Source organism: Neoarthrinium moseri (genome assembly GCF_022829205.1).
Source record: "Neoarthrinium moseri strain CBS 164.80 chromosome Unknown scaffold6_Wmoseri_CBS_16480, whole genome shotgun sequence".
In the NCBI taxonomy this organism is placed as follows: domain Eukaryota; kingdom Fungi; phylum Ascomycota; class Sordariomycetes; order Amphisphaeriales; family Apiosporaceae; genus Neoarthrinium; species Neoarthrinium moseri.
The window spans coordinates 1-66830 of NW_026055120.1; the positions used below are offsets into that span (position 1 = coordinate 1).

General features: G+C 53.0%; 21 protein-coding genes across 21 annotated transcripts in view; 12 read left to right on the forward strand and 9 right to left on the reverse strand.

Moving 5' to 3' along the window:
* Window positions 1–455: 455 nt before the first annotated feature.
* Window positions 456–4180, reverse strand: JN550_002567 (uncharacterized protein; the record flags this gene model as incomplete). Its single annotated transcript, XM_049313876.1, has 2 exons — window positions 456–3696; window positions 3762–4180. 2 exons carry the CDS (start codon window positions 4178–4180, stop codon window positions 456–458), a joined length of 3660 nt encoding a protein of 1219 aa, XP_049175092.1.
* Window positions 4181–5498: 1318 nt separating this feature from the next.
* Window positions 5499–6296, reverse strand: JN550_002568 (uncharacterized protein; the record flags this gene model as incomplete). The annotated part of the gene is made up of 1 exon (XM_049313877.1): window positions 5499–6296. The coding sequence occupies one exon, from the start codon at window positions 6294–6296 to the stop codon at window positions 5499–5501; it is 798 nt and encodes a 265-aa protein (XP_049175093.1).
* A 2006-nt stretch (window positions 6297–8302) lies between these two features.
* JN550_002569 (uncharacterized protein) lies at window positions 8303–12564 on the forward strand (the record flags this gene model as incomplete). The annotated part of the gene is made up of 5 exons (XM_049313879.1): window positions 8303–8391; window positions 8547–8982; window positions 9129–9293; window positions 9427–12390; window positions 12448–12564. The coding sequence occupies 5 exons, from the start codon at window positions 8303–8305 to the stop codon at window positions 12562–12564; spliced, it is 3771 nt and encodes a 1256-aa protein (XP_049175094.1).
* A 1577-nt stretch (window positions 12565–14141) lies between these two features.
* Window positions 14142–15713, reverse strand: JN550_002570 (uncharacterized protein; the record flags this gene model as incomplete). The annotated part of the gene is made up of 1 exon (XM_049313880.1): window positions 14142–15713. The coding sequence occupies one exon, from the start codon at window positions 15711–15713 to the stop codon at window positions 14142–14144; it is 1572 nt and encodes a 523-aa protein (XP_049175095.1).
* Window positions 15714–17384: 1671 nt separating this feature from the next.
* Window positions 17385–18614, reverse strand: JN550_002571 (uncharacterized protein; the record flags this gene model as incomplete). The annotated part of the gene is made up of 2 exons (XM_049313881.1): window positions 17385–18293; window positions 18372–18614. 2 exons carry the CDS (start codon window positions 18612–18614, stop codon window positions 17385–17387), a joined length of 1152 nt encoding a protein of 383 aa, XP_049175096.1.
* A 783-nt stretch (window positions 18615–19397) lies between these two features.
* JN550_002572 (uncharacterized protein) lies at window positions 19398–21181 on the reverse strand (the record flags this gene model as incomplete). The annotated part of the gene is made up of 3 exons (XM_049313882.1): window positions 19398–20698; window positions 20766–20900; window positions 20968–21181. The coding sequence occupies 3 exons, from the start codon at window positions 21179–21181 to the stop codon at window positions 19398–19400; spliced, it is 1650 nt and encodes a 549-aa protein (XP_049175097.1).
* Window positions 21182–21689: 508 nt separating this feature from the next.
* On the forward strand, window positions 21690–22695 carry JN550_002573 (uncharacterized protein; the record flags this gene model as incomplete). The annotated part of the gene is made up of 5 exons (XM_049313883.1): window positions 21690–21755; window positions 21821–22217; window positions 22275–22411; window positions 22474–22542; window positions 22603–22695. 5 exons carry the CDS (start codon window positions 21690–21692, stop codon window positions 22693–22695), a joined length of 762 nt encoding a protein of 253 aa, XP_049175098.1.
* A 1498-nt stretch (window positions 22696–24193) lies between these two features.
* JN550_002574 (uncharacterized protein) lies at window positions 24194–26773 on the forward strand (the record flags this gene model as incomplete). The annotated part of the gene is made up of 3 exons (XM_049313884.1): window positions 24194–24310; window positions 24366–24664; window positions 24871–26773. The coding sequence occupies 3 exons, from the start codon at window positions 24194–24196 to the stop codon at window positions 26771–26773; spliced, it is 2319 nt and encodes a 772-aa protein (XP_049175099.1).
* Window positions 26774–28193: 1420 nt separating this feature from the next.
* JN550_002575 (uncharacterized protein) lies at window positions 28194–29929 on the forward strand (the record flags this gene model as incomplete). Its single annotated transcript, XM_049313885.1, has 4 exons — window positions 28194–28347; window positions 28409–28475; window positions 28558–28900; window positions 28949–29929. The coding sequence occupies 4 exons, from the start codon at window positions 28194–28196 to the stop codon at window positions 29927–29929; spliced, it is 1545 nt and encodes a 514-aa protein (XP_049175100.1).
* Window positions 29930–31075: 1146 nt separating this feature from the next.
* JN550_002576 (uncharacterized protein) lies at window positions 31076–33478 on the forward strand (the record flags this gene model as incomplete). Its single annotated transcript, XM_049313886.1, has 1 exon — window positions 31076–33478. The coding sequence occupies one exon, from the start codon at window positions 31076–31078 to the stop codon at window positions 33476–33478; it is 2403 nt and encodes an 800-aa protein (XP_049175101.1).
* An 841-nt stretch (window positions 33479–34319) lies between these two features.
* On the forward strand, window positions 34320–34604 carry JN550_002577 (uncharacterized protein; the record flags this gene model as incomplete). The annotated part of the gene is made up of 1 exon (XM_049313887.1): window positions 34320–34604. One exon carries the CDS (start codon window positions 34320–34322, stop codon window positions 34602–34604), a length of 285 nt encoding a protein of 94 aa, XP_049175102.1.
* Window positions 34605–36831: 2227 nt separating this feature from the next.
* On the reverse strand, window positions 36832–37644 carry JN550_002578 (uncharacterized protein; the record flags this gene model as incomplete). The annotated part of the gene is made up of 1 exon (XM_049313888.1): window positions 36832–37644. One exon carries the CDS (start codon window positions 37642–37644, stop codon window positions 36832–36834), a length of 813 nt encoding a protein of 270 aa, XP_049175103.1.
* Window positions 37645–38764: 1120 nt separating this feature from the next.
* Window positions 38765–40545, reverse strand: JN550_002579 (uncharacterized protein; the record flags this gene model as incomplete). Its single annotated transcript, XM_049313890.1, has 2 exons — window positions 38765–39543; window positions 39594–40545. The coding sequence occupies 2 exons, from the start codon at window positions 40543–40545 to the stop codon at window positions 38765–38767; spliced, it is 1731 nt and encodes a 576-aa protein (XP_049175104.1).
* A 1085-nt stretch (window positions 40546–41630) lies between these two features.
* On the forward strand, window positions 41631–42539 carry JN550_002580 (uncharacterized protein; the record flags this gene model as incomplete). Its single annotated transcript, XM_049313891.1, has 2 exons — window positions 41631–42132; window positions 42208–42539. 2 exons carry the CDS (start codon window positions 41631–41633, stop codon window positions 42537–42539), a joined length of 834 nt encoding a protein of 277 aa, XP_049175105.1.
* A 1016-nt stretch (window positions 42540–43555) lies between these two features.
* JN550_002581 (uncharacterized protein) lies at window positions 43556–46090 on the forward strand (the record flags this gene model as incomplete). The annotated part of the gene is made up of 3 exons (XM_049313892.1): window positions 43556–43778; window positions 44089–44200; window positions 44455–46090. The coding sequence occupies 3 exons, from the start codon at window positions 43556–43558 to the stop codon at window positions 46088–46090; spliced, it is 1971 nt and encodes a 656-aa protein (XP_049175106.1).
* Window positions 46091–46150: 60 nt separating this feature from the next.
* Window positions 46151–47663, reverse strand: JN550_002582 (uncharacterized protein; the record flags this gene model as incomplete). The annotated part of the gene is made up of 9 exons (XM_049313893.1): window positions 46151–46344; window positions 46399–46489; window positions 46541–46851; window positions 46906–46977; window positions 47024–47098; window positions 47148–47155; window positions 47202–47273; window positions 47327–47500; window positions 47563–47663. 9 exons carry the CDS (start codon window positions 47661–47663, stop codon window positions 46151–46153), a joined length of 1098 nt encoding a protein of 365 aa, XP_049175107.1.
* Window positions 47664–51305: 3642 nt separating this feature from the next.
* Window positions 51306–52804, forward strand: JN550_002583 (uncharacterized protein; the record flags this gene model as incomplete). Its single annotated transcript, XM_049313894.1, has 6 exons — window positions 51306–51494; window positions 51546–51650; window positions 51706–51796; window positions 51851–51947; window positions 52014–52274; window positions 52345–52804. The coding sequence occupies 6 exons, from the start codon at window positions 51306–51308 to the stop codon at window positions 52802–52804; spliced, it is 1203 nt and encodes a 400-aa protein (XP_049175108.1).
* Window positions 52805–53506: 702 nt separating this feature from the next.
* Window positions 53507–54584, reverse strand: JN550_002584 (uncharacterized protein; the record flags this gene model as incomplete). The annotated part of the gene is made up of 2 exons (XM_049313895.1): window positions 53507–54517; window positions 54570–54584. The coding sequence occupies 2 exons, from the start codon at window positions 54582–54584 to the stop codon at window positions 53507–53509; spliced, it is 1026 nt and encodes a 341-aa protein (XP_049175109.1).
* A 1303-nt stretch (window positions 54585–55887) lies between these two features.
* JN550_002585 (uncharacterized protein) lies at window positions 55888–57692 on the forward strand (the record flags this gene model as incomplete). Its single annotated transcript, XM_049313896.1, has 3 exons — window positions 55888–56112; window positions 56348–57547; window positions 57597–57692. 3 exons carry the CDS (start codon window positions 55888–55890, stop codon window positions 57690–57692), a joined length of 1521 nt encoding a protein of 506 aa, XP_049175110.1.
* A 519-nt stretch (window positions 57693–58211) lies between these two features.
* JN550_002586 (uncharacterized protein) lies at window positions 58212–58631 on the forward strand (the record flags this gene model as incomplete). The annotated part of the gene is made up of 1 exon (XM_049313897.1): window positions 58212–58631. The coding sequence occupies one exon, from the start codon at window positions 58212–58214 to the stop codon at window positions 58629–58631; it is 420 nt and encodes a 139-aa protein (XP_049175111.1).
* A 5658-nt stretch (window positions 58632–64289) lies between these two features.
* The window catches only part of JN550_002587 (uncharacterized protein), a gene marked incomplete at both ends in the record, with an annotated part of 3694 nt that continues 1153 nt past the window's right edge, over window positions 64290–66830 (forward strand). The window contains one exon of the mRNA XM_049313898.1: window positions 64290–66830. This exon is cut by the window's right edge and continues 354 nt beyond it. Coding sequence (XP_049175112.1) covers window positions 64290–66830 — 2541 coding nt within the window.

The window sequence follows — 66830 nt, forward strand, 5'->3', positions numbered from 1 at the left end:
ACGATTACCTCCAACTCTGCGGTTAAATACGGCTGGATTGTAAATAGCTGGCGATTGGACTATGAGGACTCTTAGATGTATGTACAGTGCTATCTATATGTAAACCACATACTTGCCACGCATGGAGACATAAACATCGGGACCGCTCTTACCAGTTCATCATTTTGAGTTATAAATATTGAGCTAGTAAAACCTGAATTCATAGCTGTGTTCCGCAAGCCCGGACGTTCTAGTCCTATATCAACCAGTCGGTGAGTTGTGAGCGTCATAAGGTCCACGAACGTCGACTTCGCCGATGACGTCGGCTCGAGATTCTGGTCCTTGCACAGTTGGATCTGCTCGCAGTCGAAGAAAGATGTCTCAGGCTAGCACGCGAAGGAGTAAAACGTCAACTTCTCGTCATTCACGTGTAAAAGGCGATATGCCCCTTTGTATGCGCCTCGGTACGCTCCTTGTCACTCAGCCAAAGCAGCTAGTAACCTGCTCCTCGTACTGCCGCCCCAGGTCGGAAACAACTTCCTAGGATACAATTTCCTGACCAGATCTTCCGGCGAGACATGCCTTGGGCGCGCGTTGCGCTCCGACCGGATCCACATGCCCACCATGATCTTGGGGTCGGCGCCGCCGTTGACCAGGTCGCGTATGATCTTGCGCAGGCGGTCCTGCCTCGCGATGAACTCCAGCCTCGTCTCCAGCCGCGGGCCCCGCCGGTGGCTGCTGGTGAAGAGCACGACGGCCATGTGTAGCGGCGTCCAGTAGTGCGACTCGACGCGCACGTCGGCGAAAGAGACCACGGGCTGCCGGCAGTAGACGTCGTTGACCCGGACCTTGTCCACACTGATGAGGTCCTTGACCCAGTGCGTGTCGCACTGCATGATAGCGTGGTAAATCAGAGGGAACCCGCAGACGGGGTTGTCGGTGGGACAATGCCATGGGGCGAAGTCGCGGATGCCCCAGTTAGGATCGGCCCCGTCGTCCAGGAACTTCTCGATGCTGTCGCGCAGCTGGCGCTCGGCGGCGAAGACGAGGGCCCCGGCGCGGTTTGATGCGTGCTGTAACAGGTATTGCTGTGTGGCCTCGGAGACTCGTGGATCTGTGAAGGCGAGTTGGAGTGTGATAAACCCCCAGAGACCGCGTTTATGCCTTCGCTGAGCAGCGGTGAACATGGAGTCGATTATCTCTATGTTACCGGTGCGTACGGCCTTTCGTAGAAATGAGGGCGTCGATGGCTCCCGTGGGAATAGATATCGGGTGTCACCGTATAGGGAGGACGTTTCGGCAGCCTTCTTCCAGACGCAGATCATCATTTCGACATTCGACGTCTCTTCTAGTAGCTGGAGGTCGAAAGGAAACTTCCCTGTCAGAAGAAATGCGACCAACTCGGCGTTGGTTCCTCTCACAGCCTTTCTTAGTATTTGGAGAGGCAAAGGGAAGCGGTGTTCTGATAAGAAATTCCAGAGGACGTCAAGCATGTGATACGAGCAGTTCTCCGCAGCGATGTCTATGCACCGATGGATACACGTACGAAGAGCGTGCGGCCCGTCGTCGCGCCGGATATATACTCCATTGGACAAAAGCGACCGCACTGTGTTTGTCATGCCGTATCTGACGGCCATGGTCAGGGTGTTTGTACCGCATTGAATCGGCGACTGGAGGATAGCGGTCGCCACCTCTCCATTCCGGTGCATGATTGCCTTGTAGACCATGTTGTGGCCTTGGTCTAAGAATCGACGGTACTCCAAGCCATCCGAGGTGATGGACGCGAGTAGATTGGGGATAACGCTACCTAGATTGTTGTCGATAGCTAGCTTCATCACACCTGTCTGAGGTTTGAACCCGGCTTCCAGAAGCTGCGTCACGAGTGGCTCGTTTTTGGACTTGATCGTTGCCGTGAGGAAGGCCTGGCTGTTGTTATCCACGAACGCAAGAGGCAGGGAGGGGCTGCGTCTGAGAAGTGTCGAGGTTACTGAGGTCCAGTCACGATACACGGATTCCTCAAGGACCCGAAGGCTTTCATTATCGGCTAATGGATTGTATTCGGCTCCCGATGTCAGTAATAATGATGCCACCTGCTCGTGTCCCTTTCGTGCCGCGAGCAGCAGTGGACGTCCTTGAGGGCTTGGCTGGTTTACTGAGGCTCCATTATCAAGAAGCAGGTGGACTGTCTCAGTCACGCAGCTCGCATCAGGGAGTAAGGGGACTTGATGCCGGATGGCACAGGATACTGGAGTGTGTGCCACCTCTTCAACGTCGCATGAGCCACCTGCATTGGCCTCTATACCAGCGTGCAAGATGTTCCTGCACATGTCTTGATGGGCCTTATGTAGCGGATCCTGCATGGACGTTCCGGGTGTCTTAAAAGGCATGGATATCGCGTGGTTAAGGAGACTAAGCCGTGTGCCCAGTCGGCGTATCTCATCCCGGGAGCCATGTTTGAGAAGCATTTTGAACATCGACGAGGTGGAATCCACATCCTTGAGCGAGGCCGCTTTCGACAGTTGCTTAGAGACCTTACGCAAAAGCTCTGGTATATGTGTTGTGACCTTGAGAAAGATTCTGTTAGGTATGGAGCTGGCCTTTCGAGCGAAGGATGTGGCACTGTCGAGGAGGAGTCGCAGTATCTTCGGGACAGACAAACTGATCGCCTTCTTGAGACATAAAATGTCCGGGACAGCGCCCCTGTCAAGTAACATCCGTGTGAGCTCGACATGACTGCGCGAAACAGCAAGCTTCAGCGAAGACTGATCTGGAGTGACATTGTTCTCCAACAGAAGCTTGACCATCGTGGTGCTCTCCTTGGACACGGCATCATTCATGGCCTCTAAGAGCTTCTGACGAGTGCCTGCCCGGAATAGTAGTTTCGCCGCTTCGGTGTCGCCATTTCTGACGGCGAGTTGCATATAGCTTCTATCCCCAACGACCGCGTCTGGATCGGCGCCATATGCTAGCAGCACCTTCGCACATGGGTAATTGCGATGAAAGATGGCCCGGTAAAGTGGTGATGCTGGCGACCGGTCACTAGAAGGTGTAGTCGTGGCGTCAGCAGAGGCACCGCCCTTTAGTAATACCATCAGGTGCCCTGGCTTTGTCGTACCACTTATTTGACGTAGTTGTTCGTCTAATGCGGCTCGCTTCTTTAGCGATAGGTTTCTCCTCGCTCTTTCTGATTCCCTGATCAGCTCCCTGTCTGGTTTCATCCAAGACTGCGTGGTGGACCAGGTTGTGAAACCTTCCGAGAGCGGAATCCTCGCAGATTCCGACGAAGCAGCGCGACGTGCGGATTTCGTCCTGCTAGGGCTAGGGGTCGAAGATGTGGTTGCAGCCGGTACCTGGGGACTATGGAGTATCTCGTCAAGGGGGGTCCCGAAGGAACGGCTTCGTTGCAAGGGGCTCAGACTTCTGGAGGGACAAAGTCCAATTGTCGAGAAGTTCATGATGGAGGACTCGGGGCTCGTTAAATCGTACGAATCGACGAATGATGCGGCGAGGTCGGCTAGCGAGTCTATGCACTCTCTCCGCTGCTCATAGTCTCCCTGGAATGGCGAAGTTCGCAGCCTCTTGTGTTCTTTCAGCAGGTCCTCAAACTTCTGCTGCATATCTAAAACTGCACGGTGAGTTATATCCGTCTTGTCTAGTACCGCCGTCGTCTTGGACAATATTTCATCTCCGTTCGTAAGAGCGTCTCGCGAGAGTGCCCTAATCAGGTATTCAGCGGCATGAAGACAAGCGTATCGCAACTCAAGTTTAGCTGCGGCACTTACACGTCGAGGGCTTGGAGGGCAAACTGTAGCCCTGCCTTGTCATCGCTCAAAGTCTGCAGTAACTCTTTCGCTTGCGAGTGCCCTCGGGTAGCCCAAAGCGCTACCCCAGTCTTTTTCCCCAGTCTATCATACTCAGATACGAGATCCTGCACCTGCGTGATCGTCTCGTGGCATTTCTTGACCATAGGCGTGATGCGAGGGTCGAAGGGCTCGCGGACTGTGCCATTCTTATCTAGAGAAACTTTTCGCTGGATCAAGCCTAAAACGTTGCTCAAATTTCGCACCTCGTCGCGGACTGTGTTGATATGCTCAAGAGCGGTATCCGATCTTTTCCGAAATCTGTCGATAGTTGTGATTGTAAACTTGGCCGCCTCTACAAATGCCAGACACGCGGCTGCGATACCTATTGCCTCAGCCATTCTGGGGCCATCAACATGGTAGAGACGACGATTGTGATAGAAAACATTCGCGTTTGTTGCGCGTTTGGTGAAAGTGAAGTGCAGCTGAACATAAGGAAAAGACAAGCAATGAGGACGAGCCCCAAGTTGCGTGATGCGATAAGGCTCCCTCGAAGGCGTTTTGTTCGCTCTGCCTTGGCCAATGGTCTCTTTTGACGTGAAGCCAGCCAAGCGAACTGGGGCGTCGCAGCTGAGGTGACTACATGAGCCTCAGGTTCTCGTCCGCCAATTGGGTGTAGAAGAGGCACACCATTCAATGCTTAAGCGACCCCAAAGAGAATGGTCCTCTGCACGCCGCCTGCGTCCAGGTCAGATGGTGCTTCTACTGCGGGCGAGTTTGCGGAATGGCTACTTTCCGCACCCATGCTGTCCGTAGCCCGGGGGCTGCCCATCGAAAGCTGCGCACAATTTGTTAGCTAGCTGAAAGCGTATGAGGATTGATCTGTACCCAGCGCTGGGTTGCCTGCTCACCGAATACACCAACATCCAGCATCCTGGCCGCAGGGCTGTGGAGGACACTTAGCACAACTATCGCTCACTGGAAGAATTTGGCGATGAAGCTTCATTAAACGAACCACGAATATGTGACGCTATCTGAGAGAACAATGCAAAAAAGCGGTTTGATTTGATAATCTGATCTTTCGAGATTAGATGCAAGAAACTTTGTGTTCGTCTGGGACTGAGACTGTTCAAACTATCTCTAGAGACCTTGTAGCCTGATGATGAATGTAGCTCATGCGCTATGGTGAGTGTAGAAACTGGCTGATTGTGGCTGGGTACGCCTTTTCAGGGCGGAGTTTGGTGTCAGGCGGAAAAACCAGGGCTGTGGCTGTTTGGACTTTACTGTATTCGCTCTGGATGTCAAGCTAAAGGCTAGAAGACCCTATGTACAGATCGCAAAAAGGGGCTGCCCCCGTTGCGGACTCCGGGTGAGGGAGCCACATAGTGGTTGAAAGAAGAAGTAAGAATATGCTCTCAGCTATAAGCTGGCAGTCGTGACCTCGTGTTATAACATGGACCCGACACGGATGCGACCACCGCCATCGGTGCTTACCCGGGAAAGAAGAAGGGTAGCAAACAAGAACTCCACACTAATGCTGCTCTCCGTACCGTACCATACCATACCATGCCATGCCATGCAATGCCGTGAAATGCCACCCTGAATGCGAGAGAACCGAGTTGCGCCGTGTTCCTATCTAGTCGCTGGGTATCGAAAGTGGTCCGTGATTCCAAACTCATCTACCATGCCCTTGTGTGCAGGGGCTGAGGTGTCGTATGCTCATGTGTGCCGAGACCGTTTCCCTCCTCCGTTGCCACCTCCGAATATGTCCTTGCCTCCTATGCTTCCCAGGTCGAAGATCTCGGCAATATTTATCTTACGCTTCTGCCCAGCACCTCGACCAAGGTGGGAAGCTCGGGCCCGGGGTACGCTTTTTGTGCCCCGCGGGCGAAACGAGTGAGAAGTGTGGCGATGAGGTAGATTTTGGTTTGTGCGCGAATCCGAAAGGTCGAGGTTGGCCATACTAAGATCGGTATCTTGCGGATAAGCCATGGACGACTGGAATGTGAAGTTGTCCTGGGTCGGAACCACGATGGGCTGAGGCGGCGCCGTCGAGGCGGCCTCGGCTGCTGACTGGATGGGTGCGGGCTCAGGCACAGGCGCCGGCGGGGCCGAATCTGTCCTCATCTCGGGCTCGGGCTGGGTGACGGTCGAGAGTGGCGTGCCGTCGGATCGGTGGATCTCTGGCGACGAGACTGTCTCGTTCTTGTCGGCCTCGTCCTCGCTCTCGATGGACTGGGTCACGCCCTCGCGGTCGAACCGCTCGGTGGCCCAGCGGCGGATCCGCCAGCCCTCTCCATCGCTCAGGCCAATGTCGTGCTTATCGAGGAAGACCAGTAGGTCCTCCAGGCAGTCCTGGTAGCCGTCTGTGCGGGCCTTGTTCTGGGCGGCGGCCGATGTCTTGTAGAGCTTTGTGACCGAGAGGGCGGCGGCTCTGAAGACGTCCAACAGCTGCTCGGGTGACTCATTGCCGGGAGGCGAGGTCTTTGTCGGTGAGGAGCCTCGGAGGTGGTCCATGGTGGTGGAATGCTGTCGCTGTCGGGTGCGATCGAGGGGGGCGCAGCTGCAATGCGAGGAGGGATGCAGCCGTAGCCAAGTTGTGCGTCGTGGACAAAAGAAAACGGGCGTCGAATGCCTGGTGGTGGTGCGTGGTGCAAGATGCTGGGGAGCTGACGTCGGAAACGGCAGAGGGTTCGTTCCCGTTCTCTGTTGGTCGAGCGACTTTGCGCAGTGGTTTGGTGGGGGTTTTTTCGGTTCTTGGGTGCGAAGTGGGCCGGGGGGGCCTCTTCTGGACCAGTGGTGGATGATGGGTCCTGTCCTGGGTGCTGGGTCCCTTGGTGGTGGGCTCGGGTTCTGGAGGGTTCGGAGTGAGGTGCCCGGGTCGGCGGCGACGATGATCAGACACCCCAAGAGAGCAAAGGGGAGGCTCGACGAGCGGGCCAAGGGAGAGGGCGAAGAAATAGGAAGCGATGCCTCGAGGGTCGGTGGGGGATCAGTCAGTCAGATGGGTCGCTTCACGTCAGCTGATGGAGGAGATAACAAAGAGGAAGAAACGGGGAGCGGAAGCGATGGGCTGGGTGGGATAGGATGGGATGGGATGGGGTTAGCTGACGGCAGCTTGCGATGTGATTGCTGCTGTGTTGCGTTGCGCTGCGTCGGCCGTCGATGAGATCAGGCCCGGGGAAGCGCTTTGACCTTGTTGGCCATTATTGGCCGGCAGAAGAAGGGCCAGCGCAGAGACCATGGCATTCTATTCTATGTATTCTATGGGGACCAGAAGACCTTTGCCCTTGGTGGGCAGTGGACAGAATGGGCAATAGGCAATGGGCAATTGTCACTCCCGCCCATTGCCATGTGCTGCGCTGCCTCTGCCACAGCACAGTCCGTCCGTCCGTCTACGCAAAATCCTGCCCACTTGTCCGCCAGCTCACCAGCAACCTTAGCTAGGTAGGCCTGCTGGGCTTAGCCCATCGACCCGAAATCAGATGCCACACGATAGATCTGCCACTAAGCTCCCTTGGGCCATTAGTGCACACCCCCCCCGTCAACCGTGGCTCTCCCTTCGGTTTGCACGTCACCTCGTCTGCGCCCAAGGAGGGTCCCGAATTTGCGCATGGCTCGTGCTTCCGCCGACTCCCGTTCCGGGGTCTCACCCCGGGAGAACCATCCAACGCCAGCGGGAAGCGCAACGACCAGGTGCCGTTCACCAAATGGGCAACACCATTTCTCAATCCAGTTCAAACAAGACTGGCAGAATCCGTAAAAGCGATGGGGTCTTGAAGAAAGCCGTCTTCTGATTGGTGTATCCACTGGTGCATCCACATGGGCGAAGGAGGCATGGTTTCCGCCTGGAGGGGATCTCAAGGGATAGACAACCACGCCCACCACGATTGCAGGTTTTCGTGCCCGCCCTCTTTTCTCGCCCGCGACGTCCCGTACACGGCTCGGCAGCCTTTGCGCAACGGCACCCCAAGAACCCCAACATACTCACCATGCAAAGCAGCTGACCAAAGTCCTGCACGGTATCTCTCTATACAGTCTGGCTATAGTAGAATCGCGGGCTCTGATTGGCTGCGCGCCATGCAGGGGCACGCTCACGCAGCATGGCAATGCCCACTCCCCATCAGGGCCCGAGCCTCGGGAACTACGCAAGGTCGTTTCGATCTGGATTTCCCATAGTGTGAAGCATACATCGAGTCTCTGGACAAGCGCATGACAAGCCGTGTTGAGAGTCGAGGAAGGATTTCCTAATTGAGGTCTAACGTCATCTTTAGTGTGACGATACGGCAGCAACCAAGTCAAGCCAACAAGGGCGACTCCAAATGCTCCATACAGATCGCCAGATACTCTAAATGTCTTCCACGAGCTGCCATGGACAATCGCGAGCTGCATGTACTGCCCAGTGGCGCTTTCGACTTCTTGTCACTAGTTACCATCCAAGAGAGTTGTATAGTCCAATAGTATACTGATGCAAAGGCGGTATCAAGCAAAAGACTGAAACTCGTAGATTGCGAGCAGTTGAAATGCAGACTGGAATCGTAGATAATCCACTCTTTGGGCTGATGGAAACTTGCATTCTTCGAGGTGGCCAGGTGGTGCCGTTGGTCGTGGGGTAAGACTCGTTCGTGTCCGGCGGGTTGTCAAGAGTTTACTAAGTTAGTTGGGTCCCGTCTATGCCAATAGACGCATGGGGCAAGTAGACGAGAAGATGAGAGAGGCCAAAACTTGATCCGCGCCGAGCAGCCAATTAACGACCCGCGTCAGTAGAAACCGCGTCCCGGGACTGGCCTTGGGTCTCGCAGAGCAAACGCACGCAACTTTATCGTCTGCAGGTCCACCCACCCTGGGCCTTACTTTTCCTCCCCCCTTCATCACCACGCCCGCCGAGCTCCCTCCCAGCCTCGACGTCGCACTCTCGCCAGATCCTGCATCAGAACCACGCCGGGCATCAAGAACGCCGCTCAGCCGCGAGTCGACCGCTTTTTTCCCCGAGCGCGTTCGCCCACTTACACCAGTCGCGTCTCGAGTCGCGTTGAGTGCTCGCCCGCCGAACAGCCACATACTCGACCACCGCACCCACCCCACACAACAACGCAGAACGCGACGGCCTACGCACACGATGGCGCCTCGATCACGGCCCAGCGCCGTCGATACCGACGCGTCAATGTCCGACGCCCCCGACGTGTCGCAAGCAGACGAGATGGTACGTCCTGTCCCCAGCTTCTGGTTTTCCGCGAACGGCTGCCCTGGTCGGCCAGTAAATCCTACCCGAAACGTAGCACGGCATGCTACACGTAGCCTCTCTTCCCGGTCCTGGTCTCTCGACAGAGGTGCTAACTACCCCGCCAGCAGGTTGACGAGACCCCCGACTACAGCGACTCGGACACAAACCCGAATACCACAGCCAGCAGTGTCAACGGAGACCCCGTAGACGGCCGCAAGAAGAGATCAGAGGCCAACCTGCTACGACGAAGCATATTTGGCAAGAAGCACGATGCGCTTGGCGAGTCCAAGGTCGGTCAATCCCTAGCCCGCCCCCAATCTGCATATAGTCAAGGTGGCGTACTGTCGACGGGACATATATGAAATCCACGCGATATGCGCGCCTCCCACCCGGAGGCCATTTGCTAACCCTGGCGGATAACAGGAAGATGACAGCATCCGCAGATTCCGATATCTGCTGGGCCTCACAGATCTCTTCAGGCATTTCATCGAGACAAACCCCAACCCCAAGATCCGCGACATCATGGTCGAGATTGATCGTCAGAATGAGGAGGCCGAGAAGGCCAAGAGAAAGGGTTCCCGACAAGGTGGCGCGAACACCGGCCGAGTGCGCCGTACCGAGGCCGAAGAAGATGCAGAGCTCCTCAAGGACGAGAGGCAAGGAGGTTCAGCCGAGACCGTGTTCCGCGAGACCCCTCACTACATCCAGGGAGTCATGAGGGACTACCAGATTGCTGGTCTCAACTGGATGATTTCACTGCACGAAAACGGTATCTCCGGTATCCTGGCCGATGAGATGGGTCTGGGAAAGACGCTGCAAACCATTTCCTTCCTGGGCTATCTGCGCCACATCATGGACATCAAGGGCCCCCATCTTGTCGCAGTCCCAAAGTCTACCCTCGACAACTGGAAGCGCGAATTTGAGAGGTGGACGCCCGAGGTGAATGTTTTGGTGCTGCAGGGTGCCAAGGACGAGCGACACGCTCTCATCAACGAGCGCCTCGTCGATGAGAAGTTTGACGTCTGTATCACGAGTTACGAAATGATCCTCCGCGAGAAGTCGCATCTGAAGAAGTTCGCCTGGGAGTACATCATCATCGACGAGGCTCACCGCATCAAGAACGAGGAGTCTTCCCTGTCTCAGGTCATCCGAATGTTCAACTCTCGCAACCGGTTGCTCATCACCGGAACGCCCCTGCAGAACAATTTGCACGAGCTTTGGGCCTTACTTAACTTCTTGCTACCCGATGTCTTTGGTGACTCGGAGGCTTTTGACCAGTGGTTCTCTGGCCAGGGTCAAGATCAGGACACCGTCGTGCAGCAACTTCACCGCGTCCTGCGCCCCTTCTTGCTTCGCCGTGTCAAGGCCGACGTGGAGAAGAGCCTGCTTCCCAAGAAGGAGGTCAATCTGTACATTGGCATGTCTGAAATGCAGGTCAAATGGTACCAGAAGATTCTGGAGAAGGATATCGATGCGGTCAACGGTGCTGGTGGCAAGCGAGAGTCCAAGACGCGTCTGTTGAACATTGTTATGCAGCTCCGAAAGTGCTGTAACCACCCTTATTTGTTCGAAGGCGCCGAGCCTGGTCCACCCTATACGACTGACGAGCATCTGGTTTTCAACTCTGGCAAGATGGCGCTCATGGACAAGCTTCTGTCGAGAATGCAGAAACAGGGCAGTCGTGTCCTCATCTTCTCCCAGATGAGTCGTCTGCTGGATATTCTTGAGGACTACTGTGTTTTCCGAGAGTTCAAATACTGCCGCATCGATGGTGGAACCGCCCACGAAGACAGAATCGCTGCCATCGACGAGTACAACAAGCCTGGCTCCGAAAAGTTCATCTTTTTGCTCACGACCAGGGCTGGTGGCTTGGGTATCAACCTGACTTCTGCCGATATCGTTGTCTTGTACGACAGTGACTGGAATCCTCAGGCCGATCTCCAAGCCATGGACCGAGCTCACCGAATCGGCCAGACGAAGCAAGTCGTGGTATATCGGTTCGTTACCGAAAACGCCATCGAAGAGAAAGTTCTCGAGCGTGCAGCCCAGAAATTGCGACTCGATCAGCTTGTCATTCAGCAAGGCCGTGCCCACCCGGGAGCTAAGGGACCAGCCGGGAAGGACGAGCTGCTGAGTATGATCCAGCACGGCGCGCAGAACGTCTTTCAGACCAAGGGTGCGACCGGCTTGGCGGCCAAGGGGGCAGACCTCGACGATGAGGATATCGATGCTATCCTTGCCAAGGGAGAGAACCGCACCAAGGAAATCAACGCCAAATACGAGAAGCTCGGTCTCGACGACCTCCAGAAGTTCACCTCCGAGTCTGCTTACGAATGGAATGGCGAGAAGTTTGGAGGCAAGAAGAAGGACGCTGTCATGCCATGGATCAACCCGGCCAAGCGAGAGCGCAAGGAGCAGTCCTACTCCGTCGACAAGTTCTACAGACAGGCTATTTACGGCAACAGTGGCAAGGCCGAGTCGAAACCAAAAGCTCCGCGAGCACCTCGGCAGGTTCCCGTACACGATTACCAGTTCTACCCCTCCAGACTGCAGGAACTGCAGGATCGTGAGACAGCATATTACCGCAAGGAGATTGGCTACAAGGTCCCTGTCGCTGATGGCGACGATGAGGACTTGGCTGAGCGCGAGGCACAACGAGACGCCGAGCAGCAGGAGATCGACAATGCAACACCCTTGACCGAGGAAGAGCAGGAAGAGAAAGCCAAGCTGTCACTGCAAGGTTTCGGTGACTGGAACCGCCGTGATTATCAGCAGTTCATCAACGGCTCCGCCAAGTATGGCAGGACCAACTACGAGAAGATCGCCGACGAGATCGACAGCAAGAATCCGGCGGAGATCAAGGCCTATGCTAAGGTCTTCTGGCAGAGATACACCGAGATTGCAGAGCATGAAAAGTCACTGGCCGTTATCGAGGCTGGTGACGAGCGTCGAAGCAAGACGGAGCACCAACGTAAGATGCTCCGCAAGAAGATGCAGCAGTACCGTGTCCCGCTTCAGCAGATGAAGATAAACTACTCCGTGTCGACCACGAATAAGAAGGTCTACAACGAGGAGGAAGACCGCTTCCTCCTTGTGCTCCTGGACAAGTACGGCCTTGACTCCGAGAACCTGTACGAGCGTATGCGTGATGAGATCCATGACAGCCCGCTCTTCCGCTTCGACTGGTTTTTCCTCAGCCGTACCCCTGTCGAGCTCTCTCGACGCTGTACCACACTGCTCACCACCATCGTAAAGGAGTTCGAAGACATCCACCCGATGAAGAATGGCGTCAACGGCAAAGGCAAGCGTGAAGCGGACGATGATGAGGACGATGAGGATAGCCTCCTTGGCATGGCTCCATCCAAGAAAAAGTCCAAGGCTGCCAAGGTAAGTCACATCGATAACGCATTTTCAAAAAATATCAAGACACTAATTATTGTTTAGAACAAGGCCCTCGATAACGTCAAGGGCAGCAAAGCCAACTCGCCCTCGTCGCGCGCCTCCAGCGTAGCGTCGACGACCTCGGCCACAAAGGGCAAGGGTAAGGGTAAGAAGAAATAAGCAAAACTCTTCAAGCACCTGAAGGATTTTGCCCTCTCGCTACTGCAAGATCAGACGTGGAGACGAGGAGGGATCCATGTCAGTTTATTTCTTCGACGTGCAGCGCGAGCTGTCATTCACGGTGGCGGTTCATTTGCCATTTAGTGGGGTTTTCTCGGTTCATAGACATCGGTGGTGAAAGACAGAAAAACGGCGTCTGCGTTTAGGGGGTTTTGACTTTGCTCATGAAGAGCTGCTGCGGCGCCTTTCCATCAGAGCCCGGGCTCGGCGATCGTTGCGATCGAGGGGGGATGTGCTGGAGTACGCAACAACATGTGGCGAACGGCTTCACGATTGATAGACTTTCCATGACGAGGTGTCATGTCGGGAGGAAAGGTCAGATCAGGCTCAAGCGGTAGCCGTGCCAGTCAAGACCGTAGTCGTACAATGGTAGAACTAGCACAACGAATTGAGTTTGTGGAACGAACGAGACTCGACGCTTCTCCAGCTGTGAACAGTTTGTGGTGACTGTGCGTGCTCAAGATCGTGGAGGGGTTCGAAAGCATGGCAAGCCGGGTCTCAGTTGACGACCACCATAGACTTTGAGCCACGCGACGCACGGCACTCACAAGAACCAGCTATTGAACAATCCATCCCATCTTTTTTTCGTCACAAACTTGCCATTGCGGTCCGAGCCTTGGCCATTAATGGAAACACCCACCCTGCTTTCTCCCTACCTATGTACTCATGGGACATAGAGCCCCCGAACTGTATGCATAGTAACGAGGCGACCACGGCATACCATCACGGTGATTAATCCGCAACGACAGGCATACGCGTAACGCCACAGTCTTTCCGCTATGAATAGATAGACTACCTAGACCCCCTACAGAGAAAAGCCACAACCTTTAAACTCACTGCCCATGGCTACTGTATCTCACACGGGAGACTGTGCTGGTGTTAACCTTGGGAAAGTCCCGGCTTGCCCGGCTTGGTGGAGCGGCAAACGCTGCGACGGAATAGGTGAATAGAGTGGGCCGTGGAGCCCCCCGGGCTGGGGTTGTGAAACGTTCCGCTAGTGGGCCGTCCCCACATATCTCGGTCGTTGAGGACGCCTGAGTTGCGCCCCTATTTGGGCGAGTTGATACACCCGTACAGCACACAGCTAGCTGCGTTACACGGGCTGTCAAACCTGACTCGACAGGCTCAACAAGTGTAGGCAATCGTGAGAGAGAGGAGAAAGAGCATCAAGAGACTAGTTATTACTTCGTCGTGCTTTGAAAATCGTTCGTTTGATGCAGTTATCTTGATGCCCATTTCTAACCCATGGAACGCCGTGCGTGGAGTACCAATTGTGCCATGATAGAGAACCAAACAAACCAGACCAGACCAGACCAGACCAGACCGCGAACGCCGAACCTCTGAGACTATGCCATTGTGTGATAGACCAAATCCTCGGTATATCCAAGCTATATGCATGCCGAGCGACATCTTTCTCGCCAAGAGCATTTCTTTACATACGTTGTGCTACACCCGCTGGTGCCGTAGTATATATACAATCTGTCGCGGCTGGCTGCTACAACAGCCGGTCGACCCTATTACTCCTTGATCGAGCACTTGCCCTCCAGCCACTTGGCGAACTTGACCGTGGGCACGTCGAAGGCCCTGCAGAAGACGTCGGCGGCCCAGATGACGAGCGGGATGTTGAAGGCGCTGGCGAGCATGAAGCCCCGGGTGTAGGCGGCCCCGTCGGTGCCCGTGACGGACCAGGCCCAGCGCTCGACCATGTAGCCGGCCGTGTGGATGACGGGGCCGTGCATCAGGTAGAGCGCGTAGCTGATGCGGCCAAAGTACTGCACCACGGGCGTGGTGAAAACGCGCTGCAGCGGCGGCGACCGCGCCACGCAGAAGACGAACAGGATCCCGCCCCACATCTGCCAGTACCGGTACTTGTCCGAGAAGTACTCGGGGATCAGGGACCCCAGGAGCTGCCACCCGGGGACGCCTTCGGTGCCCGTGTCGGGCTGCGACATGAGGTACATGGCGGGGATGGAGAGGGCGATCCACAGGTGCCGCTTCGGGTCGCGCGGCTTGTGGCTCGGCTTCTCCGAGAGCGGCAGCACGGGGCTCGTCAAGGCCTGCGGCGGCGGCTGGTTGTGGACGCCGCGGATCAGATCCATCTCCGCAAGGGCCATGCCGGCCAGGAACAGGACCATCTCCCAGCGGTCGTTGCGCAGCGAGAACCACGTGATGACGGCCAGGCAGAAGAACCGGACGCCGGTCCGGAGTCGGGCGAGCCCGAATAGCACCAAGAACAGCATCATGGAGCACCGGTACTCGACGGGGATCGTCCACAGGTGCACGTCGTACATGGTGGAGCCTCCAAACTTCTCCCAGCCCCAGACATGAATAAAGTCAAACATCTCCGACGCCCAGTGGTGTAGCTGCCATTTGAGGCTCTCGGCCTGCAGCGGATGCGTTTCTACCACGTTGCGAATATAATGCTTGTCGTTTGCGAAGTCCCGGGTCCTCTCGTAGACTCCGAGCTGAAGGAGGACGACCACCATCAGGGTTGATATCGCGGTCGGGAGGAACAAGCGAAAGGCGCGTCGGAATACAAAGGAAGACATGGTGTTGGCGAAGCCATCGAAGGACCGACTGCGGATCTGCTTCAGAGGCTTCAAGGACAGGGCGTAGCCCGATATGACAAAGAAGAGACAGACCATCGAGGGTCCGCTGTATAGAAGGCGTACGAACGGGAGCTTCCAGAAGATGTAGTTGCCGCCGTTCGCTCCGTACCCGTCGGCTATACTGAACGCGGTGTAGAAGTAGTGGCAGAAGAAGACAAACAGAGCCGCCAGTCCTCGGAGACCGTCGAGATATGCTGTTGGCCCGACTCTGTCGCTCCTAGCTCTTTCATGTGAGAATCTGTGCTGGACGAAGCTCGGGAGGAGAAATATCGCGACCCGTAGTAATGTTGATGTCCATGATGAGAGCCGTGAGCTTCGACAGTACACTCCCACGTTGTTCATCCATTGCGGTTTCGAGTACCGCGAATCCAGATCCACCCGGCCGCTCTCGCTCTCTACATCGGATAGCGACCTCTCCTCGATCAGGATGAGCTTCTCCTCGTGAGAGAGGGAGAGCCTCGAGGGGGCAAATCCATTCATTGTCCGGCAATGGGGGTCAAAGGAGGGTTGTCTTTCGTTCCGCAGGAGGATATCATCGACTCAGCCCGCCGCCTCGAATACTATATTGCTTGCATGGAGAGAGGAACAGACAGACGGGAAGGAAACCAGAAGAGTAAAAAGGGCCACCGGGACACAGCACTCGGCAACTTTGCCGGTCACATAGACACCAAGACCAAGACTGGAACCGAGCTCAATGCTCAACCCGCGTGGGGCGGCCGTGGAGCAAGTTGGGTGATCTGATCTGTTGTTGGCCTGCAGTTGTTGTTGGTGGTGCCAGCCACAGCAGTATTGGTTTCAGATTGAACAAGCCAATTAAACCATGAGGAAGCGCCCTCTCATATTCCCACCGTCATGGCCACGAGTCCAACGTTTTCAACATATGAGCTCCCCTAGGACCTCGAAAACTATAAAGTATTAAGGCATAGTAGAGCGTCTGACTTACGACAACCCATTACGTGGGCGGCTCGCGCATACGGCAAGTCGATAACAAAATGCAGAACTTCCCCATGCGGCATGCCATCGTGGATTGTGGGGGAGCCGCACATGTCTCGGGCGATAAAGATGCTGCGCAAATACGATCGTCGTACGGCTGTCCAAACCGAGCAGCCCGCAAGGTAAGCATAATTATCTCCTGCAGCGCCCGAGCCCCAGGGACGGAGATCAGTCGTCGCGCATGGGAGCGTTGGATCTGCTGTTGTGACAGGGCCACAGGTGAGGCGAAAGCTGGCTGGCGAGCCGGCTGAGGAGCACGGCTGTTGGAGCCCCAAACTGGGCACGACTGGGTCACCCCATGCAAGCGAGGTTTCGAGTGGCCGGCCGATCAGATCTCCCTTTGGCATCAACAGAGCAGATCAGCAGGGGACCCCGAAAAGCTTGGTATCCGCGACCGCTGGCTGATACAGGCCGAGTCGTGGGCTCATTTTGCACGCTCCACGTCGAGGCATGGCCGACTTGGGACGTTCCAGAATGAGAGATGCTTGGAGAGGTTGAAACAATGCCCGTGTGGGTCTCCCGATTGGGTGCTCACCATGATGGATAACTCGCAGTAAGTTACCATGGTACATACAGTAGACCCATGCGACTATCGAGATGGCCTGGCTGGCAATGGCTGGCAATAGCTGGCTAGCTGCGGTGCACGGGTGGCGGCCAGTGCGCGGTGGCATCTCGACCACTCTCGCAGCTGGCCGTCGACCCGTCATCTCCTTTGGTGTTTGTCATTTTCCGGCCATTCGGCAACTATTTCCAGGTTTTGTTCTAGATTTGGATACAGGAAACACTTGGGCGTCTTGGTATGTAAGGGCAAGCCTGGGAAAGGACTTGGCGCAACAGCAAGCTTTATGCCAACGTTTTGATGCAAACGAGACAGCCTTCTTTGGCTGTTTGGCCCATCCCTCGAACCACAACGGATGCATTGATACGGCGGTAGGGAAGCGGATTCCTCGACGAAACGTTCGTGTCACAAGACGCACGACGGTGGTATTGATATAGTAGTCTATTATACATGCAATGCGGTTCATTCGTACGATATGAGCCAGTAAAATTTTCATCCATTTCGTCATTCGGCCATAAAAATAAATACATTTTAATCCGGGACGCCAAACTCCTCTGCGCTGATTTCAAAGCACATGCATAAGTAAACGAGACCTGGCTCTAGTTGTCCAGCCAGTCAAGAAACTCGGGAGTGAAGTAGCTGATGACAATTGTGGCACCGGCTCGCAGGATGCCCTCAGTCACCTCGAAAGCCATGGTCTTCAGGTCAAAAACACCAGCCTTGGCCGCCGCGTGAACCATAGCATACTCCCCACTGACGTGGTAGGCTGCAACGGGAAGATCCTTCCCGAGCTCCTTTGCGTCACTGATGATGTCTAGGTACTGACTGGCGGGCTTGACCATGATGATGTCGGCACCCTCGCCAATATCACGCACAATGGCGCGCCTGGCGAGGCCACGGCCACCGGGAGGCAATTGGTAGCACTTGCGGTCCCCGAACGAGGGCGCAGAGCCAGCCGCGTCACGGAATGGACCATAGAGACAGCCCGAGAACTTTGCAGCGTAGGACATGAGCAAAGTCTTGTGGGCAATTCCCTCCTCGATGAGCTTGAGCTTGATAGCGCGGATGCGGCCGTCGTTCATGTCGGAGGGCGCGACGCAGTGGGCGCCGGCCAGAGCGTAGGCGACAGAGACATCAGAGATGCGATCGACCGAAAGCTGGTTGTTAAGTGTGCCGTCGTCCCGTAGAATGCCGCAGTGGCCGTGAGAGGTGTACTCGCACAGACAGACATCGACCGTAATGAAGAGCTGGGGGAATCGCTGCTTCAACAGGCGGATGGCCTGAATGACAGGACCCTTGGGGTCGTCGGCCGACGTTCCAAGCGCATCCTTGGAGCCTGGTTTCAGAGGTACGCCGAACAGAATCACGGATCGCAATCCCTTGTGAACCAGGGGCTCGAGGAAGGGCACCAGCTTGTTGAGACCTCGGCGGTACTGGCCGGGCAGGGACGGGATAAGTGTCTCGTCGTTCTCGTCGTCCGATATAAACAGGGGGTAGATGAGCATTGACTGTAGCATCGTAGGTCAGTATATGACAAGTGTGCCACGCCGTACAGTCAAGTACGGATTTCTCCCGGTCGCACGCACCTTGGTTAGCTGTCGCTCGGCCTGCCAGGCGCGAGCCAGAGGGTGGTGATAGCCGCCATGGAGCTGGCTGGAGATGTCGCCGGCGATGCTCACGCTGGTGGCAGCAGTGCTGGCGTAGGTGTTTCTGGAAATGTGCGACGCTCGGTCGTCGATGGTCGAGACCGAGGGGACAGGCCGCGAGCGGCGCGGGGCGTTGCCACCCTCGCGGATGGAGAGGTCCTGTACCAAGCTGGAGAACGACATGCTGGAGACGTCGAGGACAGCGGTCGTGGGTCGATTGATCGATCAATGGAGTTTGGCGCGACGGACGAGGTGTAGCTGCGAAAGTCTACACACCGCTGGGCTGAAGATGAGGTGAGACCGAATTTTTGTTCGAGGATGCCGAAGGAACAGTTCACGGCAGCAGCGCACAGACGACGGCTAAAACACGCAACAGAAAACCATAAACTAGAACTGTATGGATATCTGGGGTTTTGCTGGTCACGGCAAGCAATGGATACGCAACGGGATTTTTTTTTAAAGAAGTCGTGGAGAGAGACAAAAAAAGAGCAACTCAAGTCAGTCGGTATGACCGGTGGTTTTGGTAGCCCAATTCGCCCCCTTGGAGACTCGGCTTCGGCTTGCCATCGCGCCTTTGGGCCCTTGCATAACAAGTGCGGCCAATCATGTGTCGCCTGTTAGAAACCCGCCCGCTAGCTAGAACTTTCTCCGCCAACTCCACGGCCGCCCGAGTTGCCGAGAACCTAGGGCCATCTGACCAGTCAACCTTCTCCTCATTGAGCGTATATGGATAGGTACATTGATCGCCCGTTGAATCTGATTGGAGACTCATTCCTACTGGGCACACATTCAAACCCACTATCTTTGCTGAAGTTAAGAAAGACTCGCACTAGCCCTACCAGTAAAATGAATACTATTTGGTGCTAAGGCGTTACGCTGCTTCCCCTTTTGGCCGTATCGATCTCTGGACTCTCCAAAAAGTGCCCATAGTATTAGCTATTAGCTATCAGCCCCAACAAACCGCATCTAATCACTTCCTTCGACTCCCCGTTTATGCTCCATTTGTGATATTTTCTCTCTCCACCTGGGGTTGAAGACGTATACCGGCAGCCCCAGAACGAAAATCGCACCAAAGATGCCAGCTAGCACATTGAACGCCCCGTTCATGCTACCCAGAGAAGCCATGAGAGGAGTAAACCCGAAAGTGGCTCCAAAAGAGACCACGTTCTTGGTGCCAACAACCACCACCAACGCGGGCCCCGGGTGCTTGGGGTATGCCTCGGCAGCAAAGGTAGTCGACACGATCAAGACACAGACAAAGGTGGTCTGGAAGAATGTCCAGCCTAGCACGGCGCCCCAGTAGCTCTTCGCACCCACAGCGGTGTAGCCATACATGACTAGCATGGCTATGCCCAGGATGCCAGGGATCACCAAGACCAACAGACGATGCTCTGGCTTATGAACGCCGCGGTTTCTCTTCGCCATTCGGATCACCAGCCACTCCCCAAATGTCGAGCAGTACGCAGTCCCAATGAGTGCCCCCACGACGGCACCTAGGTTGATGAGTCCAATATCCTTCGGTTGCCACCCGTAGCCCAGCAGCACCGTGTTGTAGGTCAAGGAAATGTCTATAGAGCAGGCAAGGGCTATGGAGCTAATCAGGACGGCATATAGAATGGCCGGTGAGGTGAGACTCGACGCCATTCTCACCCACGACATGACAACCATGCGGGCTGGCTGGGGATGTGGTTTCGACCATGGCTTCAGTTTCTGCCCGTATGCGGTCCTGACTCGTGGAGTCTCAGCGGCGTTGTCGTCTGGCAGTTGGATCCCCATGCGATCCAAGAACTCTTGAGCCTCGTTGTCGGGAATAACATGCGCGACACCGAACTCATCGGTGTAGCACACACATCCGTCGAGGCTGGTGGCTGGCCGACTGAACTTTGTCTCAAAGGCGCCGAAGACCGCGAAAACGAGCCCGGCTGCCACTGTTATCGCAAAGATCCAGTAATACCAGCGCCAGCCGAGCGCTGCGGCTTCATAACTACTGGCCAGGTTGAGCAGACTACTGAATATGCTCTGTGTCATCCAGTAGAGGCCAAACACCTGCCCGCGCTCGTGGAGGAAGGTGACCTCGGTCAGCATCAGGGGCAGAAGAGACTCGGAGGCTCCAGTCGCAAGGCCTTGAATCACTCTAGCTGTCAGATGTCCATTGTAGCTATCTTGTGCAGCCGCGCCAATCGTCGCTCCCAGCAGGATCACGGTCGAGACAAGAAAGATGGGCCGTCGTCCAAAGGCTAGGGATAAGGGCAGGATGATGTAGTTTCCTGTCATATCAAGGAGGTCAGTCTGGAAACTGTCTGGTTTTGGGTCGTAATGTATAGCTCCCCATACCTAGTCCGATGCAAAGCGATGGCAGTGTCAACAGTAGGGTAATGTCGCTGGCATCATAGCCCTGTGGCCCGTATAGGGCGAAGAATACGTCCAGAATTGCACCGAGTCCACCTGCGAGTGCGAGACTCATGACAGCTGCAATGAGATTGGTTCATCAGTACAAGGCTTCGAGACGTGAACTCCCCCCATGGGGTTTGCTTACAGAACCAGCAGCAGCAGAAGATGACCGCATACTTTTCCCACCGCTTCCAGTTCAAGGGGTCGTTCGGGTCGCTTGATGGCACCGGGAGTCGACGCACTTTTCCATGCTTGTCCACGAGCAGCGCATTCCCCTCGATGTGCTGATCCGTCTTACTCGTACTGGCCTCCGGCACATGCTCCGTCCAACTATCGACCGGAAGGTCGTCCTTCGCCATCGTCACAGAAATTCAAGTACAAACGCGACAATCTCTGACTGGCGGGCTGGCTGTGGTACCCCGAGGCACTGAATTTTCAAAATCAAACTCACGCACAATTGGCAACCAAAAGAGAAACAGCTTCCTGGGTCGTCCCTTGTTGACGATATGCCTAGGAACGGAACCCCACCGAAGGTCAGCTTCGCCATCAGCCATCGGGGCCCCACGTATGTGCTACCCCGTGGGGTACGGAGACGAGGGTTTGTTACTATTGGTCACCCCGCAGAGCACTATGCCGTATTCACAATGAGAATAACTATTCCGACGCGAGTATGCGGGGATCCTGAAGGGTGGTTCGGGAGGGAGCAGGCTCGGTCTGTTCGGTTCGGGAAGCGGTAGCATCTTGCCGATAGTAGTGTGGGGCACCTCCTACACTAACTGTATAACTCGAGATATACTGCTCGCGCCTGGACATTGCATATCACGTTCTCAGTTGAGTCTTGCTTCGAAAAAGTTATTCCGTACGAACATGTCTGCTGATACTATCGCAGCGCTGGAGGCGCGTGTTGTCGCTGCTGAGCGGCTTGCCCAGCGGGTGAGTTCCACATAATGCCTTTATAGAGAGTCGCTTAAGTCTTACATAGTGGTGGATCCAACTAGGCTTACGACCGCGGCGCTGTGGAGAATGTCTTTAGCAAGTACATGCACCTGCACAACGTCTTTGAAGACGAGCAGATCAAGCCGTTGTGGGTGAAGCGTGGGACGCCAGGCATTCACGCGCAGTATACCAATGTTGGTGTGTACACGGACTACGACAGCGTCATGGCATACCACTCGGGGCGGCCCTCACCCAAGGGGAAACTGATCTTACACGAGACGACAACCCCACTCATTGAGGTGGCTGAGGATGGCCAGACGGCCAAGGGCTTCTGGCTCATGGCGGGCCTGGAGTCTGGCCTGGCTGACCCGGCCAACGTCGGCGCAATGCCCGAGAATCTCTATGAACCTGTCGACAAGAATGTAGATGGTAAGCGTGTCTGGACGCATTGGGTATGGTGTAAGTTGATAACTGATTGTCCATGGTGGTACTTCGTACGTTAATTAGAGCAAACAGGCCAGTATGGGTTGGACTTCCTGAAACAGGACGGCGTGTGGAAGATCTGGCACTTCAGGTGTCTGGAGGTCTCGCGAGCTCCGTTCAGCGAGAACTGGATTACATTTGCAGCCAAGAACCAAGTCGCCTTTGAAAAAGTTAACTTGAGCCCTCACGTACCTGACTTGCAATGTAAAAGAAACTGACGAAAACCCTACAGGACTTGGCCTATTTCGGTGACGACGGGAAGGCAGTCTTTATGCCTACGCCAGATGAGCCGGCTACGAAGGTTAGTTGTTACGCACACTATTTGCCATCCGCAAGCCCACTAACATATGTTGCCATACAGAAAGCTGACATATATGGGCCCGATCGCGTCCGTAAATTGGACGTTGCTCTGCCTATTCCCTATAAAACCTTTAGTGATGTTGAAGAGTATTGATACTTCAAGCCACTAAAGGACGTATGAGAGTCGTCTGCGGCGTGTTTGGGGTTTTTTATGCTGCTATTTCATGAATAGTTATTGAAATCAACAAGCGAGATCTCTAACACGGATCGGATATGCGTGCAGACTCATTCATACCGCTCACAGTTTCTGCCATTCGTTATTGTCTTCATCTTCCGCTCGCACGGTACACCTTTTATAGGCCGGGTTTTCTGTCGCCAACAAGATCCTGTGTCTGCTACAATAATCCGTCTGCATGGCTCACTTGAAGCTTAGTGCTCCAAATTATCCAATCACTCAAGCTTACATGCCAGAACCGTGATCCCAATCAGAATACTCAATATGTGTTGCTGTTCATGGCAGCTGACTTGCCTGTCAGGCTGTCATATTCTTATGTGGCGAGTTAGGGGCGAAGTCATCAAGCGACTTGAGTGCCTGGAGGTTGCATTCGTCCACCCTGTGGTAAATCTGCCACTCCTCTTCTTCGACGGTGCCGCAATGGTCTTTGCAGTTGCTGTCTGGGCATTGGCTAAGCGTCTGAAACGCTGTTGGTGAATGAAGATTGTGAAAGTCTGTTCTCATATCGATAGCATGAGATGAATGGAATTTATATTGGTGAAAACATCTACAGTCTGTATCAATCTCGAACTTCACTAAAAGCTCGGGTGTCTACAGATGCGACATTCATCTCTACTCCCCTAACTTCAAACGTCTGGACTTCTCAGGCACCTACATCCTATCTCGAGGCTCCGTTGGGTGTGCCCCCAAAGTGCACAGTGCAAGGAGGTCCAACCAAGAACGCCTGCCCGATATGCCCCATGCGCACACATCACTCGCAGCACGAACTTCGTCGTCGTCTTCGGTCCCACTGTTCGAAATGTGCCGAGCAGTATGACATACTACTATTCTCAGCAGCATGCTCCAGACGCAGCACTAACTCAGAGGAATACTAGTCCCTTAGTGCTATACCGGAAACTCCGTGGCGAACCCTTCATGGGAGTTCCGTGCTGGCTAGACCAGACCGCGGAAGTACGTACCGGAAGTACGACTCGTTGTGCAAAGGGTAGTTCTCTTATGGGATGCACAACTGATAAGATCTTTTTGTGCACAGCTGCATAACTTGAATCCCAAGCCGTGAGCCGCACTTCACCATAAAATTACCTCCATTTACAGTTCACAGTAGCCCATATAAGCAAGAAGCGATTGTAGCCGCCGTAATCCGAATAAAACCACCAGGGGGAAAAAAGCCAAAGATTTATTTGCATCGGCTTGGGGGTCGTTCCCGAAGCTGAGGAGCACCCACTAGCGTTGAAGGGTTCCGGCCAATCCGAAGTGTCCGGAATTCCCGATAGCCCCTGACACCACGTGAAAATCCCTGAAACGAAGCTTAACCCGAAGAATGATTGGAGAATATCGGCTATATGGAGGAAGGTCCTACACCGATGATGAATGCTCTTTGTGATGATTGTTACTGCTAAAAACCGAGTAACGCACAATGGCGACTGAGGCGCTGCTCCCCCAGCTTACGCTGGAGGAGAAAGTTTCACTCCTATCTGGTATCGACTTCAGGACAACACCAGGCATCCCACGACTCGACATTGCCCAACTTGCTGTAAGACCATCACATCAAATAGAAACATGTGCAATCGTTGCTAAGATATGCATAGACCAGCGACGGAATCAACGGGGTTCGACCTGCGGCTCATGACAGCGACATGTCAACGGCATGCTTTCCAAATACAACCTGCCTGGCATCAACCTGGGACGCTGAGCTGCTTGCAAAGATGGGCGAACGACTTGTGCCTGAAGCTCACATGAAGAGCGCACAATTTATCCTTGGACCTACCATCAACATCCACCGCGATCCTCGAGGCGGCCGAAACTTCGAGTGCTTTAGCGAGGATCCTTTGCTCTCTGGTCAGCTTGCTGGTGCTATTGTCAACAGCATACAGAAAGCAGGAGTAGGGTCCGTTCCAAAGCACCTAGTTTGCAACGACTCAGAGTATTTGCGTCATTACTACAATGTGGACATGTCTGTGAATGCACGACCAATTCGAGAAATATATCTCGGTGCGTGGCAGCACCTATTACGGACTTGTGACCCCGTGGGGTTAATGATGGCGTCAGTTGGGAAAACTCCACATCCAAGAACAGTTTACTAAACAAACACAGCTATAACAAGGTAAACGGCGAGTTCTGCTCACAGAACAAGCCTTTGATGGATGTCTTACGGAATGACTGGGGATATAAAGGATTCTTCATGTCAGATTGGTTTGGAACCCATGCTACGGTCGAGCCCATCAAAGCCGGACTTGATCTTGAGATGCCATTCCCAATCTATCGGAGTGGCAGGCTCATTGAAGCAGTCAAATCTGGTCAGGTCACTATGGAAGAGATCGATGCACGTGTGACTAGAATGCTGGACGTCCGCGAAAGAACCAAACCCAGCCATCGCAACGAGCCTGAGGCTTCCGAGCCGAGCGAAGAAACAATCAAGGTCATTCGAGACCTCGCAGCTGGTGGTATAGTTCTTCTAAAGAATGATAAAGGCGTTCTTCCGATCAAACCCCCAAAGATTGCGCTCATTGGCGAGTTCGCTCAGCGACCTGTGGTTACGGGAGGCGGAAGTGCATCTTGCAATCCGCAATATTGGCTCTCTCCGTTGAATACCATACAGCGGGCATTTGGGGAATCTTTCACCATCGGCCATTCGCCCGGCGTACGTACGCGCCGTGTTATTCCCATCGCATCGAAAGAGCTTCTCCAGGCTGAGAATGGGCAGGCTGGCGTGCACGTCCGGTACTACAACGATGATAATCCAGAGCCCATCTTCAAAGAATACCTAGAAAAGGCCACTGTATGGATGCTAGGGGATTTGAAACCTGGTCTCAGGATCCCTGGCTCCTATCTAACAATGACTACGAAATTAACTTCACCTAGCACCGGAAAGCATACACTCGCGGTCCGTGCTACTGGAACATTTTCACTTCTTGTCAATGGCCAAGAAGTCCTCTCAGGGATGCAGCCTGATGTCACCACTGAACAAACTCTGTTTAACCACGCCCTCTTAGAGTTTCGTACTGAAGTGGCTTTGATTGGCGGTCAGTGTTATGACATTCTGCTGTCAATGAAATCCCGTGACAGGGTCACTATTGGCGAACCCACTCCCTATGCGGTCACCCTCTGTTTCGAAGAGACCTACTCAGAGGAAGCTGCCATTGCCGATGCGGCAAAGCTGGCTCAAGAGTCCGACACCACGATCATCTTTGCCGGGCGAGATGGCCAATATGAGTCCGAAGGATTCGATCTGGAGAGCATTAAAATGCCAGCTAACCAGACAGCTCTTATTAAAGCTGTGACGGCGGCATCGAAACGGACAGTTTTGGTTCTCCACTCTGGCAATCCGATTGATGTCAGTGAGTTCGTTGATGATGTGGATGCGGTATTGGCTGCACACTTCTACGGCCAGGAAGGGCCGAATGCATTGGCCGACATTCTGACTGGGCAAGTAAATCCGAGTGGACGGCTTGCCACCACATGGTACAAGACTCTGAAGGACTCGCCCAGTTTCAGACACTTCCCTGCCGTTAAGTCGGCCAATGGAAGTGTCACCATCAATTACCAAGAGGGTTTGAAGCTGGGTTATCGTCACCCTGATTTAACTGGCGTCAGATGGCCATTCGGCCACGGCTTGTCGTACACGAAATTTGAATATACGGATTTAGTGGCGACAGTGGTTGAGAGTGAGTCAGCGCCGTCAAAGCTGATGTGCAGAGTGAAAGTCAGCAATATTGGCAGTGAGGCCGGACGAGAGGTCGTTCAAGTCTACGTCACACCCGGGTCGACAGCGTCGGTTTGGCGACCTGAGCGAGAGCTCAAAGGCTTCAAGAAACTACTGCTTCAGCCAGGCGAATCCAGCATGGTCGCTGTAGAGGTTGACTTGAAGGTAGCGTGCAGTTATTGGGACGAAGAGAAGGAATCATGGTCGCTCAATGAAGGCACATATGGTGTCCTTGTAGGAAATTGTAGCGCGGAGTTTGCCGTTACCCAAGCATTGACTTGGAACCATTTATAAGCTGCAGAGAGGAAAAGATATCGATGTCTTGCTACAAGCACAGAAATCTTGCCACCATTCTTTGCACAACGTGATCTCTATACTAGAACACACTTAATAACGAAGGACTTTAAGACTGTGTCTGGGCAATTGTCCCAGTGAGGTGGTTCGTCACGGCGTAGGGATCAAAGTAAATCCAGAGAGGACCCGAATGATCTTCTGTATTCAGTCATTGTGGTCCCCCATCAGATTGAAGGGGACCAACATTCAGTCTCGCTAAATACCACCTCGTATGGTGTATCCCGAACCGTACCAGACCTCACCCAGACTGACATGCTTGGTAGACGATCTATTGCCTTTCAAATGAACGCTATGAATGCCCGTATCACTGAAGACAAGACCACTAACTCCCGAGATCCGAAACCTCATTATCGGCATAGTCATGTGGAAGCTTAACACAGTTGAAGTTAAAAATTGGCAACAGGAATGTTGTACGTCGGACAGGGTGAAGCACCATAGTTCTACTTTGGCTCCAGGATTGCACGTTATCAAATTTTGCTTCCTAATGCCCCATTTTGATGGAAGCCAAGATGTGCCTCAACATTTTCTTTCAGACCGTCACATAATCTCATTATTTGAGGTAGATATCACGCTATAGACCCAGCCGATCAGGTATACACGCCCGGGCTGATGGAAAGGGGCCATGACAAGATCATGCAACGCTACGGGTATTTTAATTCCAATGAGCTAGAAGCACTCACTATGTATGCGGTCTGGGGTTAATGCGAGATATCGTCGTATTTGTCAACAGGTCACACTCAAAGACAATGCCAAATAGAGCAACTTTGATTTTGTTAGATGATTGGCTTGTTACAAAACAGGAATACCACTTGCTTGGCCACATACGTAATACACTAAAATGCCTCGATAGTAAACACCGTCTTCTCGATTTTCTTAGGGTCCAACCAGATCAGCGGCTGCGTAATCAAAATAAAAGAGCTCCCCAATTTTGTTTCCAGCTGCGCGCTAGACCTGTGCTAAACAGCTCCATTGGATTGAAAGGGGGCTTCCAAGATCCGGCCTGGTCAACCTTTGCGGGGGAACTCCACTAATGGAGTCCAGAACCCCAGACACCTGACCGGAAAACCCGGGGGACCGCTAGTCTAAGCGCATTTCCCCACGTTCATCCATGCACAGAGGCTCCACATGTTGTATACTTGGTTCCGGCCGCCTAGGAGGTGTTTTTTCCCTCACCATATGTAGCTGGCATGCCACCCTTTTATTCTCTAATTCGAACTATATTTCTGGCATCTTTCGAAGGATATATATCTTTGCTGATAAACTCCAGGCCTCTATCGCACACTTAAATTTGTGCAATCATTTGTTTACCCCTTTTTGTCGTTTGAGGGTTCCTCCAATCCCCCAAGTCGCCCTTATAATAATGGCCCATCAAGACTTTCCCGTGACGGAAATAGCCGCAAAGGCCAATGCATTCCATAATGAGGAAGTCATTGAGGAGATCGATTATGAAATGTCACCATGGCAATGCTTGCGCCAAAATCCAAAGATCGTGCTGTGGTCGCTTTTTGTCAATGGTGAGTAATGAACCTTGCAACACCACCAGAGCAAACAAGGTCATTCTAACTATCACTGCAGTCGGACCATGCCTCGTCGGATATGAGAATCTTGTGCTGTCGGTGTGTTTGGCCTTGCCAGCTTTCCAGTAAGCCACACTACTCCACACCGTACTTTCCAACAGAAATGCTGTAGCCTCCCTTGATATGCTAACTTGTGTTACTTTGTAGGATGACCTTCGCCGAAGAAGTCAATGGAGCACTGACAATTCCTGCCTACTGGCAGTCTGCCTGGAATGCAACTTATAACGTCGGCATGCTGCTTGGATCGCTCGTAGCGGGATGGACACAAGATTTGGTCGGACGTCGAATGGTCTTGGCCTTCACTATTATACTTTCTGTCTCTGGAATTGCCGTCGCTTTCGTTGCTGCAACGTCTCCGCAATTCCTTGGAAGCAAGATTTTGTCAGGGTTTGCGGTTGGCATGATGCAGACGATCACGCAGACATATGTCTCCGAGATCGCCCCGCTGCCAATGCGCGGTATTGCTTTGTCGATAAACATCGTCATGATGGTATGTGTGACAACTATTGTTTTCGACTAGCGCTAACCCCAACCTCAGAATATTGGCATGTTGATTGCCATCTCCTCGACCTTCTCTCGTGTGGCCATCATCGATCCTATGGCCTACAAGGTCCTTTTCGCTGCTGGCTGGGCATTCCCGACGATCCTTGCTCTTGGCCTTCCCTTCCTACCCGAGTCGCCTTACTGGCTCGTTATGAAAAACAGAAAAGAAGATGCCATGAAAGCGCTACGCCGTCTTTCTGGTCCGCATGAGGATGTGGTCGCTCGAACGGCTCAGATCGAGGCGACCATCATCCACGAGCGCCAGCAAGCAGCGGTGAAGGCAAATTACATCGAGTGCTTCCGTGGATCCAATTTGCGCCGAACGTGCGTTGTCCTTATCTGCATGTACATGCCTCAGGTCGCTGGTGCTGTTCTAGCTTCCAACGCTTCTTATTTCCTCAACCAGACTGGCCTGGATAGCAAGACCGTCCTGATGCTCACACAAATCGGCGTCAGCATGGGTGTTGTTTCTGCCATCGTTAATATCTACTCGATGATGAAGTTTGGCCGTCGAATTCTTATGATCTTCGGCGTCATTCTATGTTGTCTTATGTACCTTGTTATGGGTATCGCAGCCGCTCTGCCACGCTCAAGTGGATCGCTCTTAGCTATTGGAATTGCTTTGCAATTCACCTCTATCACTTATGGGCCTGTTTGCGGATCATCATTGGCTGTAGCTGGTGAAGTTTCCGCAACCAGGCTTAGAGCCAAGTCCGTTGGTCTGGGTTTCAGTTGGTCATGCATCGTTAGTATAATCTGGACTATTGTTCTGCCTTACCTCTTCAACTCTGATCAGGCAAACCTTGGAGGCCATATTGGATGGATCTTCTGTGGTATGGGGCTGATTATGCTAGTGCTTCTCTACTTCTTCGTTCCCGAGACCAAGGGAAGGAGCTTCGACGAGTTGGATATACTATTCGAGCGCAAGGTTCCTGCCCGCGCATTCGCAAAGTATGATTTGAGCCAGGCCAGCTAGTCGTAACAGGCAAAACGTAGCTTGACGTTTGTAAACAAATTAACAATACAAATACATTTATGGGTCGATAATATCGTTCTCCTATTCATTGCGCGTAGCTTCCCTCTAGGTATATCGCAATTCCAGAGTTTGGGGTCATCTAGTACGACTGTCTAGAGAAAATGCCATGTGCTAGGGGCCTGCTCCTGATTACGGCCGTCTACATCTTCATGATGAAGAGCAGCTCCGGCTTTGGCATCTGTCTCGTCGCCCATCGTGGATGAACGGGTGTGGACAGCGGGAAAGTAAAGTGTTGGGTGCTGATAGGGCGCAACCCGGGGGGAAGGAGATGTAAGTCCTTATATCAATCGAAGACGTACCCCATACGCCCCATGCGGCTAACATACTACCCCAGACTCAGAATACTCTCTATTTTGGAGTTTTAGAAGGAAGGCTGGGCCTTACCTCACCTCTCATCCCCAAAGACGATATTACAAGGTCCAGAATGACGGTCCTTGAGAAGTCATGCCGCCGACAATTTTGGCGCCAAGATACGCGGCTTCCAGCTCCCCGCCGTCCCCAAACAGTGTGGCTCATGACCAACTCCTAGGGCAGTAAAACCAGTAATCATATCTACTCGCCATTCGTTCTCCCGAAAGACGACGCTAGGTCTGCCAGATCTCTATGAATACGCTGTGAAATATTGTGGCCTTGTGTTTATCCCCCACAAACTCCGCCGTGTATTACGTGGCTATTTAGAAGCTAGGGCTAGAGGCCGAGGATGCAATCCCTCCACTACAACCTCGGAACCCTACGTCGGGATCCATCTCGCCTTTTTCAACCCCGGACTTCCTGATTATCACTAAGCACTCTCTAGTTTCATCTACTATAGACTGGGCCCACTTTTTCTCCTCTTCATGACTGGGGCCCCAAGAGCGGGTATTCCGGTCTGCTAAGATTCTCTGCCTGTGTGCGCTTGATATGTTCTCTGATTCCTTCATGGTGTAGCACTTGGCCACATGTCGATTTGTCGCTATTTAATTAGAACGAGCGTCCTTTCTGTCCCCGTTATTGGCCACGGCCCCAATAATCAGTTGCTATTCACCGTGTAGGCGCCACTGCCGGAGCTTCACAATTTCTCCTCTTCGGCCCCCCTTCGTCTTGATCATGGCAGCAGCCCAATCCGTCTTCTTCAGCAGCCCGGCCAAATGGATCTGGTTATCCGACTATGACGACGTTACCTTGTCGGGGCAGTTCGTTCTCTTCCGCAAAACTTTCTCCCTCACTGCTGTGCCCACTGGTGAAGCGCTCCTCCACGTTTCGGCAGATACCAGATATAGACTGTTCCTTAACGGCCAACGAATTAGCTTTGGGCCTTGCAAGGGTTACCCGAGCCATTGGAACTACGAGACCGTCGACATCCAGCCACATCTGCAGGCTGGACGTAACGTTCTCGCCGCCAGAGTTTTGCGTTTCTCTTTTGTACATGATGGCTGCTTGAGCATGACTAGGACACCCTTTGCGGGCTTGCTTGTTCATTGTCAGTTCTCTACCAAATCTGAAGAAGTTTCTCTTCACTCAGATGAGTCATGGAAGTTGAAGAAGGACAATGCGACCCAATTGGTCGGTCCCTCATCCTGGGACTACCGACTCGGCCCGCCATTCTTAAACCTAAATGAGCAAGTAGATGCAAGGCGTGGTACCCGAAATTGGCACACGAACGAATACAATGACGACGCCTGGCAGCATGCTGTACCGGGTTTGCCGCACCGCAAGATGTCCCCAATGCTGGATCCTCGCCGACTCTTTCCGCGCACGATACCGACCCTGACCGAGAACGACGCGCGTTTTGATGGCGTGGTGACCTGCGATGGAGCGATCCCGCAAGATGACTGGCAGGCGATGATTGGCGGTGAGGCGGTGGTCACGATTCCCGCCAACACGAGGACTTGGGTTGAGGTCGAGAGCAGCATCCTGACCACCGGGTTTCTTGACCTCGCCTGCGAACACCAAGGCACCGATGAGCAAGCGTGTTCATTTGAGATCCTCTATTCCGAGTGCTACGAGTCTCCTATGGAGAATTTCATGAGCCGCAACAAAGGAGATCGAACGGATTTCAGGAACGGGCGACTGTACGGCATGACAGATTACTACACGGTCCACGGCGGCGAGAACCATTACACGCCGTTCTGGTTCCGAACATTCCGGTACGTGCGCCTGACCGTGAGCACAAAGGACGCCCCAATCGTCATACGATCATTCTCTTACCGGTCGACGCACTATCCGCTCAACATTCGCTCTACCATCCAGACGTCGTCGGCGCTGACAAGAAAGCTTTGGGACATCAGCATTAACACGCTGAAGAACTGCATGCACGAGACGTACGAAGATTGTCCTTTTTACGAGCAGAATCAATTTGCTATGGACTCTCGAAGTCAGATTTTGTTCACCTATTTTCTCTCGCGGGATGACAGACTGGCGCGGAAGGCTATGCAAGACTTCTATGCCTCACGCCGGGAGGATGGCTTGGTCGAGACGCACTTCCCTAACCCCGGCCGTACCATTAATATCCCCACATTTTCTCTCTTCTGGGTGCTTATGGTGCACGATCACATGGTGTACTTCGGTGATGAGAAGCTGGTGGAGTATTACGCTGGCGGTGTGGACGGCGTGCTAAACTACTTTGATGCGCGAATTAACGAGCTCGGTCTGGTGGGCAAGTTCGAGCCCGACTGTTGGGCTTTTGTAGACTGGGTAGACGACTGGCACACGCCGGGGATTGGGTTTCGAGGCATGGCGGTGCCCAAGTGCTATTACAGCAAAGGTTCCGCGACCTACCACTCCCTCGTTTACGCGTACGTACTCTTGCACGCCGCCGAGTGCATGGTCTTCATCGGTCGTCGGGACACCGCATTGGCGTACCGACGTCGCCATCAATCTGTCCTGCAAGCCATACGCCAACACTGCTTCGATCCAGCCACGGGACTATTTCTCGATGGCCCGGGCAGCACTGGGGAACTCAGCCAGCACACACAGATCTTCGCGGTGCTGGCAGGACTCGTTGAGGGCCAGGAGGCCGCGCAGCTCATCCGGCGAGCCATCCTGGAGCGCGAGCATCTTGGGCTAGCTAAGGCGAGCTTCGCCATGGGCTTCTACCTCTTCCGCGCGGCTAGCAAGGCAGGCGTCTATGAGGACTGCTGGGACACGCTGATTCAGCCTTGGAAGAAGATGATCGCCGACAACCTCACAACCTGGGCCGAGAGCGAGAGCACGATGCGCAGCGACTGTCACGGTTGGAGCGCCACGCCGCTGTGGGAGATCGGGACGGAAATCCTTGGTGTACAGCACAAGAGCCAGACGTATGTAGACAAGATGCTCCTCATGGATGGCGGCAAAAGGCACGAAGAGGGTATGAAGAATGTTCAAATCATGCCCAGACCATCTCTACTCGACGACATTGTTGCAGACATTCTTGTAGGCGATGGCGACAACGAGGTGGTGCACATCGTAAAGCACTTCGGCAACAAGGATATAGAGATCAGGCTCCCTTCATACTTGAACTCGGTATAGAGATTATATAAAGCAGAAAAAGTAATATGCCTCCACGATCGTCTGGCTAGCTTGCTGTGCCGTAGTCATTGGCGCCACATGAACTTGGCCACCGCCTGTATCAACGCGGTTTCGTCGCGAGTCTCGAAGCATTATGTGCCAGCAACGTTGCTTGATCGCTCAGCGCACTCTAGCTGGAAAAAAAAGAAAAACTTTTCATGTTGCGGCGTTCGAGATAGTCTGAGAAACGGCCATTCCGCTGATTTGGGAAGAGGTTTATAGGCAAGCCCCTTAAACCACATGGCAGTTGTCACTTGCCAATACATCAATCTAATGAAACTATATATAGACAACGCAGTGCATAAAACAACAGACGAAATACGAGATCCATGGGTTGCTTTGCCACTCGGCCGAAAAACACCTCATGGGTAGCACTAAAGCAAACCTTAAATACCCTGGCAGCCCCCTGAACGGAGGGCGCATTCTGTTTCCTTTTCTCCACAATGCCTGAATACATGCCTAAGACGGATACTCCCGTCCGGGAACCATCATGCATATGCAACGTAGGCATGGTTTTTAGTATCCAGAATCAGCCCATCCGGTACTGGGTGGTGACAATATGGGCGAAGAATGGTCTTGAGTCTTTTATGATGAACGGCGCCCTGTGTCGGCAACGCCGGACCAAAAGAGTTCAAATACATCTTCAGTGAAATATAAGTTGACTCTGTCTCGCTACAGCACCCCAAATATCCACTTGAATTAATTCCTCATCCATTCGTCTTGCCATTTTTTACTAAAAAAGATTTCGCTACCTCATCAACTATCAAAATCCTCCTCTTGCACAGCTTCCGCCATATCCATCATGCAGCCCTTCCAAATGCTTGCCGTTTTCTCCGGGGCCGCGGCCGCGGTTTCGCTGCCTGTCCTAGAGGCCCGTGGGCCGGGATGCCCGGCTGACAGCGTGCCTACCAACATCACTCTTTGTGAGGCTGGCAACCCACGTATCTGCGAGTGTACCTCGTGGCTGATGACGGGTGGTTTCGTCCACTGCGGTAACCCGCTTGGCGACCCGACTGTCGGCTACAACCCTATTTACCCAACCGCATATTATCCCTCTGGCTGCGACCAGAATGGTTACGTAAGTTAGCCTTTCTCTTCGTTTTTCCGTTTCAAGTTTTGCTTAACCTTTTACCGTGGATGATCATTAATCATTGAGGGTTCCAGTGCTCCGACTGTATTCTCACTTGCCCATGCCTCACCTCAGGCCATTCTTAAGCTAGGGACCAAGCCCCAGAAAAGACAGATAAATTGTTAGTCACGTTTCTAGAACGATGTATATAAGTTACAATAGATGGCTTTTATCAAGATTGGAATATCAGTGGAAAATATCCATGGAAAAGACGCGGAGTGTTGGACTGAAGAGCTCAATTAAATGAACACTCGATGCGGATCGCTTGATCAGCCCTTGTCATCTAGAACCTCCAGGTCGAATGCAGTACAATCACGATCACCAGTATCGTATTTGTGACACAGGCTGAAAAGCTAAAGGGTCGAAGGGCACCTGTTCCGTACTGCGTGAGAACATAATTTACGAGGGGCTCTGTTGACAGACCCCAAGTATCTGTTGTGGAAAAAAAAAAAAAAAAAAACAGCCGCTTGCATGCCGCGAACATGATCTGAGCAGAGTCTTATTATCAATAACAGTTCGCCTTTGCGGTGTTCTGATGAAGAAATTTCGGAACAATCGTAGCCCAGACACTAAAGACGCTCCTGAAGTGAAGAGATTTGAAGATGTTCAAGGAGAAATTGGGGTTTGTAAAATGGTTCAAACTGAAGTCGGTCATAGCTGTACTCTTTGCTCCAGAACTTGTTCTTTACCTCGCCTGCTTTCAATTCCAGGAAGCAAGATACCTCACGAAGGAATTGAAGGTACTTCAACAACAGCAAAACTTCAGAAAGTATGTTGTTAGTCAACCTCTCTATACGATGTAAACATCAACATCGCTTACCGAAGCTTCCAGTTTGTGTTTGACATGTGCCATGCCTTCTTCATAGCTATGGCGGGCTGCATACGTCATAGGAGGACATTGCCAAAGACTGGACCATATCCACAGGCTCTCTCAAAGCCAGAGACATACCGCCTAGCTCAAATCTGAAATCGTTGACCGAAAAAGGCCAAAAAGACGATGAGTCACAATACACAAGATGGACCGAGTGGGCACAAAGATGGGGAGAAGACAACAAACGCGTTTGGAATGCACACCCCTCCACGTTCAGAGCATTCAACAAATTGTCACCTACGAGAAGGCTTTCATCACATGGAGTGCTCAATTTAGCCAAGGCTGGCAAGTTCCTCTATGTCCCAAGAGAGTCCGTCGAAGATGAAAGCAAACAAGATACGGCTCAGAAAACTTTGGTCGTAATCCAGATCATTTGGATGGTCATCCAATGGGTTGCCGCAAGGGACCAGACACATCGGGATGGCTGCACAGCACCTCCAGAGTGCGCTACGCCTATAGCTGTGCACACGTGCCCCACCATACACATCAGTACCATAAATATCCGCATTAACAAGTAATCATCACAAACCCGGGTGACAAATGAAAAAAGAAGCAAAAGATACGCGCAACCACACGCGGGACTCGAACCCGCAACCTTTAGATACCTTCCTTACGTGTTTGGCGCAAGCATAGAAGTCTAATGCTCTACCATTGAGCCAGCGCGGCATTGGTGGCGAATGCCCTTAGCTTGGATTATTTGATACGCCACGGAGTGGCTGATGGCACCTGTGGCGCAGCCACAGGGCCTTGGTACACAAGTTGGACCTACAAACCCTCTCTTCTCAGCCCGTCAAACAGACAGGGAAATTCTGTATCTTATTTTCTACTATTCGAAGCAGTCTAACATGAACATCAGAAGCTGATCCAAAAGCAGAAACCTTTCGGTGTATGGACGCCAGAAAACTTGAACATTTTCCTCTCAAAAAAGCTTCAGACGCTACTCCTGTAATGAACATACCAGGACAATTGCAACGTTAGGCTACCATGGCTTCCAGGTCGCATGACACATGCTCATCTGTTCCCCTCTTGTTCCTCTCTTTTTCCCCTCTGCAGAGTTAGTTTTTGTATAGTTAGGCAATAGTTGCGTTCAAGATGACTCTTTCAGACTTACCCAAGAACCATGAATCATGATGCGATCAGCCTATCGCTGCAGGTGAAGGTAAGTGATCGTGTATAGTTGAAAGATCCCAAAACATTGGCGTTAGCAACATGGATGATAAGCCTCGACTGAATTTAGCTTTCTCCAACTCCCAACAGAACACTGTGAATACAGCTTCTAATATCTATGTCTAATTGAGTATGCCCAGCAACCAACTATGGTAGAGTGTATCCCACACGAGAAGTGCCCTTACTCCGCGCGATCTTCTTGACATTCGTCTTTCCACACAATCTGGTGCTGTCCACGTGGGTGCCGCCACACGGGTATGTTTCAGCTCCAACAATCCTGACGACGCGAAATTTCTCATCGGCAGTCATGCCCATGAGCTCACGGTCGGGTATCTGACGCTCCATGCCATTGGTCCGGAAGTCTTCCTCATCCCACCACTCAATCTCGACTTGCATGTCCTTCTCTATATACTCGTCCAAACGCTGTTGAATGGGATCTTTCCATTTGGCTTCGATCAGGCCCTGGAACTCGCAGGCCGCCGAGTCTGGGAAATGGCTCGCCTTGGTCTCGTCAAAGTTTTCCACCTCCTTTTCCACGAGGTGGCGCACGGCGGCGCCGAGAACGTGGCCGGCCGTGTGATACCGTGAGTACAGCAGGCGTTTGTCCGAATCAATTGTTTGCATGACCGAGTCACCGGCCTTGAAGATGGCAGCGGCGTCCGCGAACCGGCCAAAGTGGAGTACCTCGCCCTGCGCAACGGCGCTCATGCGCACTGAGAGTACGTCAAATCGGGCACCGCTCTCTGTGCTCTCTATTACACCGACGTCGGATGGCTGGCCGCCGCCCTGAGGGTGGAAGATGGTCGCGTCGGTGATTATCACATGGTCCTTGTCGTCAGCTTGTTTGTAGAGCACGCGATTGGCTTCCGGTAGCGAAGCAACGGACGTAACCGCCGTCACGGCTACCTTCAGCTTGTGGAGGTGCGCATTTCGCTGGAAAGTAAGGACAGTGCGTTGCATGTTCTCCCTCATTCTCCCCGTTGGCCGAGTGAAGGTGCAAGAATGAAGGCGGCGCGAAGATAGGTGATCCAGCTTGCATAACATAAGCCGAGGGGTGAGCTGCCTGCGCACCTGTAAAATCGACCCCTGCACCATCGGGGCTCGGGCAATTTTTTAGTGCAAATCCCCACAGGCAGGCAAAGTTTCGCGCCAAAGTATATCGTCTTGAAGTGTGATTTACGCCGGGAAGGCTACTATTGTCTGCTGACATATCCGCGGGCTGGCACGGCAAAGATCGGACCGGCCGCCCATTTTCGACATTGTCCTCCGTTCAAACACCCGAGGAATAGAAACATACCTCATGTCCACAGCCTTGCATATCTCTCATCAGAATTCGTAGTGACTCGGAAACAAAGCTTACTTTCAAGTCAGTATGACAGCTCATCGGCATGGACAATATCGTGGCGTCTTTGATCCGTCCATGTGTTCCGAGCCCAATGCCTTCGGTCTCCGTCATACTCACCATCGCATCGGCAATATGGACATTCATCCAGATATGCATGTCTCATAATCATCACCACCGGCGACACCGTTCCAGGCTGGGCACAAGCAATCGCCTGTCGGAAGTGTCTCGTTAGAAGCCAACAGAGAAACAAGAAAGGATCCTCTCGACCCTTTTTTACGTTCTGACCTTAAGCATGCTGCTTCTGGACGGGTGCTGGGTGGAAACTATCAACCTAAGGGGTTTTTCAGGCAGACCAGCCAGTTAAAACGCTTGAGCTGGTCACCCTCACTGCTAGGAGCCTGTACTTGGGCGTCATATTTCTGATCTATACTGTAGGGTTCATCCTGTGGCCGTGGTCTGTATATGCGAACACGAGACGGCTCGTAGGGTGCCTGTTGCGACCTGTTAGAAACAACCCCACTCGGCTTTGTGAATCAAGCAACCTTCTCTTCAACTGTATCCGCCTTGCAATCCCTTCACGTGGATAAAACAGGGACTGAGCCATATTCAATTTCCCTACGCAGCATTACTTTGGGACACCACCAAGTTAGGTAAAATAGTTCTTAAGCTCAAATGAAGTATTTTCTCTTGACTCCTTATGTCTATCGTGTACCGAAATCGTAGTCGCGTGTTTCCTCAGTCCCGTTTATATACTCGCTTGCCAGCAATCCATGTCTCGCGCACTTTGAAGTTACGGAAGTCCTCAATATCTGTTTCCTCAAGTGGCTCATCAATGACCACCCAATCGGCAAAGGCTCCCTTTTGGATAACGCCAGCCTTGCCACCCAAGAAAGCACCATGGGCGGGTGCGACACTGAAGCCGCGTAACGCTTGGTCGAGGGTGAGTGCTTCCTCGGTGTGCCATCCATCAGGCGAGCCATCGGTACCTCGACCCGTGTGCGGGTTTTTCCTGGTCACGGCCGCGTAGATACCTTGGAAGGGGTCCGGTGGTTCCACGGGAAAGTCGCTACCCAAGATAGGGTTCACGTCCAGCAGAGAACGCATCCTGTAGGCCTCTGTTCTCGTTCTTTCAGGGCCCAGACGCTTCTCTGCATAGGCGAAATCACTCGTCGCATGAGTGGGCTGGATGCTCGGAATGATGCCAATTGAGTGAATCCGGGTCTGGTCATCCGGGTGGATGATCTGAGAATGCTCTATGCGGAAGCGTCGCCTGGACTGGCACGATGTAAGGGATTCCCCAGGGCAGACTCGCTCCAGCGCCGCAGTCATTGCATCCACCGCGTTTCTGTTCGCTAGATCGCCGATGGCATGGATGTTGACCTGAAATCCAGCTTCAGCCCAGGCGATCGTTACACGCGTCAATTCGGTTGCGTTAACAAGCAGTGAGCCAGAAGTGTCAGGACGGTCGGAGTAAGGGTCTATCATGGCGCTTCCCCAGCTGCCAAGAGCTCCATCTAAGCAATGTGTTAGTACTCAAGAATGGCATTATCGTAGAGGGACTTACCTGCGAACAGCTTCACACTGGCAATGCTTAGTAGTCCGTCATCTCTGACGTGCTTCTCTGCGGAGTCTGGGCAGAATGTGTTACGGTCGTCACATTCAAGCATGGCATAGACTCTCAGTGTCCAGTCCTCGGTGCCGGCAAGCTCCTTGAAGAGAGCTGCATTTCCAGGCATAACCCCTGCATCAGCCATACCGACGAGTCCAACCTCATTCAACTTTGACATGGCACTCTTCAAAAACTTTTGCTTCTTCTTACTGTCGGGCTTTGGCCACAAAGCCATGATCATGTCCATAGCATTGTCGCAGAAAACCCCCATGCCTGGATGTCTTACGATCTCGCCCCCGGGCACGTCAGGTATGGATTCTGGCAGAAGGTCAAGTATTGGCTGGGAAACCCAAATACAGTGGACGTCTACGCGATCCAGCATAATGTAAAGATTCCTGAGTCTGTCATCAGAGGCCAGATCATCCGCAGTTGGCATGCGGCCCAGGGCCATCTGATCCCAGCCCACACCTCGAACCCATTCTTCCTTACTTCCCGCATCGGGGTGAGTATCAAGATAAGTGTTCACTCTGGTGTTAATATCTTGGAAAGACTCGGATCCGAAGAGGTCGACCGAATTCAGGAACTCCCCATACTGCAGAAGATGACCATGGCCGTCCCACAACCCTGGAATGGCGAAGCCCGGCCGAGTGCTTCTCGCGTAAGGTGATTCAGTTGGCGCTTGGAAGACTCGTGAAAAGACTCCAGACGGCAACACAGAGAAGCAGTTCGCATAAGGTTCTGCATCCGAGTGGGTTCTCACTGACTGGTAGCAATGTGTTTCCGTGTACAGCAAGTTGACAAGTCCCTGGCGCAGATCGAAGAAACTGGCAAGTCCAACAAGTACAGCCGAAGTGAAAAGCCAGATGGAGTTCTCGCCTCCAAAGCTCGTGAGGCGGGACCAAGTCATCCCGCTGTTCTGATATGCAGCCGAGAGCCCTCGGGGCCCACACGGTGGGATTTGTTTTCGCGATTTTGGTAGTAAGCTGTGGGTAATCTGGCTAGCCGCACATACTGACACCTTGAGACAGATTACAGACACAGTCGAGCCGGGTTGGCAGGCAGCAAGAGAGTCACGGTCTGCAGCATATGCCAGTGAATATGTTGAGATCAATGAGCAATGGTCAATTGAAGCAAGCCACTGGCCCGACCCACTCTCTCGCTCACCACCTTAGTGTGCGCTGGTCAGGGGTCAGTTTATCTAGATAAGGGCCGTCGGCAGACAGCCGGAACCCCTGGTGCGAAGCTTATCGGGGCGCCCACCCATCACAAGCTGAAGTCAATCTCTTGCCCTGCAGCTGCGGCTGTTGACCACAACAGAACCCAAATACCTGGGCAGTTGTTTATAAGAAGCTAGCCGCCAAAAGCACGAAGCCTTGCCACATCTTAGGTTTCTATAGGCAGGCCTTTCTTTAGAGGTTCGCCCCTCGAGATGAATCGAAATAAGCAGAAATGCCAAGTTACCACCAACAGACGTGCCTTCAGTCAAAGTCCAGCTTGGTGCCGCCTCGGCATACATCTGGACCAGACTCAAGTCTTGCGCCCGTGAACCTCATAATGTAATTAAATGGTACTTCCATAGAACTTTGAGTCATACTGGACAGTGGAAGCTGCGTAACAAGGCCAGCTGAGACTCTCAGAGGGTTTTGATTGGTAGCGTGGGGGTATGTTTGAGCGAAAGCGAGTACAAGTGCCTAGCCCAAAACGGAATATAAGGACTTTGGCCAGCGCCAGGTGGTGGGCGGGGGCGGGGCTCCTCGGGTCCCGTCGTATTGAAGTCAACAACGGCGCGTTCTGCAATCCTCGTCAGCATTATCCAAAGAACGGATCGCTGGTGGTAAAACTCTTCTGGTTAATCTATTCAAGCGGTGTAGCAAAAGCCCAGAAGTGTACCAGAGGCCCGATCTTGTGGTTACAAAAGAATCATTCTGCTCCTCTATGCTGTCGCACAGGTGATAAGACTTCCATCACCAACCAACTTGACCAATCATCACCATGGCGGGGCCTACTGAGCTTCGTGAGCTCGTGCAGACTGATGTCGCACAGGAGATACCCAAAGAAACTCTCGGGCCTGTCATTACGAATGCGCCCTTTGTATACGTCGACGGAACCTTCAACACACGAGACCTGGGATTGATCGAAGGAAGCCCGCTTCGACCTGGGTTCGTCCACAGGACTGGAACCATCAACCATCTGACTGATAATGGCAAGGCTGCCATCGCGGGAAAGCTGGGCATCAAACGCATCTTCGATCTACGATCTCCAGAGGAACGTAGCATGGCTCCGGACCCAGAGATCCCAGGTGTCGAGAACACTTGGATCCAGAGTACTCGACCAGATTCTACCCCGGACCTCAACATGTTCATCTCGGGTGTAGGTGAAGAGGGCTACGAGTTTATGTACATGGAGGTCGTGGACATCTACAGGGCATCTTGGAAAGCTGTTTTGGAGCATGTTCGGGATCGGCCTCAGGAACCCTTCTTGGTGCACTGCACAGGTAAGATTCACTGAGTTGTCGTCCTTTTGCATAGTATTTATCTGCATACGAAAACTTTTACTGACGATACAAAAGCTGGGCGAGACCGCACTGGTGTGATCTCTGGGTTGCTCCTAGCTTTAGCAGGCGCCTCGCCAGATGTAGTGACATTTGACTACTTGCTGTCACGAATTGGCACGGAGCCTGTCCGGCAATTTCTTCTGGGCGTTGCCATGGCTGGTACCAAAGCTCAAAGTGAGGAACAGCCGGGCTTCTACAATCTTTGTAGTCTGAAAGAGGAATCGTGGGCGGCATTCGTCAAGGGCGTCCAGAGAGATTATGGCGGGTTTGAGCAGTTCGTCACCGAGCAGTTAGGCTTCTCGGAGGAGGATCTGGCCAAGATCAAGTCAAACTTGACCAAAGCCTGATCTGGGAATGTCTCGGGAAATTGGCCAAAAGGTCCGTGGTTTTGCTTCCAACATCTACATCATCTCAAGACACCAGCATTCCTCTTTGTACCTGTCATTGTCAAAATATGACGTGCCGTAGGGTGAGGACATCCACCAGATAGATACATCATACGAGAACTTGAGGACAGGCAATACCAGTACTCATGTCGGGTAACCGGCCAGAACTCTCTCAAGCCTTGGCAGATTGTTGATAACACAGAAACCCCCCAGGCCTGCATTGCGCGACAGGACAGCCTCGCCAAGCTGTTTTGACAGTATTGGGCTATCTGCAACCCAGAGCACGTCCTACGCCAGCGCTCGATTCCACCAATGGGTGCAGGACGTCTGCTGCCCTGTTTGTCCTTTGCCTTGCGCCCTCTCAAGATCTGAAGCCCGCGACGTCAACTGTGGCTTATGACATCATACCAGCCACGCGCCTCCCAGTGTTTTGCTAGCTCCCGTTGGTCGTGGACCCTGGAATTGGGGCAGCCCCGCCCGATAAGAGCGAGGCCCTGCGTCATAAAGGGTCTTATGGGTTCTCGACCCTGGCGCTAGGCCGATTCTAGTGGGCTTCCCCAGCTGTCACAGAACCTGGAATCTTGGAATACCAACTTTCTCAGTCCCGCGCGCTGCGTAGGGTCCCAGCCTGTAGCATGGTGAGCACCAATGGATGGCAGGAGATCATGCGGCTTGCAACCTCCATGAAAGCTGATCTGCAGGGTCCTACGTAGTGTTCTTGGTCTGCCATTGATGACATGATGGGCTCAGTTGCCGGTTTCCGATGTTGCATCACAGGTCTATACTTGCAGTTCTCGAAGATATAAGACTCCTGTTATTCTCTCCCAAGAGTCGTTTTTCCTCCTCTCATTATACAACAACATTCAAAACATATCAAGAACTTTACTTGAGTCAACATACAGACTCTACTACTCCACCTACACAAACTACCTACAATCCCATCCAATATCCTACACAAAAAAACCATCACCGCCAACATGCATCGCACAGCTCCTCGTCACGGTCACGCCACCCACGGAAGGCACACCACACGTACAACCACCACTAGACGTCAGGGCCTCTTTGGCCGCAGAAAGGTCGTGCACCATCAGCATGTCGTGCACCACCAAAAGCGCAAGCCCAGTCTGGGCGATAAAATCTCCGGCGCCCTACTGAAGCTCAAGGGCACCTTGACACATCGCCCCGGCGAGAAGGCTGCCGGTACGCGCAGAATGAGAGGCACGGATGGCCGAGGCAGCCGCCGCACCGGTCGTCACTGGTAGAGATGAGGAACCACGATAAGGTGGACATGTATTATTGAAAGAGAGATGATACCCTGGGAGAGATCATGACTATTACGACTGTACGATAATATGGAGAAGTTTGTACAATACCAGATTTAAATCTATTGCACTCGATTTTGTCCTGCATCAGTACTCGCATCTAAGTTACGTGACATAAGTACCCTCAGGCAACAGGCTTGCAAGGGGTTCGTAGTAGTCGCCGTTCCCACTGAAGGATGTTACGCTAGGCCTAATACAGTGTCGGCGAGCCATCACTGCCATGCATCGCCACGATCCGATGACTGCCGACGGCCTGTCCATCACATTGGCCTCTATCCTCACTCCTGGTGAAAATATCTGGTACGCGTATAAAATACAAAGTATTGTCGCACCAAAAGAGCCCTTTTTTATCTTGGAGCCAAGTTTGAGGAAGTGAACCAGCCTGATTCTTTTCTCGTGCACCCCCGCCAGCCTACTCACATCCCGGCCTACCGACAAGGCATGACTGCCTCCGCGCATCTCTCACTTGAATCGCTACCAAGCGAGCTCCAACATGCGATTTTTCGGTTGGTAGACCCTATAGGCCTGATTAGTCTGAATCAGTGTTGCAAAAGCCTCCGTGCAACTATCCGCCCGACTCGGAGCCACCATGTAGAGCGCTTGCTCGCCGTCGAGTGTCTTGAGGAGTTCGGAGGCCCTGCGCTCAATTTCCGCGCTCGAGACAACGCGCAGGAGCCCGCATGGGACGATAAGGAGATCGAGCGCATGCGTTGGGCGTGCACGCATTGCCTCCGACTCCTCGATCACACGCGTTTCGATAACCACTCCCTTCTGCGTCTGGGTTACAGGAAGCCGCTCCCTGGTTCTCCGGCTGCATCGCCGGTCACCTCCTGGAGGCCGTCGGGTAGCACTTCTTCCAAGAGCGTTCTGAGGAACAAGAAAGCAACTCACCAAGCGGAGATGAAGAGCTTGAGACTTCGGTATGCTGTCGCAGTAACCCTCAACTGGGGAAAGGCCAGAGAGTCCCAGGCATCGTTGGATCGTCTACAGGACTTTCGCAACGCGGGATTCGAGGCATTTGAGCAAATTTCTCTCACAGAATTCGAAGCTCTCGACGTTTCCGAGGAAACAAAACTGCTTGACCAAGCTGCTCGGTCTGTCGAGCTTCAGATCTGTGGATACAAACGGCACCTGCGGAGCTGCAATGAGTGTCGCTTCCAAACAGGCAATCTGAAATCACACACCATACCGCCACAGCCGAACAGAGACTACGCATACCAGACTGGTGCTAACCTTGGTACCAAGACCGTCCCCATTGTCAAGAGTCGGCGGTATTTATTTGGCGACCTTCAACAGAGGTACTTTCCAGGTTTATTTATGAATCTACCCTCTTATAGGCCTGAGTGTGACAAGGTGCCGTCTTTCATGATTTATCGCCAAGACTCCCGTGGCAACTACTTCAATATGTACATGATCCGGTGCCCGGGCTGCTGTTCTTGGAAGGATATGGCAGCATACCGAGTTGGTAATGTCTGGCCCAAGTGGTGGGTCGCCTATCAGCACCATTGGGGCGCCGATACCATGAAAAACTGGGACGGCAGAACCGTCAATGAGGCATTCCTTGAAGGTCTACGGTGCCACTCCTGCTATGCCAAAGAGAATGGTAGGGAGAAGTTCGCGCAAGTTTTACTGGAATGGTATATGTGCCTCTTGTTTCCAGCAACTCTGTCCGCAAGGCGAAACCTAGATATGGGTTGGACGTTTGCTTGGCAATCTGTCAATAAGGAAAACAACCCGTATGTTCAGCCGAATGACTGGTCAGTCCGGGAGAAGTACATCTTCAACATCAGGACAGAGATCTTGGCAGGAATACCATGGAAGAACAACGACAAGAGAAACGGGGTCGACTATAAAAACGCCGATGCGAAGACGCTGGACATGCTACGGGAAAAGCACGCACATCTGAAGGCCTCATTCAAGAAGTGGTACCATCCACCCGATCCGACACATCATTTATCATCCTGGAATGATTGGTATGGCTCCTGGGTCAACGGGTATGAGGCGCAGGAGGCACAGTGGCTCTGGCTTAGGGACTGCAAGACAGAAGTTCTCAAGCGGCCAGAGGCCGTAGTCAACTGGGCGCTTGGGGATCAGGAGGGTGTTGACATTGATGCCGAGGTCATTTGGAACAAGGTCTGTAACAAGTACCGGAAAATATGGGATTCGGAACATATCAGCGAGGTGCGATAGTCAATTACGAAAGAGTCTGCCTCGTATACGCGTGTAACGAACACATCCAATTCAACAAGTCTAAAGATACTTGTAGCAGAGAGCTCCGCTCTGGGGGTCCATAACTTCGCGAATCTTGATATTCTTCCGCAGTGAGCCGAAATCCATGGTATAATCGAGCGTCACGTTTGAGTATGGAATGTCGCCAAAAAAGGCGAAAGGGTAGGCGAACTGCGTGTCTGGTCCACCAATGTCACTCCTACGCGCCGGCCAGTCTGGAACAATCAGTCAACACGTACACATTTCAGATCACCATATGGAAATCTTACCCAGCTTCTGCCACGTGTACCATAGCCTATCCATGTTCGCGTGGTGCAGGTAGAAGAGCGGATCTCCAGGTGAAGAGTACACGTTCCCAATCTGATAACTCCGTTAGTAAGCTTTCTCGACCACACAGAAAAGAATGTATACCTCGCCGAGGTCTCCGCCAACACCAAGATGGCCACCTCCATGGTAGGTCATGCCCGGGACATCGACCCCTCCCTCGACACGGATGTCAAACTCATAATAATTCGGTGCTTCAAGTGCATGAAGCACTGCCGCGTGGTTGAGCTTTTCAATCGCGAATGGAGGTGCCAAATCACGAGTCAAGCAGTGAGGACTGTAGGAGGTGTTGAATCCTTCGCGTGTGTTAGTATCAAACCCGTAGAAGCTTGTCAGGAGATCCCAACCTGGACCCATATTGACGGTCATGTTCTTGAAGGGGCCATTTTGGACACAGCCTAAGGGAGGTTAGAATTCTCTGATCAAGTGCACACCACGGGGATTTGGCTTACCGCCACCAGTCTTCCCCGGAATATGCAGTCGCACATTAGTATCGTTTGATGAGTCGATGTAGTTTCCGTTTCCTTTCAAAGTCAGAAGAGGTTCACTGGGCGATGATAGACAGCTAACCTCCGAATCCATTGACAGCGTCAAACACGGGAGCCTTCACGAAAGCTTCCTCGGAAGTTGCATCAGCAGACCAGTCTATGCATTTGTTAGTAACGTATCAATCCCGTACGCGTATGCTCCTTACTCCAATACCTTGAAGATGTCAGCAAAACTCGTGAACCAGTCGGGAAACACTTACGGCTGGGCCCCAGTATAACCACAAGTAGACCTTAGATCCGCCTCATACTGAGCCACGAACATGCGGTGCCACCTGCATGGTATCAGTCAGGGCGGTGGTGAGCAGCTCTATCAAATACGACTCACGGCTGGAAGAAGCCCACAAAGTGAATAAAGTCCGTTCTGTTGATGTGTTCTGCTTGGAAGTCATCGAACCGCGAGACTGCGCCTGGGTAGGTGGAGCTGGTCTTGGCGGGTGCACTCTGTAAGCACTTCACAGCAGCAATGTAGCTCTGTTTCTCCTTGTTACTGAGGGTACGCCTGCCGCATGTCAGCATCGCATATATTAGCAGGTTAGTTGAAGCGTCCGTTCATGTACGAACCATTCCTTTCTGACCAAAGGGTTCCTGCATACTGCCTCAGCGGAACCAAGCTCGGTGAATGCCAGCAGCATGGCAGCCAAGCCACTCACTGAAAGGTGCATGGTGGCGTGCGGTTACGGAACAAACGAGGGACCGTGATTAGTGACAAGTGAAGAGAACCCAGTAGCAAGTCTCGAGTGCCGAAACGCGCGCCTTGTCCGCCTAGAAACGAACAAGCCAGGCACGCAGCGGATGCGGCTAAAGGGACTTATATCACAAGAGTGGTAGGCCAGCTCAACCGCACATACCTACTCCAAATCCAACCCAGGATTTGCTATGCTAAATGATGCATAAGCGAATAAGAGGCGCGGACATGGTCTCACCCAGCTTTGACCCACTAGTCATGTCAATTTGTTATGTGTGCATTTCAGGCCTTGCTTCTGAAAGCTGCGTTCCATGGATGCTAATCAAGGGCGAGAAGCTTTTGCAGGCAAACTACATTCATCGGGTTCATACTAAGCCGTATGTGTGCTGTTTGTCCGGCGTTGAGTCTCTTCTGATCCTTAGTCAGCCGTGCCCAGAGAATGGAGTTGCTCGCTTTCTCGTACCGCTCGGCAACAAGGATACCAGTTGAAAAGGGGCATCGAGGTCATGATTTCGCGAGTCTCTCTACCTCATAGGGCGGTGATACTCAGAACAGCAATACCCAGGATGAGAGCTGCTGCGGCACCGTACGAGTCGTTAAAGTTCGTCTACAACTACAATACCTCCTCGTTTTGTGACTCGGTCCGTAATCCGAAGCTAGTGTACAGAAGGCAACAAGATCTCCACCGTGATGTAGGATTATTGTTGTGCGATCCGCGGGCCTCTGACTAAGGCGTCGTAGAGACCAAGTTGGTCTGCGCTATTCTCGACTCCGAGTATTTAGACCTCCATGCTCGACATCTCCATCAATCCTTGTCGAGTTGCAAGTCGATTGCACCAGGAGGCGGAGGGTAGACCCTGTATTGGAAAACTCCCGGTCGTTCGTGCCTCCTATGGGTTCAGGTACGGTGCAGACCCCGGTGCCTTAGTTTGTGACCGATCTTGCGGCCCGTGAGATCTCCTCCGCTGCAACCCACCATTTCGATAGTCCAAACTTTCCGCCCGGTTGCCCAGGCGAAGGGAAGGCTTTCCGCAACATCTGCGTCTGGGAGACAAGTAAAAAGTATGGTCATCTTAGGAGTCCTGGCATAGACTCAAGAAGATCACACTAGAATCGGCGAAGGTAATAAAATCAGACAGATTCATGTCGATTCCCCAGGCACGGGCGAAATGCGGAGGACGGGTCAACCAAAGCGAGTGTCTAGGTTAGGGTGTGTGAACCACTCGGTCGGCTTTCTTCCAGGGATACTGATCCTCCACAACCTGCTTTCTCAAATAGACCCTGAACCGTGGAAATTTGATGGAACGAGATCGAGCGTCAATGCCTCCTCCAATACAGCAGCGATGGAGGATTAAGCGACAAAACAAACGGCCCGTGGAAGTTGATACCCTCAACCCTCAGGAGCACTGCTCGATTAACAGAATAAAGTAGTCACATTTCTAGTCTCTACTTGACTTTAGAACAGTGCGGGTTGATACTTGACGAATCTTGCCTAGACGTAATGCCTGAAGTACTTTCTGACGAGCCTCGTTCGTATGCATATCTACCTGGTAGGTATGTAGGGGTGGATGTTGGTTGGCCCAGTTCACGAGATCAGACAAGGACCGCGAAACCTGGAGTTAGCTGGTCAAGGCTGACAATACGGACATACTGCTGTGTGCCTGTTCTGCTATGGTAGGGTCCTGTCCAGGGGGGATAGCGGGGTTGTGGCCATTTCAGCGGGTTGAATGGATCCTAAATTGTCTGCGACCACATCCACGGACGCGAGGAAGGCTTTATCTAGTGGGGCTTGGGGTAACTTGGTGGGCCTACAGGGTCTGGATCCAGCGGAAGAGAGCCGATCATGCCATTGAACAGGGGTTTGGGCGCTGGAAACCTCTCTAGAAAGCAGGGGTGGCCGGCCCGACGCCGCTACAACTGACCACTGTACTACAGTACTCGACGAGTATCTACCGTCCTGTCCGGCGCTGCAGTGGCCTCCTTGTGCTATTTACTTACATCTTAGCCATTACACTACGGGCAGTGCCTGCCGGGTCGTCATGTTTGGCATGTCTTGCAAGTCTAGCAAGTTCGAATATTCCTGACTTAAGCGGCCTGATGAAATTCACGGTCTCTCAATGAGCAGCTTGATCGGATTTCGACATCGCTTCGGACGTTTCGACGCACATAAGGTAGATTCGTCCGAAGCAAAAACTTTTGGCCCCAGACTTGTCCACAAACCAGATGCAATCCAGGATAGATCTTGGAACCTGCTGATCCCTGCAGCAATCCCCTACCCAACCAAATTAGCCTATGCAGTTCTCACACCTCGCGACGAACCCCTCATCTGGTTGCTCACTAACTAACTTGGGCGAGATCTCAACGGATGACGCAACTACTGCAAAACCCTATGCGTTATGTCTCCATATCTAGTGTCTGAACAGGTTCGGATGCAGCTGTCCATATACACCAGCTTCCTATCGAAGACACGCCTCCGTGGTACATACGTATCAGCTTGGTGTCGCCCCTTAGCTTGTTACTCAAATTGTAAGATTCCCTCAGCGGTTTCCGTCACGGCATAAACCATGGAAAGACGTTGCCCCTTGTAAGCGAACTCGAAGGGCCTGATCGAAGCACGGCTACTTTCTATTTTCAACCACATGAATACCAAGCGTTCCATTCGAAACCATAACCAACGTAACACTGATCTTGGCCACTCACCGTCGCAATACTTCATGGGGCCTGGCCACTGGACAAGGGTCACCTCTCTTGCCAGTCAATGATACGGATTCCATTACCACATTTACAAGAATGCATATAGGTGTCTGAGGGAATATCTCTACACCTCTCAACGCCTGTCGGGGCAACCATCAAAGGTAGTGCAAGTTCCCAGAATATCAGTCAACAGAAGTAGAGGTGGGTCTGTGCAGTATTCCCTCTATTCTGGGCTTTATAACCTAATACGGTGGTCATCAATTACTCGTACATGCGGAAAGACATGCATACAAGCTGCAAGGCCAAAAGGTGTTGAGTGCCGGCATTGCGATTTCAGTGCAATAGTACCCCAGTGAGAGCGCTTCGAGGACACGGTCCCGGTAGTGTTACGTGTATCGCTAGACGTTCATTGTCACCCTGCAATGCACGCGGGTACCTGTCGCCCCCTTCCGTGTGACGACGTCTCCTCGTACGCGTCAAGTGAGATCATGTCTGCATCGTGTAAGATGCGAGGTGGCTTGCGCCAGGTTAGGGATTGAATAGTCGATGCAGAATCCTCCGAGTCGATACTGGAGTGCATCCCTGTCGTTATACTTCACCGAATACTGTTTTACCTTACAGTAGGAACCTCTGTTGTCCGAAGGCAGTCTCTCTGAATGAAGAGACGAGAACGATTCAAGTGCTCGGACTCACGGATTCTGCCGGTTGCAACATCAACTGCCCGTTGAACAAGGTCCGAGCCAACGGGTCAGGACGCACATGCCTCGCGCGCCCATGCTCAGTTAAAGTTAAACCAGATACCCTTAAGTTCCGCATTAGAAGAACTCTCTCGACTTGACAGCAGTGCTTGTTTTTGCTTTTCATCCTCAAGAAATATTCACGCATGACAAGGCCTGGTGCCTTGTAAGACAGCCAAATCATCACCATGAGCGCTCCGGGGCCAATCGAGTTTACAATATTTGACCTCCCTGCCGACTCGAAGGGTAGTATTCAGGTCAACCTCAACATAGCCCTAATAGTTATCTCATCAACTTTACTGTTCACTCGGCTGTATGTTCGCGGCTTCATGGTCAAGGTGCTTGGGCTGGATGACCTACTAGCGGCAATCGCATATGTACGAGGTTGTTGTGTGGCGAAATATAGTAGGCCATGCTAAGATTCTCAGGTCATACTGACAGCGCAAGCCGTACTCGAGATCCTAGCAGTGGGAGTTGGATCAGGGACACATATGAGCGAAATACCGCCCCAGAGAATCCCAACTTTCTTCTCGGTCAGCGCAAACCCAAGCAGCACAACTTGGAATCACACTTACATAGGTATCACAGTATCTGGTGACACTCCAGCTCCTGTACTACTGGGGCACCGGGATTGTGCGTCTCTCAATAGCAGCCTTCTATCCACGATTGAGCCACGACAGTATGTTAGACAAGCACCCTGACCTGCGGGCTAATGTGCTCACAGCGATCATAGGAACGTTTCTGCGATGCATCTATGCAGTTTCATTCGTGATTATCTCCATCACTCTTATCGCGTTCTTTTTCGAACTTGCGGAGTGTAAACATGTCCCGTGAGTTGTACTATTTCGTCCTTCATCTCTACCCATTCAACCTCGGCTGATGCATGGTACGCTCAGCGATCTCTGGGATGTCACTGCCCCGGGTCGAGAATGTCTAGATAAAGCCAAGGAGGCACCAATGATATGGGCTCACGGAGCGGTCGGCATCCTCATCGACATCTGCCTCGTCGCACTGCCAATATGGGTCATTTACTCGAAGATGAAGTTCTCTGCCAAGACGGTCCAGGTGATACTTGTCTTCTGTGTCGGTATCTTCGGTGTGATCACGGGTATCGTTAGACTCATCATCAACATCAACACTGATTTCACAACAGACACGTAAGTCCACTTACCGATGAGTCCAGTACTACTACACAAGGTACCAGTTCTGATGTAGCGTATCTCACAGAACCTACAAAATGGCCCGCGTGGCGCCATGGACCGATATAGAAGGGCATATAGGTCTCTGGACGGCGTGTTTCCCGGCGTTGCAGCCCCTGATCCGACTCGCAAGCTACAAGCTGGGCTTCCGCTCGACACTCGGCAGCACAAATAAGAAGTCGCGGACAGGGGGCACGGGCACGGGTGGAAACAAGTGGCCGAGCAGCCATGGCGCCCGGTCTCAAGGCTACGCCAGCTTCAACGACGACAAGGACGACACTGGTAGCGGGCGGGCTATCGTCACAGGTGGAAGCCCTGGCAAAAGGAGCCTGGCGGATCTGGAGATGCACGACCTCGAGTCCCGGAGGGCCGAGGGTAGCACGGGAACAAGGCTTCCTAGAAATGCCATTTACAAGCGCACAGACGTCAAAGTGCAGGTCATGGATACGAGAGATCAGCGCCAGCCAGGTCATTGGGATGCCTTATAACAGGGAATCGACGGTTATAAAAGCCAAAAGGTGTAATTAACAGCGTGGAGTTTAGATAAGGGAAAAGTTTCTTGATAGCGTACAGAAAAATGGACAGTTCGGTTCGTCTGCACCGCTCGCACCCGCGGCCTGATGATGCTTGGGTATCTCCTGCGTAGCACTTGCGTGACTAGATTAGCGAAGACAGCTCTCTGTCTCTGAGAAGGTGTGATCTTAAGTTATAGAAGCTCGTTGCGAGAAGTCATTCTCATCTAATTTCATCCGGAGCCTTGGACCATGGCTTTGACAGGCATTCCTGTCTTCCAGGATGTAGACAGGGTCGCGGGTTGTGGTGGGTAGCATTAGGCGGGATTGACCTCTGAATCCCGTAACGCACCGCGGGCTGTTTGCTTCTTTAGGTCACGCATGCGAATGAGCTCTTGCCTGCATATTGACTCCCCGGGAAAGCTCCAGAACGTCGAAATTGAATACTCCTTGCGTTTGATAAGTCCTGGCTGTTTTGACCCTAGATATAATTCTGGTGCTCCACACTTTGAGACACCTAGCTGGAGTCTCTTTTTGGGGCCCTAGGTATTTACGAGATTTATACGGTAAAGTGATCATGGTGCAGTCTATCCAAGTAATGTCAAAGGGTTTATCAAGAGATATCTCCAAAATCCTGATAGATATAGCAAATCAATGTTGCGACTAGGAGGTAGCAACTCATAGTACCACCCAATCACATGCTACAGCTGCCCACCGGCTTTCGTATCCCAGGTTTGCCTCCCAGACTGGCTTAGCAATGCCGATAATAGAGTCAACGGTGACTTCGTTTCTCCTCGCAAGGCCAGCCAAACGTCCCTCTCCCGCGAGCATGATCCTCATGGTGGGATATTGACCTCGGTGTTGCTCAAGGGGGTTCTCATCCGATATGAATCGACCTGTGATTAGAGTGACACCCGTTCCGCGTCGAACTTCGTGTACGCGGACCCGAGCAACAAATTCATCCTCTCTTTTGGGTCCCGTATTTGCTTCTATATCCATCAGCCAGCCTCTCAATTCCGCAGCAAGACCGCCAGGCACATATTTAGCACCTCGCCGACGTGGCGAGAACACGTCCGGAAGAGGTTCTTGATGCGATTCTTCCGGCTTTTCCACAGGTATAAAGCGAGGTGCTCTATGGAAGATTGGCTGCTGCAACGAGGCAACCTTAGGAGACTCGGGCGCATCGGACTCTGCGCCGGAAAGTTCATCAGAATCGTTAACCACATGCTGCTCATCGACTACTTGAAACGATTGATCCTCTGCCGATACCAGCGAAGTGTGTGAATCGACGACGGAAATCTCAGACAAGCGGCGTCTCTTATGGGAAGGCCGATCTGCCTCGTCATCACTCGCTTCAGGCTGGGATTTATATTCACCTGCGGGAAAAGCAGAAGATGCCGGGATAGAGTCTACCTCGATAGAGTCGTTTGAATGGGCAGAAGGCTGCGGAACGGGTGGTGAGCTGTCTAGCACATCACTGATGCTATCCGAGGCTCGTTGGCGTAGAAAAGCAGCTGGGCGAGCGGGTGTTGATGATGTCAACGATGGCGCAGGCTCCCGGGGGGTTGAATGAAGTGAGAAACGTGGAGTCGCATGGAACTGTTGCGTCCCGCCTTGGAGCGTTTGGGGGGTACTGTTTCTCTGAGATGCTGACCTCTTGGGAACGAGAAAGCGATGAGGCGTTGGAGTCTTGACGATGGTAAGTAAGCCTTGGTCATTCCCTGAGCGTTGGGATACGAACTGAGGGAGGTGCCATGACCCCGACGGCGTGAGCACGCGTTGAGCTTGCTCCCTATGGTCATCCGTTGGCAATGCGAGGGGGGTAATGATCTATGAGCCCAATAGGGGACATTTTTGCGTCCCACCGCCCGCGACTCAATCGTGCAGCACCAGCGTGCGACGTCTCCTCGGACACTCTTCAATCCATGCGACGTTGTCGGATTCAAGGACTGATGTTCGTAGGTCGCGCCACTGCCACAGTGGCTGTCGGGTTGTGTTGATGTGCTGTCCTTCGGGCATTGGCCCTTGCTCAACGGCTGCCAAGCCTAATCGAGCGCCATACGCCAAACTAGCGCTGGGCAACACGAAGGTGTTCAACAACCTGACTTCCAACCTGATGAGTACCTAGGTACCCTTGCGGAGGGATGTTACACCCGGCTTGTAAGTGATAAATTTGACTACGACTATGTAATTGGTGCCAATCCCTTCCTTCATCCCTTTTTTCACCCTTGGATTTGTCCGTTTCTCCTCGATAGCCTCTATAGAACCAATAGAATGACGGGTTCCAATCCACAGAACTAAAATCATCCCGATCGATCAGCCTACGACAGCCTAGAAATGCAACATACGGAAGCTGTTCACTCAGCGCAGGCATGAAATAACCTACCGCATCGCTAGGCTCGTGTTCAAGATTGTCATTGATTATGTTATGTTGCTGGATTTGATTACGGTCTTATATTCATTCGGTAAGTTACTGCTAAGTGGTTGTGTTACACTTTAGATCGCGTGACCCTACATGAACTTGCATTTTTCACAAGCCTAGTGGGTTAGTAGTCCTTCCACAGCTGATTATGAAGTAAATTATGAAACGTGCTACCAAACCAGGAGAGCAAGTAGAGAGCACCAGTCCGCTGCAAGACAGTGGGAAATGCCAAGTTATTGCAGATCTTGGACGTTCAATGCTTGCCAATTTCAAGAGCCAGCGTCACAATGGCAGCTCCAGCGATATATATATGACTATCCTGTTCATCCAGCACCCTCCGCAGCCCTCTCCTCCCGCCCTTCTCTTTTCTCCTCACGCTCTAATTGCAAGTCCCTCGTCATTCCTGTACTTCCGGCTTGTTGTCTCACACCGCGTAGCTAATGCAGCTGTACTGATGAGTAAGGTTGAATGATTGGATGAAAAATCGCAAGGCTCTGCGTTGGGCTGTTCACTTGATGCAGCTTAGGCGGCAGTGCAAATCAGTCTCTCCCGATACAGCCCACAGGATATCTTCTGCCTACCCCACCTCTTCCTTCTTTCCCTTCTTCAGTATTGCAACCACTCAGGCACGTTGACAATGGAGGCTCTTGTCGCCGTCGGTGTAGCGTCCAACGCGGTCCAGTTCGTGGATTTTGCATCCAAGCTTCTCCATACTTTCCACGAGCTCCGTCACAACGCAGCCTCAGCTGAAAATCAAGATCATGCAGTAATTGTAGCACACTTGAGGGACCTGACCGGGAAAATCAGTGACGAGGCTAAGGCTCTTGAACAAGGAACTGCGACGGTCAACGCAGACGACAAGGTCAGTCAAAACAAAGTGATGCTCGCCACAGCACTTTTCTCATGTCTATCATGATCGCCGCTTTCAATTAGGGGGCCTGTTATGTGCTAGCATGGATATAGTCCTGCTCCGTGAGAAGCCTGCTGTGTACCTCAAAGTCTTGCTGTCCGTCATGTGAGCTTGAAGGAATATGATCTTGCAGAAACCCACACTGGCACAAACGAATGGCATGGACTGTACTGATCTGTAGTCACAGGCTTTACAACCAGTTGCGGAAGGCTGCTGTGTACTCGCGCGACAACTTTTGCAACGACTTGAAACATGCGGCGTCCATCCAGGCAGACAAGCCACCTTCCTCAAACGATCCAAAACAGCTCTTAAGTGCATGTGGAATAAGAGAGAGATACAAGAGATTACCGAGCGTCTGCACCATTTCAGGAGTGAAATTCAGTTCCATTTGATGAGTAGGGCGTCGGCTAGACAAATATCACCTATAGCCTTGCAGTCCATCGACGATCAGCTAAAAAAGGCGGCACGTCAGCTCGAAGAGCTCAGCATGGAGAATAAGGGTCTCGAAACTCAGATCCAAAATACCATATCGCTGATCAATGGCAACCATGCTGCATTATCACACCAGATCACACAGTGGCAACCGCAAGAGAAGTCTCAGAGTCAAAATAGTGTGGGCTTCGGGCTTGAGGGCGATCGACGCTTTGCTGGATCATTCCAGCCGGTATCAACTCCTGAGTCCATTTTGTCGCCTTTTGAAGACACATTCGGAGCAGGTTTTCGAGAAATTCAAGGATCGATCATTGAGGCGGTCCGAGACGAACTCAAAGCCAATTCTTTGGCCGAACTCGCGTGTGTAGAAACATTCTTCCGCCACGCTACACAACAAATGGAGATCCGCCTAGGCGATGCACTCAAGAGCTCACGAGAAAATACAGAGCTTTCAAGTGGCTTACAGGTCGAGAAAACAGTGTCAATGAAAGAGCCAACAACTCCGGAGATGAACTCGAAGGGAGACGACACTGAAACTGTTCGTAGATATCAACATCAGACAATCAGAACGGACGTCAGTCTAAATATCTACACTGTGCTATGTCGTAGGCGTTGGTCTATAGATGTTGGACTGGGCGAATTCTACTTGAAGTATGAACACCTTGTTGAGTTCATATCTTCCGGCCCAGCGCGGGATATATTCGAGATCAACGCACACTGGATTCCGTCACCTGCGTATTTCTCAACAGGCATTACAGGAGACTTCCGATACTTAACACACCCATGTGCGCCCCCCAAGCTTATTTTCCAACCACGCATATACCGCGTCTTGCCCTCGTACCATGAGGCTTGGGAAGTAATCCAGCGAGGAGACCTCATTAGTGTTCGCAGAATGCTGACTGAGAAAACCATGTTGCCATCAGACCAGAACGCCTTTGGGGAAGGTCTGTTACATGTTCGTAAGATCCATCTTGGGAGGGCAAGCTTTTCGCTAAACGAAGTAGTTTGCTGCGTTCCACGGAGAGGTTGACATTTGCAAAGCACTTATAAGTTGCGGTGCTGATGTCGATGCCCGATGCAGGCAAGGCTGCGAGCTTTAATAGAGTCAACTCAAGCTAACACAGGTTCGTAGGCTCGGTTTCTCTTCTGCTGCCTATGCTCTGGCAGCGGGGATGCGCGATTGGGTTTCCAGTCAAAAAACGTTCTTCTATCTGCAAACACTCTCAACGAACATGGAACTTAACTGGCCTGGCTTTTCACGGCTTCCGACTGCGCTGCTTTCTGTGCGTATGGATAGAGCTCATGAAAGATCTAGATTACCAGATAGACTGCGAGCGGGCTACCGCGATTGGAAGCAGCTTTGCAAATCCATGGGATTCGATTTGTTATTTGACGATGAAGTTTGGGTCAAAGTGATCATATATTACATAAAACAAGCGCTAGGTCCAGGTTGGGAAGGTGCTCCTCGAGGTTGGAAGACAGAGTCTTCGATCCTTGATGCCGCATACCAATTCGCAAGGATAGGAACACAAATTTTGCACATACTTTTGTGTGAAAGAGCTAAATTGGAATTCAAATCCACTACGGTCGAATTTCCTGTGCATTTCGCTGCACGGAAAATGGTTGCTCAGCTTAATATTGCCGAAGAAGAGTTGCTGATTGCCAAAGAACCTTCGCTGAAGCGGACTGCGCGCTACCGGTGCGGGTATTATATACATCCTCACTTGGACCCTTACCTGCACTTCCTTGAGGATATCATTTCCCTCGGGTTTCGATATAGACCAGATTGCATTTTCGACGAGTACGACGATGAGACGATTCACGACATGTTCCGGTTTGACGATTGGGGGGACATCTGGGAAGAATTTCTGGAAAGCTTGGGAATCAATGTGGAGTGGGCTTTCGAAGAAGATGAGAGGAGAAAACGGGTGAAGATGGGCACGACATCGGCACATGAGGTGCAGCGGCCAATTCAGAGCGCACAGGATATCTTGCAGGTCCAACATCGCAGGCCATTCAAGGCAGACCCGGAAGCTTAGGGTAAAAATGGCTGTATGGACTGATGCAGTTTCCGCATGTCCGTTTCACGAAGGTTTACTCTGTCTATTGCTGGCAAGGTGACCTGAGTAGGGGAGAACACAGCCAAACGTTCGGTGATACAGGTGGGCAAGTAATTACCTGTGATCATTCAGGGGAAATGGCCGTTATAACGACGTGCGCTGACACCCATTTCTGCAATACATTCACGGTTGAAAGCATTCTTGCCCATTGCTGTCCTACAGGTATAGCGGTTCTTCGTCGTTCTCACCTATGAACTTACGGCTATCTACCCTGTATTACGTTGAAAAAGATATACTAGATTTCTGGCAAATAATAGAGGATCTAGGTATAGGAATGCGCAAAAATACAATTCACGGGAGCTTGGTCTCCGTCTTTCGAGCCCTAGCTGCTTCATATGTTGTACTCCGTAGAGAAAACAATGCATGCTAGCTGGATCATGAAGTTATCACATTTCTCGTCATGATATATTTACGTTCATAATGGCTCTAATCTACGCCTTGTCTCAGTACTAGGTAGTAAGAATGGCAAATTTGTACAATTGCTCATACGATTGTACAGTTGAGGCAGCGAGAGTCACGTGGCTATCATTGATATCGTGTCCAGATTCAGTCCAGTGAGTCTTTCTTCTGATCTACAAACCGCTATTACACGCCATTCCATCTAGTCATACGCAAGTCCTCGGCACGATGTCATCCAGTATATCAGCCTGGCTGATAGGGCATCCAGCCCTACAGGTCTCCACTATACCGACCAGTATTGGCCGACTATCGTCGTGCTTGGTAGCTTGGATGAAACCAATAAGCCGTAATATAATGCCCGCCTCACCATGGGAGTTCCAAGGAACGTAGGCAGGACACGGGCCCTGCTGTCAACGGCTTGCTAATGCCTGGGGATCGGAGCCATCATAACAAGATCGGGAAACTTCACGTGTCGTGGCCAGGGACATCCCGGCTGGTGCACTATACCGCCTCTCCACAACTGAGGCCATCGTGGGGCGGGCTGCCTGGCGCGAGCTAGCACGGGCGCGCACGCCGGAGCCGCACAGGCAGATGGGCACGCAGGGCCTCGCCGAGTCGCCAGAGACAGAGAGGGGGATGTGCACTGACTCGACCCGCGGGCGACCCGCTGGATTGAGGCTACGCCTCGCACCGGCGGTCCGCTCCCGGGCCCGTGGGTTCGGCTTGGTTTTATGTCATGAAACCGATGGTGAACCAGGCATTAAAATTTGATGCATGACGATGGCATCGCCGTAGTGCGCGTGCACTAATCTGGAGCAGTGCACCTGAATAAAATTATTGCGGGCGGCCCTCTTCACATGGAGATTAGAGAGGGGGTACCCTAACAGCCTTATAATAAGCTTCGGGGGATGTGCTGCTGAGGCTGTCGATCACTGGTAACGTGTCTATAGCTACGGCAAGGATATACCTCGAGATCTTGAAACATTTGCGCTCCAGTCTTTGGGATTATACTAAAGGGTCACCCAGCTACCACGTGGGCGCTTCGGTTTCCGGGTCAGTCAGGGTCCGTGAAGCCAGCTAGATGGCGACATCTGGCGCGCCTGTCATTCTTTAATTGTCGATCAGGGTCCCTCTTGTATGACAGTGTTCCGGATGCTCGGATGGAGCACTAACTGGTCCTGGGAGTATAGCTGGTCATGGCATGGGACTAGATTGTGATAGTTCGCGCCTAGATGACAGGCTCTGTTGGCAGGATGCTTCCAGCCCGCGGCATCCTCGCGGAGTCTCGGGAAGCGGCAATACGATTGATTGCTGCTTGAACGAGCAGTCGTTGACCGAGTGACTCTGTCCCAACCCAGCCTCATTCTCGCCAACATGGAGTCAGTGGCCACAGATGCATTCATGCACGCACACATGCAAATGGCGATCTGCCGAGCGACCAGCCCGATCGGGGACACGGAAAGCGAGGTCGTTCATGGACGAAAAGATATCGGAGCTCTCACATGAATCCGAATGATAGTACTTTGATACTATATTGCCGAAAAGGGAAAGAAAACAGTCGCAATCTACACAGTAGTTGAAAGCCCAACGTCTTGTCCCGCTCGCCTTTCGCGGTGGTTACATTGGCACGCCACAATCCATGCTCCGTGTTATAGATGGATAATACAGGGATATGTGGCTTGAAAGGGCACTCAGGATGCTGCCTGCTTTAGGTGGTCTGAAGTCTACGTTGTGTTGGTCGTGTTCGTGGTCCTCGTAACATTGCCTCGGCGCGGGCTTCTCAGCTTCCCCTTGGTCCGTGTACGTGTCGGGAGTTGAAACCCAGCTTCACCCTGCCGCGACTTTGACATGGCAGATCAGGAGTGTCCCAAGCACAGTTTGGACCCGACGACCAGGGACGAGAGCTGGATCGCCTGCACCAAGTTGCAGTGCGCTTTGGCTTTCGTTGCTTGGCGGCATGCGGGAAGGCTGTTTCACAGGCTTCGAGAACATCGAAGAGGCTCAAACCTGGAGTGTCTGATTCGCGCGGGCCGCAGGCTGCAGTCCCGTACATAAAATTCCCAAGGGGTGTTTTTCTCCGTCGGCCTGCGCCGTAGTGGTTTCTCGTTTATTAGTGTACAGTAGACCGGAAAATCCGAATGGATACGATATCGCACTCCCTTCAGCACACGCCAACGGCAAGATCAAGATGGACTGGAGAACTCAATCGGGGCACAGACTGGCATTGTCGCGAACTGGCCCAAGCTTTGTTTATTCTTGCCTCGGGTGGAGACATGTACGGACACAAGCGAGATGGGCCTGAAGATGGGACCCCCGTCCTCCGAGTCGCGCATGAATTCATAACTTCCGATCGTGGGAGCAGTAATGAAGACTTTGATTAGACGTCGTATCGACGGCATCGGCATCTTATTGTTTTAATTATTGAATGCCATTGTGCAATATGCTGATCTCACGAGATCTCCAAAACAGAGTTCACAAGCCCGATGGAGCGACGCGCTTCCCCCAACGTGGAGTCGACTCTGCGGGTCCCCGTTGAGGATGCTTCGAACCCTAGGGTTTGTTCGCAATGGCGCGACGATTCTTGTTGCGCCTCGAGGACCCCTTGGAACAAATGCGACGGGCTTCAGGATCGCTGCACTGGCAGGCCAGGTAGGCCCAGCAGACCGTCTCGCTGAGCTATTGATGCTTTGCGGTCAAGCAGAGCGGTGGGTGGTCAAGTCATGACGGCGGGCGCGTCCTGTCCTGTAGATCAGCCGATCACCTCTGCATGTTGGGCCTAAAGTCGTGGCGTTCAAGAAGCCTGCCATTAGCAGGTACGGGGCCGCGAGCCGGTGGCGCGGCGCGTGGTGGATGAGGCGCAGAATTACTATTTCGGGCAAGAAAGTAAATAACACGAAAATAGCGTCCCAAGGACGGCGCAGAGGCACTCAACAGTAAGCGTGCGAGTATTCTTACTGCGCCAACCCCGACTTGTCCCCTGGTCTGACGACATGGCCCGATCCTGAGAGCCCACTACGGTAGTTAGGCGACCGATCAGAGGAATAGAATGCTGACGCATGACGGCGTGATCGAGTGAGCGGCATGTGCAGGAGAGTAGAAGAGATGAGCACCAAGAGCACCGTCCTGTGGGAGGCTGACCTCGCACCCTGCCACCCAGGACTTAGGAACAGGAGCCGGGGAGGAGAGCAGACGTCAAGGGCGTGCAACGGCGCGAGCCATCGAGCCCTGGGGCGTCCCCAGGCGGTCAAGGGCCACACGGTACACCGCTCCCAACGGGGACGCAGGCCGATGGAGGCAGATGGGTACGGGCTCCATGCGCTATCGAGTATCGATAGGTTCGCGATAGGTACAGTGAGGGGAACAGGGTGCCCGCCACCATGGAAGCGCGACGGGTGAATGTGGGAATCTGGAACTCTGTGATGCGACAGCTACAAGCAGACATTTGGGCGCATTCCACGGCGCCAGCAGCAGAGGGCCGAACAATGGAGGCCATCACCGGCGCTGCACAATGCCATCATCGCGCTACAATGTAAACAATAATTTAACGAGGTGTGGCCAATTTTGGTCGAGGAGCAGACAGTCCTGAAGATCAGCCGGTGGTGCCTGTCAGGTCTGTCAACCCACGCGTGCGCCCATCCCACGGCGGGACATGCAGCAGAGGCTAAACAAGACCATTGAGTCATCCATTGACAACCTGGGCGGGCCAGAGGACGGGCAGGCAGCCAATATCGCTCGCCTTTGGTGCTGCGCTGCCTGCTCTACGCTCGATTTGCTCGCCGATGCGAAATAGGGCACGATAGTTGGGCGCTGGGCGCCGCCTCTGCGCTGGGGAGAAGGGGGGAGAGTCAATCCGGGAGAGAGACATACAGATGTCATCTCATTTTTGCCACACGCACCGCAGCCCGTCCCGGTGGCAGATGGTTGCGTGGAAAGCCATTTGGCCCAGGCCCATGATGCCCATGCAGCCCCACCCCTGCCCAAAATGTGGCGACCCGCTTTTCCGCTCGGCTGGCGCCTCCTGCTTGTCCCCTGATCCTGGCCCGACGCGTCTGACGCGCTTTCCATTGTTTACTTTAGAGTGTGCGCATCTGGGTTCTGACTGCCCGCCCACCTGCCAGCCTGCCCATCTGCCCGCGCAGCCCACGATGGGCGCCGCTGATCAGTGAGCCGTCGCCGCCTTCCACCACCAACGATGGCCACGGGCGGTCCACAGCACCTGCCACGTACCCCGTTTTTGCCCTCCGCGACCTGGTAGCAGCCAGGGCAGCCCGTAGAAGCCAGCCAAAAAGCCAAGTCCATGGGAAGAAACCCCCCCTGTAGCCGGGAAGCCGCTGGTATCTGCTTGGCTCGTCCCAGCCCAGTCCCAGTCTCCCCCCCAGTCTTGCCAGTCCAGTCCACAGGTCTTGCCCATGTGCCCGCGCCCAAGTCTACCACACTGTCCACATACACAGACAGACACGCCCACCATCTCCCCCCCCAGTCGGTCGTGTCTCGCTCGTTGGTGTTGGTCCTTGGTCCTTGGTCCCCTTCTTTTCTTCCTAGTTTCCCTCAACTCGCCACCTCCAAGTATTTTCCAGTCGAATGCGTTGCTGATCAAGTGCCCAAGTGCCCGACGTTGGCGACGACTTTCCGCGCTCGCTTTTTAGGGGTCCTGGGGAACTGGTTGGCGCGTGTTGTCTGTCTGTCCCTCTTGTCTGTTATCCGCGCCTCTGACACCACCGACCTGGGCTGTACGTGCGCGTATGATGTCGATGTCTCTTCCTCGTGGCTAAGGTAGATCAGCTCACTCCCACACCCATCCATCTGAGACACCACTCCCGAGCTAGAGCCTCCTTCCCACCCGGCCTCATTCCAGTCTCATTTCATTCCAGCCAGCAGCTATCTATCAATCGCATTGTCGAGAGTCAACATACACACACCCGCTCGCTCTCACCCCGCCGCTGTCTGCGAACGCCTGCTTTCGACGTATTGTTTTGGCGCTGATGTCGGCGACTCGACCTGATTAATTTGCCTTGCGCCCGTTTCCTCGCGTCACACATCGTCCCTCGACCTGCGCTCTCTGGTCTAGGAATTTCTGTGCTGCGCTCCAACAACCCAGGCAGTCCCCAGATCGCTTCGACAGAAAGGCCTTTGTTACTCCCCGCGTCGCGTCCTCACGGCGCACTCCATCTCTTCACCATGTCATTCAGCAACAGTGGTGGCGGCACCCTCACCCTGCCCAGCCCTACCCACCCCAATCACATCGACGTTCAGGCCGCTGTGCGGTCGTTGAGGCGATCGATATCGCGGTCGCCGTCGAAATTTCACCTCGCCCGAACCGCGTCCATGGGGTCAGATGCTTCCGCAAGCTCCGCAAACTCACCAAACTCACCTTCGCCCGCCTCGCCCTCACTGCGACGCATGGCCTCTCAGCAGTTTGGCGCCTTCAACTCGCAGAACAACGCGCCTACCACACAATCACTCCTCGCGCAAACGCCCCTCGCAACACCTTTCCGCCCTAGTGCCAAGTTGTCTTTGCGCTCCGCCAAATCCGCCTCGAAATCCGCCGGTGGCAGCTCGCCTGCCTTTGCACCCAGATCTGCTACGCGCAACCGAACTTCACCAAAGAGCCCCTCGAAGCGCGCTTTGAGTGTTGCTTCGCCCTCGGCTGGCAACTCGACTCCCTGCCCAACCGAGTTTGACATCGTGCCCGGCCAAGAGAACTCCAACATTTTCCGAGCCCGCAGTCCGGCGCCGCGCAGAAGTTTCGAGAAGACAAAGTCCCGCCACAGTATGCACTTGGACATGTCAGGCGCATCGTTACAGGCCATATCGCGCTTCGGCGAGAGCAGTACACCGAGTGCCACCGCCAGCCCACTGAAGCGCAGTGATGCGACCTTGAACCTGGACCAGTCGACTTTTGGCAGTCCGAAGGCCAAGCGTAGGAGCTACGGGCCTTCGAGTTTTGCAGAGAACTTCTCCATCTTTGACCACGGCCCAACCTCGCCCAGCAATGATATCAACGACGAGTCCAGCCGAGAGTATGGTTGGACAGGTTCTGGTAACAAGAACCCATCCGACTCACCCATTTCTACCACTCCATCGGGCATGCCGCGACGATCAGGCTCCCTACGCCATTCAACCCTGCAGCAACGCAAACAGCGGTCTTGGGGAAGACGACACGCGGCGGAGCACCTGTCGCATCTTGCCAACAGCGAGGGGTCTCCAGTGACGACTCCGGTCAAGGAGCAACGTCCGCGACTTTCGCTGGACCACTACATGCCGCCGCCTCAGCGCGAAAGCCCGTTCAATATTCCCGCCCCGCTTCCCAACCCATCGTCGCATGCAATGGGTCTGCAGCCCCGCCCGGCGCACCAGCCTCATCCGTTGTCGCGGACGATTACAACATCGTCGTCAAATTCCAGTATCCCCGACGAGTCGCCCACCCATTTCCCCGTCATTAGCGAAAAGCCTCGGGCACCTATGAACTGGTCCAAGAGTTTGCCTCCAGGTGCCTTGCGACCAACGGCTGAAGATGATGCGCCGATCTCTGGCAGCGTGTCTACGCCTGACTACAAGGCTGCGAAGCCTTTCTTTGGTGCATTCGCATCAACTGGCTTGGTGTCCAAGATGAACCGCAATCCCGAGCTGGAGCCTGTTGGCCCTCGTGGGACCGCAGCTGTTCCTGATACGCCGTGCAAGAGGCAGGCAAATATCTTTGCGACCTACCCACCCATCCCGGCGAGCAACATCAAGCCGAGAGGTGGACGCAACATCCGCCACACCTTCGGCGCACCGTCCACCCCGTTCAACGCCATGGGCGAACCATCTCAGGCCCCGAACACCTTCGGTAACCAGAGTGGCAGACCTGGTCTGTTCTCGTCCTTCGGCGGGAAGCATGCTCGAAAGGGCAGCCTTCTCAGCCTGTACAGTGATGATGGCAGAAGCCCAATTGACTTGAACGGAGATAGCCAGATGACTTCTGACGTCGACGTACCGCCTACACCTACCAAGCAACAGCTTCTCTCTCAGACCCCGAGCAACCTGGACCTCTTGACCAACGACAGTCCAACAGCCAATCGCCACATTATTGCTCCCGTCTCAGCCCTTGGCAAGGGTTCCTGGCAGCAAGACGCAGCTCCGAGCTGTAAGTATAGCCCTCACCCAGGGCCCTGCGACGATGGGCAAGTTGGAGTGGCCGTTGTACCAAGCGGTAGCCCTCCGGACTCCAACACACCCGTTGTTAAGGGACCCGTTCCTCCCATTGCAATTTCCTTGCCGTCCTTCCGTCGAACTCGTGCCAAGCGGGGATCTTTCTCGATACCCGCGCCGCTCAAGACGAGGGCAATGTCTTCCATTGAGAAATCCTACAAAGAGTTCGAGTTTGCTAAGAATAACCCTGTTTCAGCGAGTCCTCTGGAGAGACTAGAATTTGGCGACAAGGCATCCCCAAGGACGCCTCTTGACAATGACACTCTTGATGTAGCCCCTGACGCGAGTCGACTTTCGATCTCGAATCCCAACGAGAGCTTCCTGTTCCCTACGAGCAGTGGCAAGGTCTCCAACCTTCCGCCAGCAACGCCCACTGCTCGACATGACACCTTCTCACTTTTCCAGGACCGCCGTGCCATCACGCCCACGAATGGCTTGGCTGCCCATCAGGTGGATGCTTCGTTGTTGAGTCGATTTGGAAAGGTTGACTTCATCGGTCAAGGCGAATTCTCTCAGGTCTACAGAGTT